At 45.7% G+C, this 70685-nt stretch overlaps 2 protein-coding genes and 1 long non-coding RNA gene across 5 annotated transcripts in view; 2 read left to right on the top strand and 1 right to left on the bottom strand.

Moving 5' to 3' along the window:
* LOC100617309 (zinc finger protein 883-like) overlaps nucleotides 1-13040 on the bottom strand; it is a 13067-nt gene extending 27 nt beyond the window's left edge. Inside the window, exons 1-5 of one of the 2 annotated variants that reach the window (XM_056825482.1) lie at nucleotides 12921-13034; nucleotides 12318-12492; nucleotides 8756-8882; nucleotides 8072-8167; nucleotides 1-4014 (exon numbers count right to left, since the gene is read on the bottom strand). The exon at nucleotides 1-4014 is cut by the window's left edge and continues 27 nt beyond it. In XM_056825482.1, coding sequence (XP_056681460.1) covers nucleotides 2576-4014; nucleotides 8072-8167; nucleotides 8756-8882; nucleotides 12318-12350 — 1695 coding nt within the window. In that variant the 5' untranslated portion in view covers nucleotides 12351-12492; nucleotides 12921-13034 and the 3' untranslated portion in view covers nucleotides 1-2575. Of the gene's footprint in view, nucleotides 4015-8071; nucleotides 8168-8755; nucleotides 8883-12317; nucleotides 12493-12920 lie in introns of both variants that reach the window. The other variant, XM_056825483.1, reaches the window with a different exon arrangement.
* A 30061-nt stretch (nucleotides 13041-43101) lies between these two features.
* LOC130458793 (uncharacterized) lies at nucleotides 43102-48385 on the top strand. The gene is made up of 2 exons (XR_008918172.1): nucleotides 43102-45831; nucleotides 46609-48385. It is a non-coding gene; the product is annotated as an uncharacterized LOC130458793 (long non-coding RNA).
* Nucleotides 48386-56001: 7616 nt separating this feature from the next.
* Nucleotides 56002-68164, top strand: LOC100024299 (zinc finger protein 260-like). Of its 2 annotated transcripts, none has more exons than XM_056825454.1 (5): nucleotides 56002-56158; nucleotides 57050-57102; nucleotides 57229-57355; nucleotides 57446-57544; nucleotides 62139-68164. In XM_056825454.1, the coding sequence occupies exons 2-5, from the start codon at nucleotides 57061-57063 to the stop codon at nucleotides 63695-63697; spliced, it is 1827 nt and encodes a 608-aa protein (XP_056681432.1). In that variant the 5' UTR covers nucleotides 56002-56158; nucleotides 57050-57060; the 3' UTR covers nucleotides 63698-68164. The 2 variants fall into 2 exon arrangements, with proteins under 2 accessions (XP_056681432.1, XP_056681431.1); XM_056825453.1 differs by lacking the exon at nucleotides 56002-56158 and adding an exon at nucleotides 56242-56367.
* The last annotated feature ends 2521 nt before the right edge of the window (nucleotides 68165-70685 follow it).

Genomic DNA, 70685 nt, shown 5'->3' with positions numbered 1-70685 from the left:
TTTTTTATTTTAAAATTCAGAACCTAGAAAATGAAAATTTCATTTGTATATATACATACATATATATGATCTCACATGAAATAATTTCTATTATTTATTGCTTGTTTTTTTTGAGATATTACAAAATTCATTATGGCACTTTCAAATCTGTCCTGATTCTTTCTGAAATTCTTATGTCTAGTTTTTATCCAAATGTCAACAAAATATTGAGGAGAAAAACAACAACAAAATCAGAACAAAAGAATAGTAGCAAGCTCAATCAATTCCTACCTTGTCTGCCTCAAAATGTACTTTGTAATTCAACAGCTTGGAACCATCCCCCTTTGGCCAGGATGTAGAAAGCCCAGATATCTCTGTGACCTCTGGAACAGGAAGTATTGGTCATCAAAAGTGTCAGAGCTGTGACATCGTACTTCATCTTTAGTAATGCTATCATGAGTAATTATTCCCTTAATGTTATTCGCCACACTGCATCAGTTCATAAAGCTCTTCTGAGTTTTCAGTGAAATTACCCATATTTGATGGCATATATGCTCAGTTCCATCCATATACCATTATTTGTTCAGCCATTGTCCTACATACCTTCCTTTTCAATTACTTGCCAAAACAAAAGGAGGGAGCAATGTCAATTGCAACAAGGTCATCCCTCAACATACATTTATAGATTTCCTCCCATATTTGTGATTGTGATTTTATCACTTTTTTCCATCTGAAAAACCTTCAGATTATTAGTGATTTGGATTACAAATGTGGAGCATTTTAAAATGGATTTGTTGCTTGGAAAACTGTCTACTCAGTTTTTGGCCACCTGTCTATTGGGGAGTGCCTCATTTGTATGATCTCCCTCCATACTCATATACATTGGACAGGAGACCTTTATGAGAGAAAGTTCCTGCAAATCTTTCCCTCCATTCGTTTCCCTTTTACCTTTGGGATACGTGAACATCTTCAGGGGATATTTCCCTACTGGATGTTCTGCCTTTTCTCTGCTCAGGTACTCTTGCTCTCCAGAATTATGAATTTGCTTTATTGTGATTTCTCTGCTTTGTTTGAGATGGCCTTTCATATCTGAGGAACGTATCTACTTGGAGCTAATCCTGGTCTACTTTGTGAGATGTTGCTCTGGACCTAGTTTCTACCAGACTGTGAGCTTTCCCAGCTTTTTGCAGTGATTAGTCAACCCAGGCCCAGCAGGCGAGGTCTTTGGATTTGTTGAACACAGAATGCTGAACTCGCTTTCTTTGGTATCTTACACGTGGAATCTGTCCAAGCTCTAACGTTTTAAGGAATGCACGAGAGTTTGGATGAGAACCACTTTCTACTATAGTCTCAGGCTTGGTCCTGCTAGGCTTCCTGGAATCCCTGAAAGGGGTTTTAGAAAGGAACATAGGACACTTCTTTTGATGAGAACACAGATTTAGTGTGAGAAGGAACCACGGAGGCAACCGAGTCCTCCCTCCTCACTTTGGAGAAGAATCAATGGAGCCAGAGCCGTTGTTCCTTACACAGCAAGAGGACACCGGAGGCAGATTTTTAATGAAATCTTTCCAACTCTACACCGAGGTCCATATCCATTACCATAAGGACCATAAGGTTCTTATCCTTATCCAAACTGCTTTTACCTATAAAATTCTGAATGCCAAAGGGAATAAAAGGAAAGGGATTAAGCCACCCTTACCTTTTGAGCCTCTTGACTTTGTTTTAAGCCTTGTGATCCTATAATATTTATAAAGTGATGTAATGCTTATAAAGCACTAGAAAATATTCTTATTTAATAATCTTTTTGATCCTGGGAGGTAGATTCTATTACTATCTCCCTTGTACTGATGGGGGAAACTCTGACAACACTAACTTGAGCGCTATGCACACGGTCACCTCACTAGTAACAAAGACTGAATTTGAACCCAAGTCTTCTGGATTCAGGGACATTCCTCCATCCATTAAACCATGCTAAAGAAATCATTACAAAAATAAATGTCCAACAGGTGCAAAATATTCACTCCAGGACTTTTTGTACCAGATATCATCTTGAAACAAAGTGAATATTAAGATACTGGGGAATGGCTGAAGAAGTTATGGCGCAGGAATGCTGTGGCATATTGCAGAGAACAAATGAGAAACCTGAGGATTTCAGAGAAAATTTCAATCCATTTTTAGGGGCTTTGCAAACAGTATGAAATGTGGTATCTGAGTTTTAGGTCGAGCAAGATTTTTCCAATATACAAGGGTGAGCTTCAGGGAAAGACCCTACCACAATTATTTCTTTTACAAGGCTTCTTTCCAGTGGGAATTTTGTGATGTCTAGGGACCTCCAACAGCTAGGGAAAGGTGGTCTTCACTGGGCATATTCATAAATCTTCTCTCTCTCCCTTATGAATCCTCTGATGTTGAGTAAGAGATGATCTTTGGCTGACTCCATATACAGCTTGTACTTGGAATGGATTCTCTGAAGTCAAGCAAGCTCTGTGCTCCATTTAAGTGCCTTTATACATTCAGTACAGGGCTGTGATTTCTATCCCATGTGAATTCTCTGATGGGAAAAAAGGGATGACATTGGTCCAACTTTCTGCATTGATTATGTTAAGGAGGTCTTTCCTCTAGTATGACTTCTCTGATGTCTAGCAAGGGAAGCATGTACCTTAAAAGCTTTACTGCATTCCAGACACTTAAAAGGTTTCTCTCCACTGTGGATTCTCTGATGTTTAGTAAGGGAAGACTGAACATTAAAAGCTTTACCACATTCCAGACACTCATAAGGTTTCTCTCCACTGTGGATTGTCTGATGTTTCACAAGACTGGAGCTGCACACGAAAGCCTTTCCACATTGATGACATTCATAAGGTTTTTCTCCAGTGTGGATTCTCTGATGATAAGTGAGACTAGTCTTCTGCGTAAAAGCTTTTCCACACTGATTACATTCATAAAGTTTCTCTCCAGTGTGGATTTTCTGATGTTCAGCAAATTTGTTGTACTGTCGGAAATTCTTTCCACATTGACTGCATTCATAAGGTTTCTCTCCAGTGTGGATTCTCTGATGCTCAGCAAGAGTGGACTTCCATGTGAAATTCTTTCCACATTGATGACATTCAAAACGTTTCTCTCCCCTGTGGATTCTCTCATGAAAAGCAAGATTGGAACTCTGTGAAAAAGTTTTTCCACATTGATGACATTCATAAGGTTTTTCTCCAGTGTGGATTCTCTGATGTTTAGCAAGACCCGAGCTTCTTCTAAAAGTCTTTCCACATTGATGACATTCATAAGGTCTTTCTCCGGTGTGAATTCTCTGGTGATCAGCAAATTTGTTGAGCTGTCGGAAATTCTTCCCACATTGGATACACTCATAAGGTTTCTCTCCAGTGTGGCTTCTCTGATGTACAACAAGACTGGAGCTGCACCTGAAAGTCTTTTGACACTGATTACATTCATAAGGTTTCTCCCCAGTATGGATTCTTTGATGTACAGCAAGAGTGTAGCTGCTTCTGAAAGTCTTTCCACATTCATTACATTCATAGTGTTTCTCTCCTGTGTGAACTCTCTGATGTAGAGCAAGTTTGGAGTTGCTTCTGAAAGTCTTTCCACATTGATTACATTCGTAAGGTTTCTCTCCAGTGTGAATTCTCTCATGTAGAGCAAGACGGCATTTCTGTCTGAAAGTCTTTCCACACTGACTACATTCATATGGCTTCTCCTCAGTGTGGATTCTCTGATGTTCAGCAAGACTGGAGCTCTGTCTGAAAGTTTTCCCACATTCACTACATTCATTAAGTTTCTGTGATGTGTGAATTCTCTGATGTACAAGAAGAGATGAGTGTTCACTAAAAGATTTCCCACATTCATAACATTCATGTGGTTTGTCTCCAGGCTGAATCTCTTCACAGTAAATCATGGATGACGGTTGACTGAAAGCTTTATCACAATGATGACCGTTATTAGGTTTCTCTCTTTGCTTGTGAGTTTCTTCCACAGAAATGCTTAGTTTTGCCTTCTCTTTCACTTCAAATCTAATCTCTCCTTCTGAAAGAAACAAACAAGAAAACATATATGCAGACATATACACACATATATGATTATATACCCCTCCCTCAGGTGGTAAAAAAATAAACTGATTTATAATCTCTCTCCCCAAGCTAAGGGAAGATCTTCAAACTTAAATGAGCAGAATCAGTCATTGGAGAATGTCATAAGCTCACCCCCATGGGATGATTTAATTTCCAAAGAGCTTTGGACACAATCACATTGGATCCTGAAAACAAACCTCTAATATTCCCGTTACATTCACAATTTAGACAAAAAGTTCAGAATTGCTCAGTGGTTTGGCCCAAATCTCAGCATCTGAGACTAGAACTCAAACTTGGTGACTGAGCATGCTATGGCGACAGGACCAGACAGATTGTCTTTATGTACTTTCAATCATTCCTTCAAAGATATCTTGCCATGTGGTGCACAGTCAGATTTTTTTCATGATCTATTCTGTTTGTAAGCACAAAGGAATTTTCCTGGTGATGGCTTTCAATCTTGTTTTGCCTGTTGCTGTATACAATGAGTATAGACACTGACTTTTGCATTTACCTGAGGCATAAAAGACTGTTCTGGTCTCATTTACTAATTTCTTTTTTAAAAGCCTCAGCTCACTGACATAAAATACAGTCATGATAATAAATGGGATGTTTAAAAATGCATGCATTTGACACTTTTTTTTTTTAAACCCTTACCTTCAGTCTTGGAGTCAATACTGTGTAATGGCTCCAAGGCAGATGAGTGGTAAGGGCTAGGCAATGGGGGTCAAGTGACTTGCCCAGGGTCACACAGCTGGGAAGTGTCTGAGGTCAGATTTGAACCTAGGACCTCCCGTCTCTGGGCCTGGCTCTCCATCCACTGAACCACCCAGCTGCCCCCTATTTCCCATATTTCTATCATATGTACCTCATAAAGGAACTTGAGTCCATCACCCTTTTGTAAGGAAATGGACAGCAACCTTGCTATTAGTCCTCTGACTGACTGTCCCCAGCAGTGGTTCACAAATCCTTGGGAGGCTCCAGAAAACGTTCCAATGGATTTTGGTTACAAAGTTGTAAATGGCACCTTAAACAGTCAATGATTACCTAATTTTGTGACAAAGATATTTTCCTCTGGATAACAAGCTTGGGCCTGTTTCAAGCAAAATGGATTTCTTTTTTCAGTGAATCCAAACCACCACGCGCAGCCCAATAATCCTTTGGGGCTTCAGGCAAGGATTCCATCAAACACTGAGCACTTCTAGCTAAGGACAACACAGTATTTCCGTTTCTCAACTGGACATCCAATTGTTTCCAAACCTCCAGGAAGAGTGGGCATTCATGGACAAAGGGCCCCAGGCCTCAGACCCTCCTCTTCTCTCCCTCATGAAAGCAGTAATCCTGTCTCATCCCTGTTGTAAACCCCAGAAGACGATGTCTCATGGGTCGGCATCCTGGTCGCAGAGGGCAGGCTTTGTGGGAACCAGGATCACATGGAAGGAGGCCGAGTACTGGCCATCATGAAACCATCAGGGATCCCACAATCACCCCACAGAAACAGCCCTTCACTGGCCCTTTTTATTTTTTTTATTTTGTGTCCCTTTTTATTCCTTTATTTCCAATGATCATTAATAAATCTCCTAAGATATATTTTTATTATTTGAGATCCCATTTTAGTTCTTACAGTATCTAAATTAGGCCAATCAAGAATCCTAAAATGGCCTCTAAGCGGAGAAGAGAAAGGAAGAGGGGAAGATTCTGGCAGACGTGACGGTCATCTTACTTTTAAGAGCTTGCCACAGGCACCCCACCCAGAGCAGTTCTCAGCCACCAATGCCAAGGCAAGACCCTCCACCAAGTCAGCAAAGGTTCAGAGGGTGGTTAGCAAGAGGTACAGTTTGATTCCGGCACGGCTCTGGGTTCTAAGACATAATACTATGGGCCACTCGACAGACTACAGAATGAAGTCAATGGCATCTTTCTAGGCACTGGGAAACCACATGGGCTCGAGTCACTTTACTGAGCTATTTGTGGAATTGGGGGGTCTGGAACTGAGCCTCAGCACCCCTAAAGCACGCCTCCTTTTTGCCAGTTGAATTTTGGCTGTTTTACTACCCCCTCCCCAGTTCTGCTCCCCTTAAACTTCTTGTCCTCCCTCCCTCCCTGGATCCCCCCTTTCTCTGACGATCTAAATGTGCTTCTAAACCAAAACTCTCATTTCCTGGATCAGCTCCGAGGGAGCTTCGTGGCTTGTGGTTCCTTCTCAAACCATCTCCGTGATTCTCCCAGACTGGGACTCCTCGGCGGCAGAGACCGTCTCTGGCTTTCTCTGGCTCTCCGGAGCTGGCACAGGGCCTGGCACACAGGGGCTGGGAGACTCGTTTGCTGAGCGCAGGCCCAGCCTCTGCCCCAATCCCTGCATTCGGGTCACTCTCCTGCGTGCCAAAGGCATGTTTCGTTTGTCTCTTCCTAATTACCGGCAGTCGAGGCCTGGGGATGGCAGAGGCGCTTTCTAGGCTCCTGAAGGGCCTCACGCTACGGGAGTGTCTACCGTCCGGAGGCGGCGCCCATACAAGAGTCTGCCAGCGACGCCAGGGCCGTGGGTCGCCTTGGATGAACTGCCACTAAGGCAGCGGCCTCCCTGCCTCTTCCTACGGCGGTGAAGGGAGAGAGAAGCCCGCCGGGTCTCTACAAGCGGCTCCGGTCTTGGCGCGGCTCTCTGGGCAGCATCTCCCCAATGGCCAGTCCTGCCCCAGCTTGTTCCCATCCAGAGCGACCCATAAATTAGGCGCTTCTTCCCTTTCTGGGTCCTGGCGTCAGAGGGGAAACTCATTTGTCTCCCCGCCAGAGCCGCCTTTTCCAGGCACAGAAGCCCCTCCTATCCCCTCCTCTAACTGGGGGGCCTCTTCCAGCACCGCCCTCAGCCCCCCCCCCCCCGACTCCACCCACACACTCCAGTGGTCACAGTCAGAGAAGGCCGTTTACACTCGGTTGCTCCAACCCTTCTCTGGCTTTCTCTGACTCGCCCAGTCCGTTCACTCTTCTGTCCAAGCTCTCCATCTCGCCGTTGCTAGAGGGGCGGCCGGCCGTGCCTCGGTCTCCCTCCCCCGACGGCTCCCACTGTCCTCCCCCTCCCCCGCCCTGCCTCTACAGCCTCTCCAAAGCCAGACTCACGACCCTGCCCCGACCTCGCCAGCTGCCCCTTTCCCGGCTCGCTCCCTGGTCCAGGCTCCCAACTCAAGGTCCAGAAGTCCTCCTCGGCTCTCGCATTCGCCCCACCTTTCACCCTACCGGCTCCGCCTTTCTCTCATCTCCCAGGACAGCCCCAGTCAGCCTCCTCGCCTCGCCCCTGAGGGATGCCCCCAGCCTCTACCCAGGGGCCAAGTTCGTCTTCCCACAGCCTCCCCGCCAATGGATCCCCTACAAATCCTCTCCAGGACTGTGAAGGCACTTCGGCCTCTGCCCTTCTCCTCCAGCCTCCTCTCACCTTCTGTCCCCCCAGAGAGGCTCTCACGCAGTGGCACGAGCCTCCCTTGCCTTCTCTGCACTGGACTCTGCAGGCTCCAGGGCTCTTCCTGCTCCCCGACGTCCCTGAGGCGCCAGCCGAAGCCAGCCCGGCAGTCAGCTTCTGCCGGTCCTCCTTCACGGTCCTGCCTTCCCTCTCGTCTCCCCCTTGGACACACACCACCTGCCCCACCAGATGGTGACCTCCAGGACAGCCAGGGGGGCCCTTGTCCTCCCTCTAAGGCTTCGCACAGGGCCTGGCACGGAAGAGCCATTCAGAAATGCTTGTCCCCTTTCATGTCCCCAAATTCCAAACGATGCCTCCTCACACTCCTCGCTTGACCACTGGAAGCAGCTCAAAGGTCACAAAGTACGACCGCCTTGTTTTACAGCTGGGGAAACTGAGGCTCAAAGGTTCAGTGCTTTGCCCAGGAAAGCACTGCTACAAAATACCGGAAAAAGCATTCCAGGTCAGGTTCTTTTGCCCCCGATCTGGCACTTGCTTCACTCTAACCCCCAGGAGCCCCTCGAGCTCCCACGAGCTCCCACATCCCTGCTTTCCCCTCACTCACCTGCACAGCAGCTCCTCAGGCCTTCCTGCCCCAGCATCCAGGGGGCTTCCCTTTGCTCCAAATAAGAGATCAAGTCTTCTCTGGGAACGGGCAGCCCTGGGCATGGGGAAGCAGTGAGGAAGGAGGATGGAGACACACTGGTCACCTAGTTGTCTTTAGGGGAAGGGCTGGAGACCCAGAGCTTCCCCCTTGCCAGGACCCCTTCCTTGGGGCCCCACATGGGTGTCTGTGAAGGAATAACCCCCAGCAGGCTGCGCCCCATCATCCTGGGGGGAGACCAGGGCTCAGAAACAGTCCATCCCTCCCCCTCCCGTTCTGGGATGCTCCATTCTGGCAGACTGGCCAAAGGGGGTGGTACCAGGTCAGCCTGGAGCCTGGGCAGCAGGGATCTGGGCCAATGAGCTTCTGTCCTGAGCCCCTCCCTTCCCACCCCCCAACTTCTAGAACCCCAGTGTCCTGTTCTCTCAGGCAGTGTTTGCTCCTTCAGGGAAGAGGCTCCTGTTGGCCAACTCAAGAGACTCTCCTCAGTCCCAACTCTGTGTCTGGGCCAATGGCCGGGCATGGGAGCAGGGACCACCAGAGGGTGCCCTGGGCTCCTCAAGGGCCGTTTCCATAGTATTCTGGGGGCAGCTTTGGGGAGGGCTCAGGGAGATCATGGGACCAGTTTGGGCTCCATGGCCTTACCCAGGGAGAGCAGGTTCCGGGCATTGTCCAGCATCACCTCCCTGTACAGCTCCTTCTGGGGAGGCTCCAAGAGGCGCCACTCCTCCTGCGTGAAGTCCACAGCCACATCCTGGAACGTCACCATCTCCTAGAGCATCCAAAGGCAGAAGATACACATGGAGAGAAAGACACCTGGGAAGGGACCGAGTCCAAGGCTCCGCCAGGGACAGGAGGAAGGCAGAACTTGAGATTCTTTGCTGCGTGAACACTCCAGACCCCAGAAACACAAGAGGAGTGTACAGGTATGGACAGACAGCAGTGGTAACAGAACAATAGAAACATCAGTACGAAATTTCTTGGTAAAAGTGAACCAGGATACAAGGATGACTGTGGAAACCAGGGAGAGGGAGCAGCAAGGAGGAGGATGACAGGGAATATTAAGTGACATCCTGCCTACAGACGAATGCTTCTTTTGTGGGACTACATTATAACATGGGAAAATACATGAAAGAGGGAAGGAAAACGGGAGGATAAAGACAAAGACAGAATATGCCAACATCATATCAAAGACTAGAAATTTTGGATTCAATTCCATATACTGTTATCAAGCATGCACTCTGTGCTAGGCACATTGGTAAGCACTGAGGATGCCAAAAGAGACAAGAGACAGTCTTTGCTTTCAAGGAGTTTACAATCTAATGGGAGAGACCAGATGCAAACAAGTATAAACAAAATAAATAATGTAAATGAAGAATCGGAAATAATTGAAAGAAAAAAGGCAAGAGAATTAACAAGGGTTAAAGAAGGCTTCCTGTAGAAGGTGGGATTTTAGCTGGGATTTAAAGGAAACTAGGAAAATAAATAGTCTGAGCTGTGGAAGGAGCCTATTCCAGGAATGGAGGATGGTCATTGAAAATGTCTGGAGCAATTATAGGAGAAAAAAATAGTAAAACATTACTAGTGTGAGAGCTCAACCTTCCTCTCTCAGGAGTGGATAAATCCAACCAAAAAAAAAAATAAACAAGAAAGAAGTTAAGGAGGTAAATAGTGTAGAAAAGTTTGCTATGCCAGACTTCTAGAAAAAGCTGAATGTGAATAGAAAGGAATACATCTTTTCTCAGGGGCATATGGCACCTTCACAAAAATGGACCATACAATAGTGTGAATTTTAGATTTACTCCACCCTACTTAGTCTAACAAAACAGGAATGCCTACACTCCTCCTTAAGGATTAAGTGTTGAGAAGGATGGCCTATGACAGACGTGTGCTAGCAAATGACAAATCAGAAACAACTGACAGACACCCTGGGCTGTCCTAAGTCAAGCTTAAGCTACCATTGGCACATGTGATACACAGGAAGTGATGTAAAAACAGTCTATATATTTCACACCACTTCTTCCCTCTGGGGTCTTTTTGTGGAGAGGTGGCTCTGGCTCTGGTGGCAGAGAGGTGGCTGGTGGGAGCGTGTGGAAGAGTCTTGGCATCTTGGTGTGGCTGCAGCTATTGTCTGGCTTTGGCGGTGAGCATCCTTGATACAATACTGGGAGAAGCTTAGTAGCCTAGTTCAGGTGAGGCGTCTTCATTGAGCTCTCTTGGAATTTAGACTAATTCTTTTTTCCTTTACCTTCCAAACACTGTCCTCTTAGGAAGCTTCTAATCTTCTGAGGAGGCCTTGTGGTGATCTTTGAACTCCCCCTGGCACAGGCCAGGCAGGAGAAATCCTATATCCTCCTTCTCTCTCTTCTTCATAATTCCTCCCTTCTATATTAATTAAACCACCCTAAAATTCCAAACTGACTTGAGTATTTTTATTTGGGATTTTGAATTAAATCCCTGGTGACCAATTAAATTTATATTCAGTCTCAACCCTAAATTTACCCTTACAATAGGGCATAAAAAAAAATCTCACAATCAAATGTAGAAAAGCAGAAATATTCAATGCAACCATTTCAGACTACACTGCAATAAAATTACATTCAACAAAGGGCAGCAGAAAAAGACTAAAAATCAATTGGAAACCAAAAGTAAAGAGCAAATAGGTCAAAGAACAAATCATAGGAACAATTCATTAAAGAAAATGACAATGAATAAGCATATGAAAAAGTGTTCTGTATCTCTCAATATGAGAGAAATTAAAATCAAAACAACTCTGAGGTATCACCGCACACCCAACAGACTGGCTAACATGACAGCAAAGGAAAGTAATGAATGCTGGAGGGGATGTGGCAAAGTAGGGACATTAATTCATCACTGGTGGAGTTGTGAGTTGATCCAACCATTCTGGAGGGCAATTTGGAACTATGCCCAAAGGGCGATAAAAGAATGTCTACCCTTTGATCCAGCCATAGCACTGCTGGGTTTGTAACCCAAAGAGATAATAAGGAAAAAGACATGTACAAGAATATTCATAGCTGCGCTCTTTGTGGTGACCAAAAATTGGAAAATGAGGGGATGCCCTTCAATTGGGGAATGGCTGAACAAACTGTGGCATATGTTGGTGATGGAATACTATTGTGCTCAAAGGAATAATAAAGTGGAGGAATTCCATGAAGACTGGAACAACCTCCAGGAAGTGATGCAGAGTGAGAGGAGCAGTACCAGGAGAACACTGGACAGAGACGGATATATTGTGGTACAATCGAATGTAATGGACTTCTCCATTAGTGGCAATGCAGTGACCCTGAACAACCTGGAGGAATCTATGAGAAAAACCACTATCCACATCCAGAGGAAACACTGTGGGAATAAAAACACAGAAGAAAAACAACTGCTGGATTACATGGGTCGAGGGGATATGATTGGGGATGTAGACCCTAAAACAACCACCCTAGTGCAAACAATATGGAAATAGGTATGACATGTAAAACCCAGTGGAACTGCTCATTGACTATGGGAGAGGGATGGGGAGAGGGGAGGGAAAGAACATGAATCTTATAACCATGGGAAAATACTGTAGTAATTAACTACAATAAAATAAAAAATTAAAATAAAAACTTCCAAATTAAAAAAAAACACAAAAACTACTGCCAGAGCCTCTCTGAGAGTCCCTTCCAGCCATACTGCAGAGGTAGTGTAGACACGGCTGCTGACACTTGTCCCCCTATTAGACTGGAAACTCCTGGGGGGCAGGGCCTGGTTCCTCCTTGGGGGCTGCCCCACAGAGCCCCTTCCCTTGCTCAAAGCTTCTTGACCTGAGCTGAAACATGGCAAAGGGGAGGCAGTGAGAGAGCCCTGGGGAGGGCAAAGTCTGCTCTGAGGAGGACCCTGAGTAGGACAAGAGCTGGGAGGGAAGCCTTCAAAGAGAGGGGTATGTGTGTGTGTGTGTGTGTGTGTGTCCAACACTCAAAAGGAGGGAGTCCTGAAGGGAAGGATGAAAGAAAGCCAAGAACTCATACGGAGAGCAGAGAGGGTGGGTGAAGGGGTTGTCCTTGTCAGTCAAGCCTAATGAGGGAGAGCTAAAAAAAGAAGCACAGAGGGCAGTCAGAGCAGCGACAGAGAGCAGGGCACGGGGCGCCCACCCCAGTCCACTTCCTGCTGGTACTGCACGCTGGCAGCTGCTCAGCCCTGGGCACACTGCACTCACCTGGGCTGGGGGGCTGGGGCTCCCAGGGGCCATCCCTCTGGCTCCTCTGCAGGCTGAGCTGGGCAGGGAGGGACAGGGATCCCCCAGGGGAGAGCTCTCAGGCTCCTCTTCCTGGGCAGGAGGCCGCTGACAAAGCCCCCTGGCTAGGCCTTCAAGGGCAGAGACTGCAGCCTACCTTGGGAGGGAGAGCACAGGCTGGGTCAGGCTGGGAATGGGTGGCCAGGGGAAGGCCGGCTGTCGGAGGTGCCCAGGGCCCATCTGGGAGGAAGGTTTCTGCCACACAGGCAGGTGCCGGTGAGGAGGGGTCGGGGAGGACTCCAGGACCCTTTGGAGCCTGGGGCCCGCCAGGGAAGGGGCCCGGAGAGGGTCGGCGGAGTCCCGGGCCAGGGAGGCGGAACAGGTGGGTCCCGTCCTGGAGCCGCAGCTCGGGGCAGGAGCTCTGGGACCTTCGGGAAGAGCCCGGGAGTCTGCAAGGGTGCGCGGCGGGGAGCCGGGCCCTGCCAGGCGGGCGGACACTCAGTCACGTGGAGGGCGGTCGCCGGGAGCGGGGCGGGGTGGGGGAAGGGCAGCGGCCGGGAAGGGTCGCTGCTGGCCCAGACCTACCTGGGACCTTCCAGAGGGCCGAGAGACCTGGGCTCCGAGAAAGGAGCGGGGACAGAGCTGTCAGAGCGGGGAAGAGCGAGAGTTCCGGTTTCCTGGCAGCCCGAGTGCCCCACCTCGTCCGGCCCCCAGCACAGGCCTTTTCCTCCAATCACAGCCAGGGCCACGCCCTCCGGGCCCGCCCGCCTGTCCCCGCCCACATGCTGGGTATGGCTTTCCGTTGGGGTGACCACGCCCCCATCCCGCCCCCTTTGGGCTCCTCCCACGTCCCCAAGCTCCACCCCGGGCTCCTCTCCCTCTCAGAGGGTCGTCTCAGAGAGCAAATCAGCCGCCTAATCCTCTGTCCGCGTTTCTTATTGGAAGGCAGACGGGGGACTTTCCTGGGTGGGAGGGGCCACGCCCAGGCGGATTTAAGGCCACTTTGGGCAGGGAATCCGCTGGCTGTCAGCCTCTCTTTCGCACCAGGTGGCGGGCTGTTTGGCCTTGTCCCCACCTCGGGCCGCGAAGGGTCTTGGGCCCGGGTAGACGGGCACTGGGAGAAGCCGCCGAGCTCAGCGCAATTGCTGTCGTTTGGCTGGCCGCGCCTCTCGGTGCTCCCGCGGGGATTTTCCGGAAACTTGTAGAAGTGGGGGCGGGGCGGGGCTTGGGGAGCCAGGCCCGGAGACGAGGTGGCCGCAGATGCTGGCGGGCTGGGCGCCCCTGCCTTAGCTCTCCTCTAGAGGCCTTGGAAGCGGGAAGGAAAGGGATATGAAGAGGGGGAGGGGGAGGGGCCGCCCTTGGGCCCTCGGAGGGAGGCTGGCCGGGTGTCCAACCAGGGAGTGGAATGGGGGGCTGCGTGGGCGCTTCTGCACAGGGAAGAGAGAGAAAAGTGGCCGCCCTTTATGGGGGGGGGTGCCTAGGTCAAATGGCTGCTGCAGCTTCCTTTGCTACAAGGTAGAGTTAAGGTCTGGGAATTCACCCACCACCAAGGCAGACCTCCGGCAATGTAATCAGACACGGAAAAGGCCCTTTATTGTGGAACTGATACCCGCATCAGGGGGAACCTCTGCCGCCAGAGTTCCAAGTTGCTTCTGACAGGCTGGGCTTGAAATACTTTTCATGAATAACCTTTGCTGGAAAGTTGTTTTTGCACCTGGGGTCTCGGGGCTGAAGCTCATCAGGGACCTTGGACAGGCCCCAGCGCAGGGGCCGAAGCTTATCTGTCCGCAGCGGGGCCTCGGCCAGGTCCGACGTTTGTCTGTAAGGCCAGGTCCGACGTTTGTCTGTCTATAATAGCAGGGCTCCGACCTTTGTCTGTCCATAGCGGGGCCTTGGCCAGGTCCGACGTTTGTCTGTAAGGCCAGGTCCAACGTTTGTCTGTCTATAATAGCAGGGCTCCGACGTTTGTCTGTCTGTAGCAGGGCCTCGGCCAGGTCCGACGTTTGTCTGTCTATAGCGGGGCTCCGACCTTTGTCTGTCCATAGCGGGGCCTCGGCCAGGTCCGACCTTTGTCTGTCCATAGCGGGGCCTTGGCCAGGTCCGACGTCTGTCTGTAAGGCCAGGTCCAACGTTTGTCTGTCTGTAGTGGGGCCTCAGCCAGGTCCGACGTTTGTCTGTCTGTAGTGGGGCCTCAGCCAGGTCCGACGTTTGTCTGTCTATAGCGGGGCTCCGACGTTTGTCTGTCTGTAGCAGGGCCTTGGCCAGGTCCGACGTTTGTCTGTCTGTAGCAGGGCCTTGGCCAGGTCCGACGTTTGTCTGTCTATAGCAGGGCCTTGGCCAGGTCCGACGTTTGTCTGTCTGTAGTGGGGCCTCAGCCAGGTCCGACGTTTGTCTGTCTATAGCGGGGCTCCGACCTTTGTCTGTCTGTAGCAGGGCCTTGGCCAGGTCCGACGTTTGTCTGTAAGGCCAGGTCCGACGTTTGTCTGTCTATAATAGCAGGGCTCCGACCTTTGTCTGTCCATAGCGGGGCCTTGGCCAGGTCCGACGTTTGTCTGTAAGGCCAGGTCCGACGTTTGTCTGTCTATAATAGCAGGGCTCCGACGTTTGTCTGTCTGTAGCAGGGCCTTGGCCAGGTCCGACGTTTGTCTGTCTATAGCGGGGCTCCGACCTTTGTCTGTCCATAGCGGGGCCTCGGCCAGGTCCGACCTTTGTCTGTCCATAGCGGGGCCTCAGCCAGGTCCGATGTTTGTCTGTCTGTAGTGGGGCCTCAGCCAGGTCCGATGTTTGTCTGTCTATAGTGGGGCTCCGACGTTTGTCTGTCTGTAGCAGGGCCTTGGCCAGGTCCGACGTTTGTCTGTCTGTAGCAGGGCCTTGGCCAGGTCCGACGTTTGTCTGTCTGTAGTGGGGCCTCAGCCAGGTCCGACGTTTGTCTGTCTATAGCGGGGCTCCGACCTTTGTCTGTCTGTAGCAGGGCCTTGGCCAGGTCCGACGTTTGTCTGTAAGGCCAGGTCCGACGTTTGTCTGTCTATAATAGCAGGGCTCCGACCTTTGTCTGTCCATAGCGGGGCCTCGGCCAGGTCCGACCTTTGTCTGTCTGTAGCAGGGCCTTGGCCAGGTCCGACGTTTGTCTGTAAGGCCAGGTCCGACGTTTGTCTGTCTATAATAGCAGGGCTCCGACGTTTGTCTGTCTGTAGCAGGGCCTTGGCCAGGTCCGACGTTTGTCTGTCTATAGCGGGGCTCCGACCTTTGTCTGTCCATAGCGGGGCCTTGGCCAGGTCCGACGTTTGTCTGTAAGGCCAGGTCCGACGTTTGTCTGTCTGTAGCAGGGCTCCGACCTTTGTCTGTCTGTAGCAGGGCCTCGGCCAGGTCCGACGTTTGTCTGTCTATAGCGGGGCTCCGACCTTTGTCTGTCCATAGCGGGGCCTTGGCCAGGTCCGACGTTTGTCTGTAAGGCCAGGTCCAACGTTTGTCTGTCTATAATAGCAGGGCTCCGACGTTTGTCTGTCTGTAGCAGGGCCTCGGCCAGGTCCGACGTTTGTCTGTCTATAGCGGGGCTCCGACCTTTGTCTGTCCATAGCGGGGCCTCGGCCAGGTCCGACCTTTGTCTGTCCATAGCGGGGCCTTGGCCAGGTCCGATGTTTGTCTGTAAGGCCAGGTCCAACGTTTGTCTGTCTGTAGTGGGGCCTCAGCCAGGTCCGACGTTTGTCTGTCTGTAGTGGGGCCTCAGCCAAGTCCGACGTTTGCCTGTCCGCAGCGAGGTCTCGGCCAGGTCCGACGTTTGCCTGTCCGCAGCGGGGCCTCGGCCAGGTCCGACGTTTGCCTGTCCGCAGCGGGGCCTCGGCCAGGTCCGACGTTTTTCTGTCTATAGCGGGGCTCTGACGTTTGTCTGTCCGCAGCGGGGCCTCGGCCAGGTCCGACGTTTGTCTGTCCGCAGCGGGGCCTCGGCCAGGTCCGACGTTTGTCTGTCCGCAGCGGGGCCTCGGCCAGGTCCGACGTTTGTCTGTCTATAGCGGGGCTCCGACGTTTGTCTGTCCGCAGCGGGGCCTCGGCCAGGTCCGACGTTTGTCTGTCTATAGCGGGGCTCCGACGTTTGTCTGTCCGCAGCGGGGCCTCGGCCAGGTCCGACGTTTGTCTGTCTATAGCGGGGCTCCGACGTTTGTCTGTCCCCAGCGGGGCCTCGGCCAGGTCCGACGTTTGTCTGTCTATAGCGGGGCTCCGACGTTTGTCTGTCCGCAGCGGGGCCTCGGCCAGGTCCGACGTTTGTCTGTCTATAGAGGGGCTCCGACGTTTGTCTGTCCGCAGCGGGGCCTCGGCCAGGTCCGACGTTTGTCTGTCTATAGCGGGGCTCCGACGTTTGTCTGTCCGCAGCGGGGCCTCGGCATTTTTCCTGGCTGAATTTCTCAAGGCAATTTTCAATTTAGTTCTCCCTCATTTCCAACTTCTTTTTCTCTTAGGGGGAAGAGGGAAAACCTGCCCACTGAGGCAGCTCGTGGCTTTCAGCCCGGGGCTCGCTAGAGGTTGGTACTGCTGTCGGAGGGCCAACACTTGGATGGCACCCAGCCAGCCTTTCATGAACTGAACAAGGCGGTTAAAAATGCAGGGGCCAAATGTTAAGAGCAGAGTTAAGATTATGAGAGGTCCCATAAGGGACATGACTAGGGTGGTTAGCCAGGGAGAAGAGTTGAAAAGGTGGGCATACCAGGGGTTGGCAGACTCTCTCTCCTTCTGCCGGGCTTCTAGACCTTCTCATAGCTTGCTCAGAGAGTCCCTAATAATCCCTGAGTGGTTAACATAGAAGCAGCATTCCTCACCCATGGCTGCACAGAGGCCCCCTCCTTAAGGAAGAGGAGGTCCTGGTTGGCATAGTAGGTCACTCGGGGTACTATTGTGAGGGGGTGCAGCGGGCAGTGAGGGAGCTATGGGAGACACAGGGCTGTAGGCCAGAACAGGGGCACAGCCAGTGCACTCCTGTGGGTGGGATAAGGTTTTTCCCCATTGAGGGATACTCTGTGACAAGGGAGGGGGAAACCAAGGGGTGGGGGAGAAAGTGAAGTAATGGAAGCGAATGGATCAGTAGAGAAAGTGAAAGCGAAAATGTGGAAAAGCACAGGGCCTTACCAAGTCTACCAGCCCTCAGTGCTCGTCCAGTGAAGTCCAGCTGAGCCCTGGCAAGGGCCTCCTCAAAGGCCAGAGTCTCCAGCAGGCCGACACAGAACCCCAGGCAAGAGTAGAGGAAGGAACCTCAAGCAGCAGGGGCAGCAAAGAGCCAGGCACCAGTCTCTCCAAAAACCAGGAAAGGGAATCCAGTCCAAACCATGCTGTCACTTCCTGTCTCTCCCCTTCTTCACAGAAACCAATAGCAGGCTTTCCTTTCCGTTTGCCTCTACTGTCCAGGGGGGCGGTGTCTGTGGGATCCACCTCAGCTCCTCCAAGGGTGTAAACTCCTATCTAAGGAGTCACAAGTTTCTGACTGACTGAGTTAAAAGGGTGGAGCTCTGAGCCAAGATTGAGAAATCTCCTTTCACAACTCTTCCCCTATGATTCTAGTGGGAGGTAAGCGTGTCGAAATCTCCCAGAGGGACATGCCAGTGAATCATTTCACATATCCAGCTTATACCTCTAAAGATCTAACTAGGGGGAAATTACAATAGTTGGAGGTAAGAGGGAAATAGAAGCAAAGAGCAGAGCCAGTGTTTGCTGGGCGCATGGACAGAGCCAGTTGGGGGCAGTCCCCTTGGGCATAAAGAGTTTACATTCAAAACAAATGTGTCCAACCCCCTTCAGTTCCATTCACTACATCAGAGCTTCTTTTCTGGAAATTTCTCTCAAAAAAACTTGAATCTTGGATTTGTGAAAATTGGCGAATAATAACACCGTGTTCTTTGAGAAAGCTGAAAGGACCTTGGAAAGGCTTTGTGCGGGCTTGCCCTCTGTTGAAGGGGGCAAAAGTCAGTCGAAGATGAAAAGAAATTGATTCGTGGGAGACTTCAGCTGTTGGTACTTAAGGGTGTGTGAAGTGGAAGTTCAAGGGGACCTTGAAAGATCAGGGCACACCCTGGCTAGCCAGGACCTAAAAGAGCGAGAATTCCACCTTTAAACCGGAATGTATTTCTCAGAGAGAAATGTGGAGCGACCGTCTCACATCAGGGACACGGTGTACGGAGATGTGTGGCCATGCCTCGAGTCACCGACCTTCGGGAATGGACTTATTTTACCCACTCAAGCTTCCGTCAAATTCACACTCTGAGCTGGGGACCAAGGCCACCCGATCTGTTCAGCCCTGGGGAAGGAGCAGGTGCTGCCAGGAGGCGGGCCAATTTAAAAGGGGTGAAATGGTTCACAGAGGATCTGAGTGGGGAAAGAGACCCAGCAGCAAGGCAGACTGGGAGCGACCTGGAACCTGCACCTCAGAGCCCCAGAGGGAGGAAAGATCTCAGCTGCAGAGGAAGGCCGAGAGAACGAACTCCAGAGGAAGATGGCTTCCCAAATGAGGTTTCAAGTCTATTTCTAACATGAAATGGATTTTTATCTCGTGGACTGTGCGACTGCTGAGGATTAAATGAAAGAACTGCACCTAGAAGAACACAGACAATGAAGTGATAGCGAAGGGCAAGCTCATAGATCCCAGCCTTCATCCAGAGGGTGGATGTGGCCAGATGTTGGCATGCAGAAGATTAGAAAATGGTTCAAATTCCCTTGAACTGGAGACTGGCTCATGTTAGTTAGAGCATTTGTTCATCAATTAATAAACATTGATTAAGCACCTACTATGTGCCAAGCAGTAGGCTGGGTGCTAGAGATACAAAGAAAGATTAAATAGTCCCTCACAGCTATTTGCTTTGCATTTCCAGAGCTTAGAACATAGTGTTCACTGATTGACTGTCTGGGCTCACAGCCAACACCAAGCCCCAATTTCTCTATACATCCATGGAATCTAGTCTCTCAGTCAAAGAGCAAGTGCTGGTCTCAGCCATGGGTTCTGTTCCCTTCTCCCACCTTATTAACAAGGAGGTAACTTCTCCTGGGTCTAATGGGCCTGGGAGCTCGCCACACCCAATACCAGAGATCCCAGTGGCTGCTGAATGGTCACCTACAGGAATCGAACCAATGACTCTCCAGGAAAGGAGACAAAGACTGAGCCATAGAGATCAGGCCAGGCACTGGGGCCGAGGACTCGGGCAAGCCTCAGTTTGGGATCGTCCCCAGGTAAGTCACCGACCTTCACTGCCTGGATCCAGTAGGGATTGCGGTAACCTCAGCCTAGCTGCATCCTCGCCGTGGAGAGGCAACTCTTTGACACCTCCTCGACGTCCCATCCCACAGCAGCTTTTCCAGATCTCTCCATTTCTCCCCAAGCTTCCCATCTGGTTTGCTCCCCCATCTTCTCACTGAAGCAATTCGACACGTCCCCAGAGCTCTCTGACCTCCTCCTCTCACACAATGCACGGGGCTTCTTTTTCTCCTTCACTCTGGTCTCCCATGAGGACCCTCGTGCCCGACGAGGAAATGTCGAGCCCAAATGACCCCGAGCCATCTCGTCTTCTCCCCTACAATATTCCCTTCTCTAGTGCCCCCATTTTCTCATTCATTTCCCACCTTTCCCTTCCTACTGCTCCCAGTCCTCCAACAAGCCTCACTGGATCCATCCATCCATCCCCAGGAGAGTCTGTCTCATCTCTCTCCTTCTTTCATGACTAAACCCCCAGAGATGGCTGTCGTCTACACGGGATGTCTCCAACTCCTTTACTCTCGCTTCCTACAGAACTCGGCACTCTGGCTCCCAGCTCAATCTCTCTCCACAGTCATCAGTGATGATCTAGTGGTGAAATCAGGCCATTTGCCTCAGTCCTCTTCTTTCTTGATTCCTGTGCAGTGTTGCATGTTGCCAGCCTCCCCACCTTCTCCTGGATTGCTTCTTCCCTCTGGGCTTTGGTGACCCTCCCATCTTTTGGCTCCAACCATGTCCAATCCATGATCTTTCCCCGAAACCTGCAAGTTTCCTCCTTTGCTAATCCTATCTAGGTAACTCTTCCGACTGTCCATGCTCCTCAAAGCGGTACGTCATGCCCTGCTCTCCGACTCTCGCACGCTCAGACAACATCCTCAGTATGCAATCTTCTGGAAAACAACAAATCCGGGTCTTTACCTCGGAAGGAAAAACCCGGAAAGCCAAGATTCACTCGAAGTCCAGCTAGGGTTTAGATCAGGTCACTAATCGCACGGTAGACAAATCGGAGACGAATGGAATTCTGTTCCGAGCCCTTTTTCAAGGTGAGAAAGAGCTTACAAGAGGTAGGGAGAATTCCCAGGAGGGGGAGGAGGTGTCATTGCCTGGAATTACAGTTGTTGGAGACATTGTCAGGAAGTTTAAGGTCTTCGTACCTGAAGGGGATGTGATATATGCAACCCAAAACAACGGAGAAATTCAAGACGTACGAGTGTGCGCCTTGCACTTTGCAATGGGTGCCACATGCAGCCGTTACAGCATATTGCAAAGTGTAAGCCACACGCTTGTAAGTCTTGAATGTCTCTCCAACCTGTGTATTTCTTATGAACAGAATACAGGTGACTTCTAGAAACCGGACAGACTGCATTAGTCAGCTTCTAATTAGGCAAGCCGTAAGCCGTGCATACGGTGATGATCAGGACTTTATCCATCATCCCGCGGTTATTCATGCCCATCAGAAGTGGTACCGACATCACATTCGTTCTCTGATAGCTTCCTGACTGCTATCGTGGTTAAGTTGGGGCCGCATTTGAATGAACACTGGACCAAAAAGATGGCGGTCACAATGTGTAAGGCGTGTAATCAGAATCGGAATCCTAAAGCCGTGATTGCCCGCACTGCACGTAGCTTCTCACATTACAGGCTGACGTAGGGAGGAGATAAACCTTGAGTAACCCACCTCGTGCTCTCTTCCTGTGATCGGGGCTGGGAGAGGTGGCATGAGGGGAGAGCCAGGAGGGCATTGCTTACGCGGTCTTAATTTTGTTAGGTAATTAGGTGGGTGTTTTTACTTCTATTTCCTTGTTATTCCTTCTACTTCAAGTGATCATGAATAAACGTTATAAAATATAATTCTTGGAGTGTTGGATATTAATTTAAATCCTACAGTCAAAAACCCATCTTAGTATAGTAGAAAAGACACAAACACTCCTAGTCAACCAAGAAGGGAACCAAGAGATCCATGATGATGGCGTTGTTCTACAGCTTAAAAGCTTCTTACGCGGGCAGGTAGTGTCTCAGTGGATAGAAAGCCAGCCCTGGTAGCATCCAGTATCAAAATAATTTGGGTAGTTTGGTCTCCCCTACTGGAATGCATTAGTAAACCCATTATTGAATCTGTTGTTAAACCCCTAATTTTCATATCCATTTTGCCTGAATCTATTAAAATGATTAAACCTATCGCCTCAGTTTCCCCTGCAGTGTTGTCTAAAGAATTGTCCCTTAAATTTGCACTCTCGAGAGATGATCATTCCTCCCAGCTTTTCCCCATCTGTCCAGGGAGACAGTGCGCCAAACATCCATGGAGCTAAGAGGAGCCGCTTTCTCCGTGAGCCAATTGCAGCGCCTTCCACGGCCTGGAAGTGCTCGTGTGGTCCGGCACGCTGCCGGGCCTCGGATTTTTCTCTTGTCAGGAAGGCTTGTTCAGACAAGCGACTCCCCCATTTCCTCGGCTCGCCTTTGCCACAGTGCGATCGTCTGAACCTGCCCCTTGTTGCCTGGGCCAGACTCTGTGTGAAAGGAGTAGATGAGAACGGGATCGGCCACCCGGAAACTTTCCCCTCAAGGCTTCCAAGAGGAAGGGAAGAAGGATTAGAAGGAGGGCGGAGAAGCGGAGCTAACGGAAACATTTCCCACGTCTCCGGCAAGGCTGCAGTGCCAAGACGTAGGTGGTACCAGATGTCCTACATCGAGCCCCTCCCTCTGGTGCCCAAATGGGCATCATGCTCCTCCCCCATTGGTGGCGATGTCCAGACGGTTCCAGGGTCTGTTGGGCTCCAGCACAGGCCCAGCGATTTGCCTTGTTCAGCTGAATGACGCTCCAAACGAGCTTCTCCAGACACCTGCAACATGTTACTGTTTTTCTGCGATAAAAATAATCGGCTGAAACCTTCCACTTCAGATTGGAAACCCACAAAGAGGAACAGATGGAGCACCGAGGCAAGAGGACTTCCCGAAGGCCCAGACTTGCTCTGACTGGGGGAGGGCTGCCATAACCGGCATCCCTCCCAGTCCAGTTCCAGCTCACAGATCGAGGGCAGCCTGAGGAGGCGGCCTGCTCCCAGGGTGGCACAGAGAGTTCTTGGGCCATCGCTGTGCCCTGCCACAATTCCAGAAGCAAACAGTAGCCACGTGGCTCTGATCCCAGGAGCAGAGCAGGGACCCAACCCCAGCTTCTAGCCTGCTCTAAAACCTGCAGTGCAATAGCCAGTACAGGGCCCCAGACTGACGGGGAGCCTACAGTTCTGTCCCTCGGAACCAGCAGAGAAGCAGACACAAGCCTGCTGAAAGTTCCTGGGAGACTTGCAGGGCTTAGACGGAGACCCGTGACCCAGGTCCTATCACCGGGGAGCCTGGAAACTCGTTCAGCCTGAATTGTCCCCGAGCTCAAGAAAGCAAGAGGATCCAAGAGGACAGACACTCCGCCCAAAGAACACGAAACCCCAAGTCAGGAAGGAGACCGGGAGAAGGAGCAAACAGGAATGCCTCCCTTCATGGGCTACGAGGCCACAGAGATGCTCAAGTCCCAGGCTCAGAAGACACCCTCCAGTACCAAGTCAAAGACTGGCTCTGGTGGGATATTGCTCTGGGGAGAGAAGGTGCATTTTCATTGGTTAAAGGAATTAATTAAACAATGAAGGCTCTGAGCTGAGTGAAGAGAACACCTACCACATTCCCTCTGACCCCATAGGCCAGTGATTTTCAAAGGAGAAGGCAGTTCAAGCTTCCCTGCTGCCACGGAACCATTAGTAGCTGCTCTCTGAGTCTGGCCACTCAGTCAGGGCCAAAGTCATCTGGCTAAATTGTCTAGCCAGTCTTTCTCCTCGAATAGCGTTTGAGCTATTTGATCAAATGTTTCAAGTCTAAGTAAGCTAAGTATGTCCACAGCATCCTGCTGATCTACTAGCTTAATGACGGTTTTGCTTTTCGTTTTACCCCTTCCATCTTGGAATCACTACCTTGCATGGCTTCTAAGGCAGGAGGGCCATAAGGACTGGCCTCGGGAGTGAGGGGACACGCTCAGAGAGCCGGAATGTGGGCGAGAGAATTTGGCTTCAGGCCCGCCCGGCTGGCTCAGTGTCCGGGATTCTCTGGAGCAATAGAGGCCTTTTCACTTGACCAGAGACTTGCTTATGGAATGGGGGCGCAGGATCCCCTGGACACCCCGAATCTCTAGAGGAATCCCAGGTCAAAAAGAATATGGGAGGAATTCCTTAACCCTGCAATGCTGGGGGCGAGGAAGCTGGCCCTGGTGCAGCCAAGGGAACAAGTGCACAAATGCAGGATTCTCTGAGAGATGCACTTCCTCTCATTTTCTGAGGAAGGCCTCACACCTATGATTAGGGCTTAAGCTGTCACAAGCAACGCTTCCCTGTGCTTGCAGCCCAGACACCAAGGCGCCACACACGGGAATGCCACCTGGTCGTCCTGGGTCATCCCCCGCACTACCTTCCTCGCGGGCCCATAATTTGTGTTTCCTGAAGGTACAAAATCCTAGCCCCCCTCCCCATGGAAGCAGACTTCCAGCCCTTCCGTCAGTAAATCCTTCCATTTTAAAAGATTCGTCAGAGCCCGGTAAGCAGACAACATCAGGCTCTGGTTGTAATGGAGGTTTGGGGCTCTTTCTTTTCTTTTCTTTTCTTCCTTCCTTCCTTCCTTCCTTCCTTCCTTCCTTCCTTCCTTCCTTCCTTCCTTCCTTCCTTCCTTCCTTCCGATAAGCATCTCATTTATATTCCAGATATCTGATTATCCTCTAAACTGGACCTTTCACCCCCTTTTGACTTGGAGGCATGGGGCACCATCACCTGACTCATCTTGGGTTCGAGAGACCCAGGAACACGCCATCATCATCCCAGCTCTTGTCATGTAGGCCCTGTTGTCAGGAGGGTATAAAACCCCAAATCCCATCTCCTCAGGGAGACAGTGTCCCACTGGCATGCTGTCTGCTCGCCTCTCAACATAGCTTCCAAGTGAATACACTTCTCTTTTTGTTTTCAAGCTAAGTTTTGGAGTCTTGCCTTCTTGCCAAGGGCAAGCTGTCCTGAAGCTGGAGTTTCACCTCAAAGCTCTCTCCCAACCCTGGGATCAGAACTACCATTTTCTTATCCTTTGCTATTATGTTATACTCATAAAGAGATGAAGGACTTACAATACTTTTATTTTTTAGTGTATTTATTTGTTTATTCAATGAAGATAGCCAGTTGATGCCCCCTTTCCCCTCCCCATTGGAGAAGGCATCGTTGGGTCCTACTTCTTTCTCTGGAAGTGGACACACGCTCTCATGGCATCCTTCAAACACAAGTTCTGCTGCTCTCTATGAACTCTCTTGGTTTCATTCCTCATAATTTCATGGAGTCTTTCCCTAGTTTCCCCACACTAACCCATATAAGGATAATTTTAGCTTTGTGACTTAAATCTAAATTGGTCACCAGGGAAAATTCCCAAATAATAAAATACCCAAGTCAGCTGGGAATTATGGTGATTTTAATTAATAAAGAGAGAAGGAATTAAGGAGGGGAGAAGAGGGAGGGAGGAGAGAGAGAGAGAGAGAGAGAGAGAGAGAGAGAGAGAGAGAGAGAGAGAGAGAGAGAGAGAGAGAGAGAGAGAGAGAGAGAGAGAGAATTAATTTAAACTGATCTGGCTTAGGCTGAGACAGGCAGTAGTTAAAGGCCTTGGCCAAAGTGGCCTCCCTGAGCCTAAGGGAAAGGGAGTCAGTCTTATCACTCACCACGAGACTGTCTCCAAGGAAGCTTCAGTCCTCTGATGAACTCAATCTCCTAAACTGATTTCAGAATCTCCACTCTGACTTTTTATCCCTCCTTTTTTTTTTTAGTTTTTAAAACGTTATTTTATTTGGTCATTTTCATACATTGTTCATTGGAAACAGATCATTTTCTTTTCCTCCCCCCTAACCCCCCCCTTCCCTAGCTGACTCACGATTCGTCTGGGTATCACATGTGTCCTTGCTCTGAACCCATTTCTTTGTTGTTGGTATTTGCATTAGGGTGCTCATTTAGCGTCTCTCCTCAATCATGCCCCCTTCACCCCTGTAGTCAAGCAGTTGCTTTTCCTCGGTGTTTTTACTCCCTCAGTTTGTCCTCTGCTTGAGGATAGTTTTTTGTTTGTTTGTTTGTTTTTCTCATAGATCACTGCAGGTTGTTCAGGGACATTGTAAAGCCATTACTGGAGAAGTCCATTACGTTCTCTTGTACCACAATGTGTCAGTCTCTGTGTACAATATTCTCCTGGTTCTGCTCCTCTCACCTTGCATCACTTCCTGGAGGTCGTTCCAGTCTCCATGGAATTCCTCCACTTTATTATTCCTTTGAGCACAATAGTATTCCATCACCAACATGTACCACAGATTCTTCAGCCATTCCCCAATCAAAGGGCATCCCCTCATTTTCCAATTTTTTGCCACCACAAAGAGCGCAGCTATGAATGTTCTTGTACAAGTCTTTTTCCTTATTATCTCTTTGGGGTACAAACCCAGCAGTGCTATGGCTGGATCAAAGGGCAGACAGTCTTTTAGCGCCCTTTGGGCATAGTTCCAAATTGCCCTCCAGAATGGTTGGATCAATTCACAACTCCACCAGCAATGCATTAATGTCCCGACTTTGCCACATCACCTCCAGCATTCACTGCTTTCCTCTGCTGTCATGTTAGCCAATCATCTAGGTGTGAGGTGATACCTCATAGTTGTTTTGATTTGCATCTCTCTGATTATAAGAGATTTAGAGCACTTTTTCATGTGCTTATTAATAGTTTTGATTTCTTTAACTGAAAACTGCCTATTCATGTCCCTTGCCCATTTTTCAATTGGAGAATGGCTTGATTTTTTGTACAGCTGGTTTAGCTCTTTATAGATTTGAGTAATTAGACCTTTGTCAGAGGCTTTTGTTATGAAGATTGTTTCCCAATTTGTTGCTTCCCTTCTAATTTTAGTTACATTGGTTTTGTTTGTACAAAAACTTTTTAATTTGATGTAGTCAAAATTATTTATTTTAGGGGGCAACTGGGTAGCTCAGTGGATTGAGAGCTAGGCCTAGAGATGGGAGGTCCTAGGTTTAAATCTAGCCTCAGACACTTCCCAGTTGTGTGACCCTGGGCAAGTCACTTGACCCCCATTGCCTAGCCCTTACCACTCATCTGCCCTGGAGCCAATACTGTGTATTGGCTCCAAGACAGAAGGTAAGGGTTATTAAAAAAAATTATTTATTTTATATTTTGTGACTCTTTCTAAGTCTTATTTGGTTTTAAAATCTTTCCCTTCCCAAAGGTCTGACATGTATACTATTCTGTGTTCACCTAATTTACTTAAAGTTTCCTTCTTTATGTTCAAGTCATTCACCCATTCTGAGTTTATCTTGGTGTAGGGTGTGAGATGTTGATCCAAACCCAATCTTTCCCACACTGTCCTCCAATTTTCCCAGCAGTTTTTATCAAATAGTGGATTTTTGTCCCAAAAGCTGGGATCTTTGGGTTTGTCAAAGACTGGCTTACTGAGGTCATTTACCCCAAGTCTATTCCACTGATCCTCCTTTCTGTCTCTTAGCTAGTACCAAATTGTTTTGATGACCACTGCTTTGTAATATAGTTTGAGATCTGGGACTGCAAGGCCACCTTCCTTTGTATTTTTTTTTCATTATTTCCCTGGATATCCTTGATCCTTAATTCTTCCAAATGAACTTTGTTATGGTTTTCTCCAATTTAGTAAAATAGTTTTTTGGTAGTTCAATGGGTATGGCGCTAAATAGATATATAAGTTTGGGTAGGATGGTCATTTTTATTATGTTAGCTCGTCCCACCCATGAGCAATCAATGTTTTCCCAATTGTTTAGATCTAGTTTTAGCTGTGTGGAGAGTGTTTTGTAGTTGTGTTCATATAGTTCCTGTGTTTGTCTTGGCAGATAGATTCCTAAGTATTTTATATTGTCTCGGGTGACTTTAAATGGACTTTCTCTTTCTAATTCTTGCTGCTGAGCTGGGTTGGAGATATATAGAAATGCTGATGACTTATGTGAGTTTATTTTGTATCCTGCAACTTTGCTAAAGTTGTTGATTATTTCGATTAGCTTTTTGGTTGATTCTCTAGGATTCTTTAAGTAAACCATCATATCGTCTGCAAAGAGTGATAACTTGGTCTCCTCATTGCCAATTTTAATATCTTCAATTTCTTTTTCTTCTCTAATTGCTACTGCTAGTGTTTCTAGTACAATATTAAATAATAAAGGTGATAATTGGGCATCCTTGTTTCACTACTGATCTTATTGGGAAGGCTTTGAGTTTTCCCCCATTGCAGATGATGTTTGCTGATGGTTTTAGATATATACTGTTTATTATTTTTAGGAACGACCCTTCTATTCCTATGCTTTCTAGTGTTTTTAATAGGAATGGGTGTTGTATTTTATCAAAGGCTTTTTCTGCATCTCAATTGAGATAATCATGTGGTTTTTGTCTGTTTGCTTGTTTATATGGTCAATTATGTGGATGGTTTTCCTATTTACCCCTCCTTTTAAAGAAATTTTTCTTTTATGTCACCTCCCCTAAATTTTCACATCTACTAATCACAGTAGACACTTTTCTAGGACTGTCTTAGTTATCTTATTCTTAGTTATCACCACTCTTTAGTTCTCACCTTCTTTGGTTAGATTATATCTTCTGAGTACTTCATGCTTCTTTGTTAAGTTTGCCTTTTGTGAGTTACTTGACCTTTTTGTGATTAATTTAACCTTTACAGGTACTTAACACCTTTTTGTATTAGATCTAAAAATAGACTTAGCTTAAAGTTCTAGCTTCACTATAAGGTATGAGTTAAGTGCCGTCATTGTTCAATCAGGATTTTACAACTTTATCTTCCCCTAAAGTATGTCTAAGTATGGGTGGAGTAATGTAAAGTTCCCAAGACATTCCTGATTCTTTTTAGACCAAGTGTCTCCATGGTTACAATAAGGGAATAGCTAAACCAAATCTTCTAAAGTACAGTCTGAGTAGTTCTTAAGATTCATACCCTCCCGGTATTTGGAAATCTCCTCCCTGCGGATGGCCCCTGGGCTGGAGCCAGTTCTAGATTTTACATACAGTTATATTTTCCTGTGTGCAAAGAATGGCAGCTATTTGGTAGGAGCTAGTTAAGAGCCAGTGGAATAGCAAGGAAGACGGGGGAGAAGCTGTTCTGTCGCCGGGGCTTCTGTGCACTGCCTGGACACGGCAATCATCCACGTTTTGGTAAAGTTCAGGGTTTGCCATCCTGGTGCCCTTTGGAGAAGGTGGATATTGTAAACTGGTTGTCCTTCCCAGAGAAGCCAGAGCAATGAATTCTGTGATAGATTTATGTGGGGAGCTGAGCTGGGCCGGGTGGCCCCGGCTACGGGAGGCTTGTCCCACGGGTGGGAAGACCGACCCTGGGCCAGCTGGAAAGAAGCTCAGCTGAGTAGGGAGTGGTGCTGGCAGGATCCACCATGGGTGTCCGGGTCCTGGGCAAAGCGCTGCGGCTTGCTGTGCTAAGTTGTATTTAGAAAACCCGGGCCACGAGACCTTCTCCAACAGGCTCCTCAGAGCCATGAATGTTGGTCTAAAAAGCGGGTGACAAATAATGAAAACATGAACTTGGCAGGGTACAATGAACGGAAAGAGGATCACGCAGGAAACTCGTCAACCTAAAACACCCAAAGAAAGGGGCTAGAATAAAGGGTCTTCCATCCCTAGGAAAGACTGGGATGGGTCCCTGCAGCACCACACTGGGGATTCTAATGAGACGCCAAAGAATAGGCAGTAGTGTTGGGAGGCGGCGAGCATCTATGGGAATTCCCAGGAGCTCAGAGGCTGGGGGGTTGGGAGTGCACTTCCTGTTCTTTAGGTGTGTTTGGCCTTCAGGCCAGTCCTCAGAACTTCTATCACACACTCTTTCTTTCTTTCTTTTTTTTTAACACATATTAAACCAAGCAAGAACACTAAAAAATGTTTACGTAGAACCTGCAGAAATACCCCAAACCCAACAGGTGAAAAATGTGTGTGAGGCCTGCAGACCTTAAGGGAGGCCCTTCTACACCTGCCCCCATTCTTCCTTCCAGCTGTTAGAATTCTCCCTCAATAGTGCATTGGGGGGCTGGGACGTGTAAGACATCCCCATCGCCATATTCGTGTTATATTGGAATTTGGTGGCAGAGGCCCTGGGTCACTTAGTGGAGAGGAGGAAAGGGAGGTCAACCTTGGACAGAATTCAGAGCCCAGCCTGCTCAGGTAAGTCTGGTGGAACACACTCAATGTAAGAACCCGAGCACTCCGGATCTAGTCCACAAGAAGCCTCTGGTATGGACTCCACCACCTCCAAAAAGCCAGCCTTGAAGCTCTGCAGAACCTTTACTCCTTTTCTGGGCACTTATTTTATTTGTACATTTTTATTATTTAAAAAATGTTCACAACAACTTTTCACATAATTTTCCGAAGTTACGTAATTCAAATTGTCTCCCTCCCTCTAGGCCTGTGCTTTGGAGTGGTGCATTTTTCCAAGGCATTTTCTGCATCTATGGAGATAATCCCAGCTTTAGGTCTTTTTCGAATGGTTAAATATATAGTTAAGTGAAACTCGCACCCTTATTTCCCAGGCTTTAAAGATCCTGAACATCCTCAAGCTCCACCTGGGAATCTGGAAAGCTCACCTTCAGATGGAGGTGGGGATAAGGGGGACAAAAGGCCCTAACAAAGCAAGGAGTGTCTGTCTCCCAAGAAGTCTTCATCAAGGAAGAGAACCGCTTCCTCAGAAGGGAAGGCACTTAGGAGAAGACTTTGTTCTAGAGTTATCCTGGCCAACGGGAAGGCAATTCTTCTAAAAGAGATGGCCGAGATTTGGAGTGAATCCAGAGCCTTCTCATACTCTCCAGGGCACACCAGGTACAACAAGACTATCTTTCAGCCCCTTGTCTCCTTGGCTTTCCTTTGAAAGGGGTGATGGGAGCCTATGACCTGTAGGGCATGTCTGTAGGAGGACCCTGGGGATGAGGCAAGGATATCATGTCTGATGAGGGGGGGAGAGGTAAAATCTCCCTCACTTCCTCCCCCAAGAGGTGAACAGCTTGGCTCCCCACACACACTCTAGTTACAATTAGGAAAGTTTCTAGGGTTTAAGAGAGTATCAATGGCCTGACTTTCTTAACTGTCATCAGAGAAAGGGGTTGACTTGTGGTAAAGGGCAGGCTAAATAAGAACAGTAATTTAACATAATAACATCTCTAATTGTGAGGTCAGATAATGGGGGGAAACAAATGTCCCTTTCAACTCTGTCCTCTTTCTTTAACTGGGACTCTTTGGGTAAAACCATACTCCAGTGGTCAAGAAGGAAGGAGGTCTCCCTGCAGGCAGAGTGCTTTAGCCTACCTCCTAGTCCCACCCACCCTGGAATTAGACAGAGAAACTGAAAACTGTAAACCTTAAAATTTCCCAGACCCAACTTTATAAGATTGGATTAAGACCATTCCCCATTTGGGCAGTGAACTCTACTTAAAGCAGGAATGTGAGAATTCTACTTTACCTACTTGGGTCTGCCCTAGGGAAAGATAAAGTTGTAAACTCTTTTCTGAACAATGAAAAGTACTTAAACCCATACTTTTCTTAAACTAAGTACCTATAAAGGTCAAGCAACTTGTGAATTTACAAGGAACAAAGAACTGGAAAACTTACTCAGAGCTTTCCTGGTGTGAATTACTCAAAAATCCACACCTTCTTAGGTGTGGACTAAGAATGGGTGGTCCTTTAGAAACATCTACAGTGATTGGTAGATGTAAGGACTTAGGGGAGGTGACAGAGGAGATTTTACCCTTAAAAATAAGAGCTCAGAGAAGAGCGCCAGCTGATCCTGAGGGAGCTCATTTTGAGAAGACTCATTCTGAGGATCTCGATTTCTGATTCTCATTCTGAAGGAGAGCTCCTTGAGGAGCTCCTCTGAGGGGCTCTGTCCCTCTGGGGTAGGAGCTCTGGAGGCTCTTGAGAGAGGCCCTTTGAAACAATCTCTGGCTGGAAGACTCTTTGAGGAAGGACGCTGGCCTGGTGTCATTAGAAATCCTTACTTAGACAGATCTTATGGTGAGTTATAAAAAACTGACTTATTTCTCTTTTTAAGACTCAGGTCTAGGCCATATTGGCTTGAGGCCCTTCATACTTATTCCTTTCTTACTCTCTCTCTCTTTCTTTGATTACTCATTGTATTGTTAATTAAAATCTCTATAAAACCCAATTGACTTGGGTATTTGAATAATTGGGAATATTTCCCTGGCGACCACCTTATATTTGATTTTAAACCCAAGACACTGTAGTGAAACATATTTCTGCAGTCAAACTTACTCACCCTCTCTTATATCTATCACAATTTATATCTTCCACTGTTTTAACCACTACAGTTTAAGACCTCAACCATTTTAAATCTCACAAAACTCCTGAAAATGTTCCTCCTTCCTGGGCTTTGTTCCTAAGCATTTGTAAACTAGAACTGTTCACACCTCCTTTTGTAAATTAGAGCTGTTCACATCTTTTGTAAACTAGAACTGTTCACACCTCCTTTTGTAAATTAGAGCTGTTCACATTTCCTTTTGTAAATTAAAGCTGTTCACATCTTTTGTAAACTAGAGCTGTTCACATCTCCTTTTGTAAACTAGAGCTGTTCACACCTCCTTTTGTAAATTAGAGCTGTTCACATCTCCTTTTGTAGACTAGAGCTGCTCACAATTTCCTTTTGTAAACTAGAGCTGTTCACACCTCCTTTTGTAAACTAGAGCTGTTCACACCTCCTTTTGTAAACTAGAGCTGCTCACACCTCCTTTTGTAAACTAGAGCTGCTCACATCTCCTTTTGTAAACTAGAGCTGTTCACATCTTTTGTAAACTAGAGCTGCTCACATCTCCTTTTGTAAACTAGAGCTGTTCACATCTTTTGTAAACTAGAGCTGTTCACATCTCCTTTTGTAAACTAGAGCTGTTCACACCTCCTTTTGTAAATTAGAGCTGTTCACATCTCCTTTTGTAGACTAGAGCTGTTCACATTTCCTTTTGTAAATTAAAGCTGTTCACATCTTTTGTAAACTAGAGCTGCTCACACCTCCTTTTGTAAACTAGAGCTGCTCACATCTCCTTTTGTAAACTAGAGCTGTTCACATCTTTTGTAAACTAGAGCTGCTCACATCTCCTTTTGTAAACTAGAGCTGTTCACACCTCCTTTTGTAAATTAGAGCTGTTCACATCTCCTTTTGTAGACTAGAGCTGTTCACATTTCCTTTTGTAAATTAAAGCTGTTCACATCTTTTGTAAACTAGAGCTGCTCACACCTCCTTTTGTAAACTAGAGCTGCTCACACCTCCTTTTGTAAACTAGAGCTGTTCACACCTCCTTTTGTAAACTAGAGCTGCTCACACCTCCTTTTGTAAACTAGAGCTGCTCACACCTCCTTTTGTAAACTAGAGCTGTTCACATCTTTTGTAAACTAGAGCTGCTCACATCTCCTTTTGTAAACTAGAGCTGTTCACATCTTTTGTAAACTAGAGCTGTTCACATCTCCTTTTGTAAACTAGAGCTGTTACACCTCCTTTTGTAAATTAGAGCTGTTCACATCTCCTTTTGTAGACTAGAGCTGTTCACATTTCCTTTTGTAAATTAAAGCTGTTCACATCTTTTGTAAACTAGAGCTGCTCACACCTCCTTTTGTAAACTAGAGCTGCTCACATCTCCTTTTGTAAACTAGAGCTGTTCACATCTCCTTTTGTAGACTAGAGCTGTTCACACCTCCTTTTGTAAATTAAAGCTGTTCACATCTTTTGTAAACTAGAGCTGCTCACACCTCCTTTTGTAAACTAGAGCTGTTCACACCTCCTTTTGTAAACTAGAGCTGTTCACACCTCCTTTTGTAAACTAGAGCTGCTCACACCTCCTTTTGTAAACTAGAGCTGCTCACATCTCCTTTTGTAAACTAGAGCTGTTCACATCTTTTGTAAACTAGAGCTGCTCACATCTCCTTTTGTAAACTAGAGCTGTTCACATCTTTTGTAAACTAGAGCTGTTCACATCTCCTTTTGTAAACTAGAGCTGTTACACCTCCTTTTGTAAATTAGAGCTGTTCACATCTCCTTTTGTAGACTAGAGCTGTTCACATTTCCTTTTGTAAATTAAAGCTGTTCACATCTTTTGTAAACTAGAGCTGCTCACACCTCCTTTTGTAAACTAGAGCTGCTCACATCTCCTTTTGTAAACTAGAGCTGTTCACATCTTTTGTAAACTAGAGCTGCTCACATCTCCTTTTGTAAACTAGAGCTGTTACACCTCCTTTTGTAAATTAGAGCTGTTCACATCTCCTTTTGTAGACTAGAGCTGTTCACATTTCCTTTTGTAAATTAAAGCTGTTCACATCTTTTGTAAACTAGAGCTGCTCACACCTCCTTTTGTAAACTAGAGCTGCTCACACCTCCTTTTGTAAACTAGAGCTGTTCACACCTCCTTTTGTAAATGAGAGTTGTTCACATCTCCTTTTGTAGACTAGAGCTGTTCACACCTTCTTGAGGTTTCCACCTACCTGCCTGGGGGAGGAGCCTGGGCTGTGAACAACTTGGGTATAAATTCAGTGGCCCTGTGGAAGAGCAGAGCATTAGGCAGCAGCCCAGCAGAGGAGCCAAGCCTGGGCAACTGGCCAGCAGAAGAGTTGAAGTTTGATGGGCAGAGAAAGAAAGCCAATGGAGAACTCCAGCAGCACAGGCAATGGTAGTGAGTCTCTTCTTTGAGGGAGAATTTCCTTATTAATTTTGAATTTCCCTGCAGTGAATCTTTCCCTCTAAGATAACCTTCCTTCTCCATGTGCTCAGTGCTTTGAATTCAAATGTCATCTCCCACTTAGACTGGGAATTCCCTAAAGGCTGGAACTGTTTTGATTAATCACTCCATAAGCTGTTATTAAGTGCACACTGTGTTCCAGACACTAAGGATATAAGTAAAGAATGAAACAACCCCTACAGGCTTCAAATGGGGAAGCCAAGCACACAGAAAGCTGTATACAGCATCGATAGAAAGTGAATAACTGCAAAGTTGCCAGGGTCAAAGGGCATAGGCTACAGTGGGTGGGGATCAGAAGAAGTGCTTAAGATAAGTGTCTGACCTGTTTCCCAAAGATAGGGACAGTATCAGAGACAGTATATTACAGGCAGAGGGCAGGTTCAGTGCAAAGGTATGGAGATGGGAGATGGACTTTCTTGTGTGAAGAACAGAGAAGTTCAGTCTGACTGTGTCAAAGGGAGTGAGAGGGGAAGCAATGTCCAGTGAAGGGAGAAAGATGGTTTGGGGGCCAGGCTGTGAGGGGATTTCAAAGCTAAAGGGAAGAGATCCTGTTTTATCTTCACCATTGGAGAGCCACAGGTCAGAGCCATGTTTCAGGAAAATTGCTTGAGCATCGGTGTGGAGAATGGATTGGAATGGGGAGAGTTTTGAGGCTGGGAGGCAAGTTAGAAGGAGGTGGTAATAGTGTAGGTAAGTTTATAAGGTCACAAGAGCCTGAGGCAGTTTGGTTTTTCTTCATGTTTATCAGCACCTAGCATCTAGTAAGTTTAATATATGCTTGTTGATGGATTGGCTGGGAAACTCCCTAATAGAGTACACTTAACCTACCTGATCTCTGCCATTCTGGGGTCTCAAACAACAGACTCTTAGACCTTGTTTTATACATGGACTTGAAGGATTTGAAGCAAATTTTCTAAGCAGTGGCTCCTACCCAAGCTATTATTGCCACACCACACACAGAGACAGAATTCTGTCTGTCCTCACCTAGTACTGTGTGACAAGGAAATCACTTTAAAAGACTGATATATATTGTAAACCTTAAAATTTCTTAGACTTATATTTAAGTCTAAGAAATTTTAAGGTTTACAACTGGTCTCTGAGATTTCACCTGGGTCTCTGTCTCCCAAGGGACCTGCCCCTCATTGGCCTCTTTTGGGGCCTCTGACTCAGGCTGAGTGCTGCCATAAGAGAGATTCCTAGTTGAGGGCACTGGGGACATTCTACTTGGGAAGGGAAGTGCCTACTCTATGCCAGGCACTGGACTATATAAGAGTCAGGAACACATTGCTCAGGGAAGTGGGAACATTTATACTTTATTTTCATCTCTTTCAGATTTGGAGACTAGAACTGAGATCATGGAAGTAACACCAATAGACAACATTCCAGAAGATGAATCATCCAAGAGGCTGATAACTGAAAGACTCAGAAGGCAAAATCTTTGCTACTCCATTGATGGAGAATCTGGAGATCAGAGAAACCAGGAAAAGAGGCAGAAGGAAGATCAGGAGAGAAATTTGAGACAAGTAGCTAACCACCAAAAGAGTCATATAAGGGCTCAGGCTCATAAATGTCATGAATGTGGGAAAGGCTTCAGTTATTCTTCAGTAATGAAGAAGCACCAGATGACTCACACTGGAGAGAAGCCTCATGCATGTAATGTATGTGGGAAAGCTTTCAGGCTGAAGACAAACCTTACTGTCCATCAGAGGGTTCATACTAGAGAGAAGCCTTATGAGTGTCAGGAATGTGGGAAAGCCTTCAGTACCTCTTCAAACCTTAATGTTCATAAGAGGATTCATACTGGAGAGAAGCCTTATGAGTGTCAGGAATGTGGGAAAGCCTTCGGAGAAAGCTCAACACTCATTAAACACCATCGGATTCACACTGGAGAGAAGCCTTACCGTTGTAATGAATGTGGAAAAACGTTCCACCAAAACTCAAATCTTATTGTCCATCAGAGACTTCACACTGGAGAGAAGCCTTTTAAATGTAATGAATGTGGGAAAGATTTCCGTATCTCCTCACAACTTCTGGTCCATCAGAGAATTCACACTGGAGAGAAGCCTTATAAGTGTAACAAATGTGGGAAAACCTTTTCTAACAGTTCAAACTTCATTAAACATCAGAAGATTCATACCAGAAAAACAAATTCATAAATGCCAATGACTGGAGGAAATTATTCAGTGAAGATTCAAACTTTATTTATCATTGTGATTCATACCAGAAAAAAGCCTTGTCACAGGTCACGAATGCAAGAAACTACCTCAGATTTTCTGCTTTATTACATCCTGGAAGATTCCTGCAGTAAAGTTTAAAACAGGATGATTATGGGAGAATGCTTCCTACCTCCTCAGACCTTGTTATCCATCAGCAGATTCCTACTGAAGGGAAGTCTTACAGATGTAAGGAATGTGATGTAGTGTTCAGACAACACTGAACCTTTGTCCATGTGATATAAGTATTTTCTTTTGTTTCTTGGTCCATTCTATAACTCATTCTTTGAAATGTGGATTCAGACCATTCATGTCTATTGTTATAAACAATAAACTTGAATTTTCTTCTAATATTTTCTCACTGTTAATGTGACTTGATTCAAAGAAATGTGATTCTGGGATTTTCTGCTCCTAAGAAAATACTGCTCTGTGGCTGAGGTCGTGAGGAAGGGTGGGGGATGTAATATTTATTGGGAAAGGAACAGGAGGATTGAAAAACAGGGGGATAAATGTGAGGTTTGTATGGGGTAATGAGGAGTTAAGAGAGAGAGGGTATATTGCTTGGTGAGGCAAGGGAGGGAGATGCCTCCTGCTGAGAGGAAGCAGCAGGGGTCTGATAAGGCCTGTTTGTTCTGGAATGACTGAACTCAAGTTCAGCTCCCTCTATGACCAGAAAAGATAGTCCACTTATCTGACTGTGAATTCAAATAACATAAAGTTTAATAACCAGTTGGAATTGGAGTTTTTTCTCAGCTTCACACCTGAGGCCAGGCCCTATCAGTCCAGTTTTGTATAATTCAGAATCTTAGCAGTAAACAGAAAGCAAACAAGAACAGTTCTAACCTTCAAAAGAGATTTGGCTTGAATCTTCAGGCTGAACCAAGAAAGAACATGCCACTCTAGACTGGGCTGAACAAGCTCCTCTCTCCTCCAACACCAGGAAACAAGACCCCACACGGCAGGAAGGAAGTGCTAGTCACAAGACCCAACTGCCACTCCCAGTTGGCCCCTTCCCTCACAAACTGTCAGTCTTATTTCCTTTCCACAGGGAGAAAGAAAGGGAATATATTTATGTAGTATCTTTCTTTTTTTTTTCAAAGGAAATCAATTATATTTAGATGCAATTACTAAAACATTCCTTAAAAAGCAGGAAGGCAGGAATAGCTAGGTAGCTAAGTAGACAGAGGCAGACCAAGAGACAGGAAGGCCTGGAATGCCTTTCATTTTAGGCTGTGCCCTCTATCTACTCCAACAACTATCTGTCTCTTGGTCGGCTGCTTTCTGGCCTTTTCAGATGCAGATGGATTCTTCCAACCTGCTGGTTTTATGTGTGAGCTATCAAAAGTCTTAATATAATTTGCCAAATGTAAATGATTCACCCCAATCTGAAAGGGGCTCACCCTTTACGAAGTATAAAATCTCAGTCAGTGAATAAACATTGAGGCAATGTACCAGGCACTGTGCTAAGTACTTGGGATATGAAGAAAGGAAAAAGATAGTCCCTGCCCTCAAGGGTGCTGTGGATAAAGTGTTCAACCTGGAGTCAGGAAGACCTGAATTGAAATCTGGTATCAAGTACTTAGCTGTGTGACCTTGGACAAGTCACTGAACCCCATTTACCTTAGTTTCTTCATCTGTCCAATGAGCTAGAGAAAGAAATGGCAAATCCCTCCAATGCCTTTTTTTAAACTCATACTTTCTGTCTTAGTATCAATTGTAAAAAAGAAGAGTGTCAGAGGATGAGCAATTAGAATTATGACTTGCCCAGGGTCACATAGATTGATCAAGTTAAAAGTTAATGATTGATTACATTGAAAAAACAAAAGGAGGGTAATTCAATTTTCACAAAAGTCACATCTTATAAGTCCAATATGGTATTCTAAACACACTCAAAGCATAGATTATGTCATTGACTATTTCTTTTTCCCATTACATTACCATATTTCAAGAAATATAATGGAAAACTTCCCCCTATTATTTTATTAGACCCAGAGGGCAAACTAGGAATTGAAAGAACACACCCATTCCTTCTTGACAGAAATCCCAAAATGAAAACCCCCAAGAATATTATAGCCAAGTTCTAGAGCTCCCAGATCAAGGAGAAAATATTGTAAGCAGCCAAAAAGAATAAATTCAAATATTATGGGGCCACAATCAAGATGACACAAGATTTAGAAGCTTCCAAATTAAATGAGTGGAGGGCTTGGAATATGATATTCCTGAAAACAAAGGAGGTAGGATTACAACAAAGAATAACCTACTCAGGAAAAATGAGTATAATTCTTCAGGGACAAAAGGAATATATGATAAAAAAAAAAGACTTTCAAGCATTTCTGATGAAAAGACCAGAACTGAGTAGAAAATCTGACATTCAAAGATTCAAGAGAAGCACACAAAGATAAATATGAAAGAGTTTCATCAGGGATTGAGTGAAGTGTAAAGTAGCCAGATTCTGGAGAACAATTTGGAACTATGCTCAAAGGGCTATAAAACTGAATATACTCTTTGAATCAGCAATACCATCAGTAGATCTATATCCCAAAGAGGTCACAGGAAAAGGAAAGGAACCTATTTGCCTAAAAATATTTAAAGCAGCTCTTCTTGTGTTGTCAAAATTGGATCTGGAAAAAGAATAGAAATTGAGGGCATGATCATCATTTGGGGGATGGTTGAACAAATTGTGGCATATGATTGTGATAGAGTTCTATCACAAGGCAAAGGGGGTGACTTAAAAAAAAAACTTGGTAACACTATAATAATTAAAATTAAGAGGCTGCTAGCAGCTTTAGTAGCATTATTACATCAAATTAGTGATAGTAAAGAGAGGAAAACAGGAAAGAGGCAAGGAGCTGATTAGCTTACTACCCTACGTGCTGTTTGATAGATTGAAGCTCACCACTGACAGGGACTCTTTCAGGTTTCAATCTCCAGCCAGAAGAGAGTGAGTGTGTCACCAGAACCTTGGTCTCACCTTTTATATCTATATCTATATAATTATAAATAAGTCATTTTCTCCACCCACTAGCTCTCCCATGTCACAGGAACCAATCCTGTGTTCCTTAGTTCCATAGTTCCTTAATTTGCCTGGCACCACCCAGGAGGGGAGTACCTATGGGTTCAGTTTCCTGTCTCATTGTTTTCAACTTCTTTTCTATCTACCCCTCTACATCTCAATGGTAAATGCTGTTTGATTACATCAAAACAAAGCAACATAATGGGGGGGGGAGGGGGTCCCTTCCCAAAATATCCATATGAACTGATGCAAAGTGAATTGAGAATAACCAGGAGGTCACACTGTACATATGCAGTAATATCCATGTTGTAATGATGATCAACTGTGAAAGATGTGGCCACTCTGATTCATCAATGATCTCAGACAATTCCAAATGGCTCATGATGACCATATATTCTCTACATCCAGAAAGAACTAATGAACTTTGAATGCAAATTGAAGTATAATTTTCTCACTTAAAAAAATTGCCTTCCATCTTTGAATTTATACTATGGGTTGGTTCCAAGGCAGAAGAGTGGTCAGGGCTAGGCAGTGGGGGGGGGGGGGGGGGGGGGAGGGGTGTTAAGTGACTTACCCAGGGTGACCAAGCTAAGAAGTGTCATGAGGCCAGATTGGAACCTGGGACCTCCCATCTCTAGGCTTGGCTCTCAATCCACTGAGCCACCCAGCTGCCCCTCAATTTTTGCAATAGGGCTAATATGGAAATATGTTTTGCATGATTTGACCTGTGTAATTGTTATCATATTGCTTGCCTCCTGAGCTGGGTGTGTATAATTGAAAATCTGTTACCCTAAAAAAAGAACTACATTTCCCTGGAGCCCACTGACTTCTTGTCATTATAACTTTCTATAGATAGGGGATATTAGGTCAGGACATGGAAGGTCCCACCTCTTTACTTCCTTTCCCAAGCTTGGGAGTAGTAAGGTGGGTGTTTGAACTGGCTGATCAGTCATGGACATGTGGTTTTTATTTTGTATCTTCTTTATTCCTTGATTTCTAATAATCATTAATAAATCTGTTAAAGTATAATATTTTTATTATTGAGATTTAATTTAATTTTTATTTTATTTTTTTTAAAACCCTTACCTTCTGTCTTGGAGTCAATACTGTGTATTGGCTCCAAGGCAGAAAGAGTGGTAAGGGCTAGGCAAGATTTAATTTTAACTTTTACAAGTGGAAGAGGGGGTGAGAGGGAGAGAATTTGGAACTTAAAATTTAAAAAGAAAAGAATGTTAAAATTAATAAATGATATATCTTTAAAAGAGCCAGTTGGTAACTTTAGATAGAACAGTTTTAATTGAATAAACACACATATACAAACACATTTTTCTGGAGAAATATATTTATCTCAGTGGAGAAAGAGGAGTAATGGGGGCATTATGGGGATTTTGAATTTCTTTTTCTTTTGATTATTGGGGAGAGAGTGCAGGACCATTTCTCCTAGTTAGCAGATTATTGAGCTGGCTGAAACCTGACTCCTAGGATGTGAAAATTGCCTTAAGTCCAGGAGCAGTCCACAAATCAATGTCTTTTACATTGGGAGATCACAAAATCATCAGTGGTGATGTCTTTTGACTTGAGTTTACATTCAATTTAACAGAGGCAGAGATGCACAAAATCATCAGCCTTCTTCTCTCCCTTCCAGAGTCATCAACGCCCAGTGGCAAGATAAAAGGCAGGATGTCTGGCAATGGCTCTGGAAGCTGTGAATGACTGTTCCATGTCTAACCAAGCCCTGCATGCTCCACAGGGCCTGCTTCAAGTGCCTTTGAGGCCATTGATACAAACTGTTCTCATCTAGTGGAGAAGATTAAGAAGTAAGAAGGTTTTTTTCTCTCCCTCTTCCCCAACCTGATTAGTATCAGGCGGGAGATCAGGAGATAAGGGAGTAAGGGTTTGGAGTATGAAGGAGGAAGGAATCAGCTTGACCTGCAAAGGGGCTCAGCTAAGATGCCTGAACCTGAAATCAGCTCCAGGGCAAAACTCAGCACCCAACACTCCAAGATGTTGGAACGCTTAACACGCTGTCAGCCAGAGTCGTCTTTCCAGGGAAAGAGGAGGGGCCAGGAAGTGCTGTGCCTTATATGGACGTTTTTACATCATTTTTCTGCATCTCATCTGTACCAATGAGGACTTAGCTTGACTTAGGACAGCCCAGAGGTCTGTCCTTTCTTTGCACATGTCTGTTGAAGGCCATCTCCTCAGATAAATAAATCTTTGTTTGATGCAGACCTTCAAAATCTTGTTAAACTGAGTAGGGTGGAGAATGTAGAGTTTCCAAGACCTGATTCTGTTATTCCAAGTTATCTCCATTGTTACTGATCTCCATTGTTACTGAAATAGCTAAATCACATCTTCTAAAGAATGGTCTGATTAGGGTGGAATAGTTTTGAAATTCAGTGTGCTACAGCTTCCTGGAGCTACTGGTGAGAGCTAGATGGCAGGTGGATCCCAAAGGAAGAAAGCAGCCCAAAAAAGGTTATCTTTGCTCAGAGAATCCCAAATGAGGCCCTGGACATGACTGAAATGATTTTGAGGGAGCAGGGAGAGAAAGAAGCTGTGCTGAAGCATAATAAAAAGGGTTTTATCTCCAATTTCTGCATTGTGCTAGAACTACACTGGTAGCAATGACGTACCACACAAACTCTAAAGGGAGATACTTCTCCCACATCAAGGGCAAATGGGGGCAGGGACGGGTAAAGGGGGAAAGTGGGAAAGTAGACAAGGATGGATTGGTCCTAAGGAAGACAAAACTCAAGAGAATGAGGATGGAAGAGGAGCTGGGAGGCAAGAGAAACTGGCAAAGGAGAGAAGATGGGGGAGATTGGAAAACAGCCACATATATGTGTATACAGACACCTACACACAGTTCAAGATCATAACTGTAGCAGTCCACTCCTAACTAGGGGCAAGGGGAAAACAGTATGTGCAGATTGCTCAGTCTTGGGCATGCTCAGTAGTGCTCACGGCTGGGAAGGCCTCTGACCCTTGACCCCAGCTTCTCCCAGGTTAGGCGGGAAAACAGGTTTCTTTGTTCTCACCTGGTCAAGAGAAACCACACCTATGCCTTGTCATTAACCAATGAGAATCATCCCTATGTACTGTGTATATTTGCATATCAAAAACTATATCTAGCCCAGCAGGCTCCGCCTTCGTTCTCTCTGCTCTCTGCCCTCTGCTCCCTGCTCTCTGCTCGCTCCTTCTCTTTCAGGCTACCTGATGGCTGTCCTTGCAGGAGCTTGGCCTCTGGCCAAGCTCCATCTTTAATCTTTCTCTATTCACCTCTCTGACCTACGTGGTATGGATCTCAGGACTGGAATAGCCTACTGAATTGGTCCTTTGATCAGAGCTTAGCTGTGGCTCATTGATAATTAATAAAGACTCATCCTGAACACCTCATATCTCTATTAGGACTCCGTCACTTCCCTCGTGGTATCAAAACTTCTATCCTGTCTCTATCTTCCTACCTTGTGGCTTCTCTCACTTCTGAGAGAGCTACAAATGGCGCCCACGTGCTTAGGGCCCACTCCTAGCACTCTCGTGGCTTTCAACTCTTTTATTTCACACAGCGAATGGGAGAACGCGTTCGAGGACACGAGGCTAATAGTAGGCGGGTGCCGGAAGTCCAGGAAGGTTGCCGATCCTCTGGCCAAGGACGGTAAGTCCTCCTCTGCTTGAGGTGGGTCTCCCCTCTGAACCCTGCTCGATTCCTAATGTCGTAGCTTGATGGGGGAGAAATGGAAGTCTCAAGAGCTTAATTGCCTGAGACGGAATCAGGATGAGGGAAGCACACGATCGGTCAGAGAGGGATTCTTAAACTATCTCTGTCAGGGAGGTGCAGTTTCCCTCCCCCACCTGGGTCTGCTAGTCGGAGGCCTCCTCTCTCGGACCTGGATCTCCGGAGGTTAAGAAACACCTGAGGAGTGGTCTGAGGGGGAGGGGAAGAAAAAGGACATTTGACCCAGGGAAAAACCCTCTCTAGGGGCGATTGAGAACTTGAAAAATCTCAGTCTGAAACAAACAGTTGCTAGAGCCTAGTGAATTTCAAAAGGAGCAACTGGGAAAAGAAAAAGCAGGAGTTAAAATTTCATCCGGAAAGCAAAGTCAAATTTACCTGCTATTCATTAGCAAAAGCTGGAAAGCCTAGTGAAGACACAAGGCAGAAACTGCTGCAGAATGCTAAGGAGTTCTTTCTTAAGCACTTCTTATTTCAAAAGTTCTGCAAGCTAATCTTTACAAGAAACTCCTGGTGCCTTTTCAGGAGAGGTGGGACTCAGATGCATTTGAAAGGCCTATCAGGAAGTGGTTGCTTTAATCTCAAAGCAGGGCATTTAAAAGATCAGAATTACTTGGAAAAAACGGATAAAAAACAAAAAATTTTTTTTTTCTAATAAAACCGTAGGTCTCAGCACAATTAAGGAATCAAGGTAATAATCCTGAATTAGGTTAAATTCGGAACAGCCTAAGTTGTAAAAAGATATTGCCATTCTGTAACCAAAGGCAGAAGATTTTTTTAAAAAAAAGCAAGTCCTAGGGACTCTTGTTTGAGGTCCAGCCAGGTAAAGGCAGGCTTTACCTGGGCGATTGCAAATACAGTAAAGTAAGATTTGGGAATTTGAATTTTAATTTAGTTTTAATTTACGTTGGATATAGGCAAAATTATAAAGGAATGTCTGCTTATATTTTTTTATAAAGGAAGTTAAAAAAGGAGAATTAAATATCTTTCTCTGACTTTTGTTATATGCCACAGAATATCAGGACTAGAAATGTTTTATCTGTAGAGACATTTTGGTATATATCTCAAGGTAATTAAAGTGCAAACAGAAAACTTTTAAGGTTTGGGCTTAGATCTGAAGCAGCTTGAAATGTTTTTTCTCTACTGGCCACGTGGCTTGAGCCACGTGGAAGATAGCATCAGAGCAACTGAGGTTGCAAGTTTTATCACTAAGGCTGTAATTGGCTAGAAGAAAAAAATTAATATTAAGATATAATAAGCATGAGTTGGAATATGATTTAAAGGAATTTCTAAGGCTTTCTAATTTTAACTATGGAGGAATTATTAACACTTTTCTAAGCAGGACATAAAGCAACAGGATGCAAACAGCCTGTATGCAGTTCAGAAACTTTTTTACTGGGCATATTACTATACCTGTATCCAGAAAGCAAATGATTTATAACTAGAATAGCTTTTACTATGGAAAATTAAGACACATGCTCAGCAGAGTAAAAGCATGGTTAGAAGGATTCAATCTGTTTACCAGTGGTTAATTATTAAGGTTATCAAGGAATTGGTTACTCAGTACAGTGATTTATTAAGGATTTGAAAGAGGCAATACTATCATGTATTAAAATTGCAGATATTGAAGCTGATCATGATATTGAAAAGAGACCTATGATAATAAGGCAAATTCAAAGGTGACTGGCATAATTTGATTTACTTCTGCAGTGAAGATTTGCAGAATTAGCAGATGGAAGTAATGATTTTATTCACAGTATTAAGATCTTTTCAGTTATGAAGCTAAGGGCAGTAGTTCAGAAATAACAACTTCTATGCAATTGTTTGATAATTCTATGCATATTTGTACAGCATAAGACAATGCTATAATTTTAATAACTGCACAAGGTGGAAATTTTTTCAAAAAGCAAAAATTGTGTGCAGGCAGACAAAGACTTAAGATCCCAGCACACATGGGTCAATTCATAAGTGATTTATAGAATGATATTTTTATGATTATGGATTTGAAAAAGCAAATATTTAAGCATCTATACATGCTGCTTTGCAAAGTCTATTGTACATCTATATCCTGAACAAGCAGGTGATATCGCTTATCAATGCAAACTGTTGTGGATTAATTTCACCCCTGATAGACATCCACTGTATATTTTGGAGCAAAAGGTACATTTCAGCATGCTCCTGGCACAAAGGTTGAACTGTGAAAAGTGATGGGAGATACTTACTCTCCTGGTTTATGGGTTCAAGCTCAAATGAAGAAGTGAGCAAAGTGATTGCAGATTTTATAAATATCTGTGCACAACTGTCTATTCCAAACAGCTTGGAATAGCAGGGCTTTTAACAGCAATGCAAAGGCTAAATGGCATAGCTCATGGCTTACATGCAAGCTATGGTACAAAGAGCTCAAAGGAATTCATGAGCCCCAAGGTTCCAAAACTGAAGGTATAGATGTTCTGTCACTTTCTAACTTTCTAAGACCCAATGAGGCTTTCATTTGGGGTCGAGGTTTTCTGTCTATTTTCTCAGATACATGGAGTCCATGGAAGATGATTAAGAGCATCTGAATGCAAGACAATCTGCCCAGAAGAAGGACAGAAGGCAGAGGTGTCTGGCACAGGACACCAGAAAAGCAGCACATGGACTGTAAAGACTGCCCTATAGGCAGGTTTAACACACTATGCACACACACATGTAATTGTATGAGAAACAATGTACATGCAGAAGAGTATCATTGAGTCACTAACAGATATTCTGTTCTGGGAATATATGGGTATTTGGTAAAAGATCTAACTATTACATGCCTGACAATTTTGAATGGTACTGGTACAATGTGTAACTTGAAATCATATTATTGGAATTGTTCCATGTTAGCCGAATGTGATCAAATATCAAAAGGGTATAATTGGGAATGTTATGACAGTATAAGGAATGCTGTCCACTTGCAGCACAAATGGGTATTACTATCCAAAATGTAATGATGATTATTGTCTTAAAGGGTACATTATATTTGCAAACAATATGTTTTTGCTAGAATCAGACTTATTTAGAAGTCAATTTTGTTAAGCTGTGACTGTTCCACTTTCAATAGGAAAGAGGTGGATATGGTATCACTAATCATCTATCTCTTCTACAGCCCAGAAAGAATATAAGTTAAAGCTTTGTAACAATCAATATTGAATTTAATGATAAAGATCACATTGTGTGAGATACCTGAAGTGGGTTAAAAATCATCGAGATATTAAGACTGTGAGGGACCCAAGGGGATGATAATGTTGGGTCGAGGTCTTGTTTATATGTTCACAGATAATGAAAACATCTGGTCACCCACGTCATGCTTCATGCCAGCTGATACAGACCAGGAAGAGAAGCAGACGGAAGGTGATGGCATCAGCTATCTGCATGCCAGCCACAATCCAGACTCGCTGGAGGGACACTTCTTTGGTGACTAATATCACTCTAGAACAATGACATTACACTATTAGAGACATTGGCTATTAGGCCACTGACGGACACTTGTCATGCTGACATCCATTGAGATGGGGTACCCAGAGCAACATCAAGTATGCTAACTCAGAAGGACTAAATCACACTCGTGTCTGTACAAGACACCAGATATGTCCCACACTCCAAAGGCTTTGCTATGGGATTGAGATGAAATAGCTACAAATTGTCTAGCTGCTAATGTATACCTTGTATTTTGTATATGATACTGTCAAAGGGAATTTTGTATGCATTATGAATTGTATGCATTGTAAATCCACCACTTGTATTGTAAGAAATGCTGTTAACAAGGGTATAGACCTTGGTAGGACTCTCCAAAGAGTAGGAGATAGAAAACTCTCATCCATAGGATAGATCTGATACCTCTGACATCAAAAATGAGGTGCTAAGCAGAAAATGCTGCTCACTCATGGTTAATGGACAGATGACACTGATGTTACTCTCAAGAAAGGATGAGAGATCAGGGAAAAGACACTAGGAAATCTTTAATCAGGAACCTGAGTTATTGTAAGAGATCATTGACATCCAGGCAAAGATTATGTTCCTGACATTACATTAAGGGCTGACTCTTTGTGGGTAATATCTTAATAGGAAAAATGTCTTGCTCTCCTCCAACAATCCCAGAATTCAGACGGCCGCTGGATTCGGGATCTATTGGCTTCCCTTTCATATACTGGAAGACGTTCTGGTATATGGAAGTAAGACCTCATGAAAAACTGAGGGCTCTAGGTTTGACAATTTCTGTGGACGCGCAGTCATTGTCTCTCCTAGGTGGAAAAAATTATTATTGCACAAAAACATGGAGCAAGGGCAAGGTATAATCTAAGTTTTACTGTTTTGGAGTATGGATTAAAAACATGACACAATAGGCACAGATAAGCTTGCAGAAAAAGCACATTGAATATTATACCCTGACAACTAGGAATGAAAAAGCTATGTCAAATGCTGTAGGTACGAGAAACTGTAGAAATTGTTTCTACATGGGAAACAACTTAAGCTTCTATTTACCCAAACATTGGTTTGGTGGAATGAATTTTGCAAATATTGGTAATGGTATAGGCTTGGTTATTATATTGATGGGTTTATTTATACAAGCAGAGAATTAAAATAAGGAAGACATTAGGAATATGCAGTCAGAACTTGAAATATTACTTCATTATCACCATCATGGTTATTTAAGTTACAATTGAGAATGTAAAGTGTATGGGAATATTGGTATTTGTTAAAAATTGCACTGTGATTGATGTATTGATGTTTTTGCAAAGCCTGTAATGGTGCAAAATTATGTTCATATACAAGGCGAATTTTGATCTATTTAGATCTGGAATTAGAAATCATTGGGAACATAAGTTCTGATATTTCACATTGGCTCAGTTTCAAAGATACCACATAGACTGTGAGCCAAGAGCCAAGAGAATCTTGTATTAATTTTGGGATCAGGTTCCCAGGATCAATTTTCTGAGATCATTTGACATGTGATAACATGATCCTCCAGAAATGTTTAGAGAGGATGTTTTTCTTTGAAGGGATCTCTCCCAACACACAAACAAAAAGAAAAGGGAGAGGAATCTTATAGATATCAGTATTTATATTTTTAGAGGACACTTTTTAAAGTCACTCTTGATTGATCAACCTTGATTTTTTTCTTTTACACTATTAAGGCCAGAATTTTTAAGTACAAGGAAAGTACTGTTAATGCTCTGATCCAGAATTATGAAGGTGCCAAGATTTCTAGAATTACAGTCACCTAACAGTCGGTGAACATGAGAACATGACAGCAATTGTTAATTTTCAGATGACCATACTGGAGAGTGATGTCTGATTGCATGTAAGGGGAATCATAATGAATCTTTCATTATGGACCAGACAGCCTCAGCCATGGTTACATTTTCCATGTGAAATGGATGTTTGAGGTTGGGAAATGCAGAGACATGGCGTACTGACACCCTCAGTCGCTGGATGTCCTGGCATCGAGCTACCAACCAGTTTCCTATGTGGCAGGCATCTGGCAGTGAGCACGGAAAGATCCCCAAGATGCAGTATCAGGACGAGAGAAAGGAAGAACTTATCCTTCATCTCCAGGGATAGTATTTTGCTAACTGTTGAAAAGGCGGACAACTTCTGATAGTCCAGACTGTGAATGGTGGCATGTTTGGTTGTTGCACCTGTCATGTGAACCATGGAGCTCTACCTCATTAGACCAGGATCAGTAGCGTGGAAATTATTTTCTTAACATTTTTATATCTACTAAGACTGTTGCATTGATTGTGAAATGCAGACAGGCAGAGAGAAAGATCAGTTTGGGAATTTTTAAGATTGATCACTGAATCAGTTTATGCTGATGTTCACTCTGGATTGTTATATCTAAGTTATACAATCTGGTTTGGTTTTTCATCTCTGTATCAGAATATGATTATGCACCAGAGTGTTTGTATTTGTTAATGCTGTAATGTTGCTACATTTTGATATTACACTATTCATTTGTGTGTAAAACAAAAAGGGGGAGATGTAGCAGTCCACCCCTAGCTACGGGCAAGGGGAAAACAGTATGTGCAGATTGCTCAGTCTTGGGCATGCTCAGTAGTGCTCACGGCTGGGAAGGCCTCTGACCCTTGACCCCAGCTTCTCCCAGGTTAGGCGGGAAAACAGGTTTCTTTGTTCTCACCTGGTCAAGAGAAACCACACCTACGCCTTGTCATTAACCAATGAGAATCATCCCTATGTACTGTGTATATTTGCATATCAAAAACTATATCTAGCCCAGCAAGCTCTGCTCTCTGCTCTCTGCTCTCTGCTCTCTGCTCTCTGCTCTTCCTTCTCTTTCAGGCTACCTGATGGCTGTCCTGGCAGGAGCTTGGCCTCTGGCCAAGCTCCATCTTTAATCTTTCTCTATTCACCTCTCTGACCTGCGTGGAATGGATCTCAGGACTGGAAAAGCCTACTGAATTGGTCCTTTGATCAGAGCTTAGCTGTGGCTCATTGATAATTAATAAAGACTCATCCTGAACACCTCATATCTCTATTAGGACTCCGTCACTTCCCTCGTGGTATCAATACTTCTATCCTGTCTCTATCTTCCTACCTTGTGGCTTCTCTCACCTCTGAGAGAGCTACAATAACTGTGGATGGCAATAGGATTAACACTCAGATTGGATGGGAGAGCAGTGCAGAGCGTAAAGCAAAATCCAACTGGATATGGTTTCCAGAAAGTCACTTAGAAGAAAAACTCAGCCAAGGTGAAATAAGGGCTGGGAGTAAAATCTAGGACGCCTCAGCTGGACTCGAAAACGGAGCAGCAATCATGAGTTCAGACAAGGGAACACAGAAATACTTTCTTAAAAGATTAAGAGGTGTTGGTTAGAGCAAGTTTGCAGAGGCATGAGACTAACAGGGAGAGAATTCTAGAATGGGAAAGGAAGGGACAGACAGTTAACTGAGGCTTCGGGGTCTTTCTCTGGTTTTGACCTGGAGACAGGCTGCTTTTCCTTAGTGCCTGATACTACCCTGAATTCCCTGTCCTGTCTTGCTGTCTGGCTGCCCTGCTTGCTTTGCTGATCTGCTTGTCTACTGCAGTCCATGGTGATCCTGAACCCTCTGGCATCTGAGTGTGAGACAGGCCTGGGGCCCTTCGGATCGAGGCCCTTCCTGGGCCCTATCAGGCTTACACAGACCCTTTCCTTAAACCCAGCTAAAGAGGGTTTAGTTTCACCTAGCCAAGAACGAGGACTGGCGATTGTAGGTAGTGAGGAGAGGATTAGAGTAGGGGAAATCACTGAAGAAATCTCCGAGAAGAGATAGTAGATCCTGGGGCATTAGACAAATTAGCCGAGGCTATCCCATACCCTTCTACCATATTTCTTTTATTAAACCTACTTCTCATTTCACTGAGACTGTGCGTGGCAGCTTCGAGCCAGGCTCTGCCCGCGCTGGGCTCTTTGGCCTTCCCCAACCTGTTACCTTCTGATACTGGCCCAAACCTATCCATATGGTCCCATTCCCTAAATCACCCTCCTCACAGAGGGACACTACTTTTGGCTGAGAGGCCCAGTAAGCAATGAATTAATCCAATATCTCATATACATGGATTCTGTAAGAATTAAAAATGTATGAGACTGATTGCAGATGAATAATTTTATTCAATCTAAAGCAGTAGGAGGAAGAAGACAGAACAATATAAGAGAGGTACTTGGCTTCTAACCTGCGGCCGCCATTTTGGGCCCTCTACCATGTTCACACTGAGGAGAGCAATCACCAGGAAAAGCAGAAGTCCAGAGCCCCTGAGCTCTCCACCTGCCTCAATTTATCCAGCCTAATCTCTACCCACTCACATCTGATGTCCCAAGAGCCAATCATGACTTTCTATTTGGCCTGAGCCACCCAGGGGGCAGTGCAGGGGACTGTCCTTGAGGTGCTACAGGGAAGGCCATCCTGCCTTCCTGGTCTCCCATATTCTTGACTCCACTGCTCCCTTTTCTGGTGGCTGGTCTATCCTCAATTTACTCAGTGGTATCTGGTCTCCAGCGGACATCATGAAATGACACAAGAGAGAGAAACTTACTTCTGACAATCCTGCTGTGATTCTATTGGGAGACAAACATGTTAAAATCTCCTCACTTGGGGTTTCTGGGAGAATAACATGCCAAATCTCACATATCCAGCTTCAATATCTAAAGATTCTCTCACTAGAGGGGTATAAAACATTGTACTTTACATAGAGGGAACTGCAACAATTTGGGGATAAGAGGGGAAGAAAAGAAAAAGGAGAATGAAAAAAAAGATTGATAGACACATTACCAAAACGCCAATTAGGGGGAATTCTCCTTTGTGTGAGAGCTTACATTCAAAATAAATGACAAGGGCAGCTGGGCAGCTCAGTGGATGGAGAGCCAGGCCTAGAGACAGGAGGCCCTGGGTTCAAATCTGACCTCAGACACTTTCCAGCTGTGTGACCCTGGGACAGTCACTTGACCCCCATTGCCTAGCCCTTACCAGTCTTCTGCCTTGGAACCAATACACAGTATTGATTCCAAGATGGAGGTAAGGTTTAAAAAAAATTAAAAACAAATAAACAAAATAAATGACAAGTTCAACCTCCCTTCAGTATTACATCCCAAAGTTCACTCTGGATCTTTCAATGTAGTGTGTGGTTTTTGTAGGCATCCGAATGGCATCTTCTCCAGAAGATACACTTTCTTGGTTTGGGTTGTTGGTGAATTTCTTTTCCTAAAATTGCTTTAAGAGATCTTAAACCTTGGATTTTAGGATAATTATACAATGTCTCCTGAGGAGGGTATTGGCCAACACTAGAATCACCCCAGAATACATGGCTGAGTTTTGGGGTACATGAATCAATTCTCAAAAGAAGACCAAAAGCCCAAAAACCAAATAGAAGAGAAAAAATTACATATGGATAAAAATATATATCAAAACCCTATGTGTATAAAATTATGAGTAAAAATAAAACCTCAACAGGTCCTTGAAATCACCAGCAAGGCCCAATAAAAGTACCTTTTGTCCTACAAGCCTGCAAGACAACTGCAGCAATATTGCACTTACCCATCAGCAGCCAGGAGAGGGGAGCCTAAATAGAAGCCAAACTAAGGTACTTGTAGGAAATCTGGTACAGGGAATCCAAACTCTGAGGTTATCAAACAGCTGCTTCCTAGAACCACAAAACAAGTCCTCTGTCTTGGCATAGATCCTTATCAATCCCACACGGATTGTTGGACTCCTTGACCTTGTGCTTCTTGGCACTGTGCAGTGGCTATTTTGGGATCCCTTCTTCTGAAATCAGACACAATTATTAGTAAAAGTCTCATAATATTTAACAACCAATGGCAGGTTTCCACAGCCTAAAGCTTTTGGGTATGCATTGGTTTTTGTGCTAATAGATATTGCAAACTTATCCTTCAAAAAAAAACAATACTGATTCCATGTACTCAAGTACAAAAAATGAATTAAAAAAATCAAATGTCCTATTTAAAATATAAAGAAAAACAGTAAAAACCAATGGGTCAGTCAAAAAGAGGTAAAACACAAGGATTTCTCACTCAAAAGCAAGCTCTATTTCCTTCCTAACTTGGCCATGATCCATGGTGTGAGTGTACATAATTTTTTCACCAGGTAAAAGCTTTTTTAAACAGTAGTACAACAGTTGATGCAGATTCTAAGAAGTACCAAAATACCTGAAATCATAAGAGCCCATTTGATGACAACTGTCAGCAAACTCATTCCCTGCAGCCATGAGAGGTTTGACTAGTTATCTTTATGATTCACTAGAGTCTCTATAGCCACTTGTGGTGTGTCATTTAAAATCCTTTGAAGCTCCTGTATTGTCATCACAAGTTCTCCAGATCTATTTACATAAGAACAACAAGATTGATTAATAAAGGTGCACTCACCTCCCGATGTGGTTGTGAGCATGTCAGGGGTCAGCTGATTTTGTAGAACTCTTTTTGCTAAGGAGTCAATCTCTTCCTGTAGGTAAGAGATGGCTTTAGTAGTTTGGGAGATGACTTGAGCTGTGTCTTGAGCCAATCTTTCCACCTCAATTGAGATATTTCTAACAATTCAATCATAATATTTTAATTATTGTAAAGGGTGAATATAAATAGCTAAATCAGATCTTCTAAAGAATGGTCTGATTAGGGTGGAATAGTTTTGAAATTCACATTAAAGGAAAAGCTACCCGAGTTATTGGGAGAAATAGACAACAAATCCATAATAGGGAGAGTTCTCAACATATTCCTTTCAGAACAAATTTAAATCAAGAACAAATTTAAGATCCAGAAGAGAATTTTTAAGAAAAGTTAGACATGAAAGTCTCTGGAGATTACTGAATGGGAACAAAAAGGGATAGATATATTCTCAGCTCACAATGATAAGTCCTGACCATATGTTAGGGCATCAAACCTAATGAATAAATAACAAAAAACAGTTATATTAAACACATTATTGACCAGAACACAATAAAAATTATATTCAACAAAAGGCCTCTGAAGAAAGAACTGAAAATTAAGTAGAGTGTAAATAAAAATTCAAAAGAATGAATGGGTACTATTGAGTCTATATCCCAAAGAGATAATGAAAAAGGGAGAAGAATCTATTTGTACAAAGTTATCTATAGTGTGTGAGGAAAAATAGCTCCAGCCCCCTTCATAGCATCCACAACAGCCTGGCACCCACTGATGACAGCCCTAGCATCCATGATGTCCCATCCCAAGTATCAGCTGGAATGTGTAATGTCTTTATGGGAGGAAGAGCTGGTTGAAATTTAAAATGGAGATGTGGAAAGAAAAGGCTCTCTGCTTTTGGGAGGAGATAGATGAGATGCCCTAGGCCAGCAATGGTGAATCTTTTAGAGATGGAGTGCCTGGTCCCACTCCCCCCCCACCCCCCACCAAGACGAAGTGCCAGGAAGCATTCCCATTGGCTGCTGGGCTGAGGGGCAAGAAAAGTGAGGAATGTCCTCAGGCACATGGAGAGGGAGAAGGAGAGGGAGAGGGAACCAGCTCCACCTCAGTCCTTTTGGCTTTCTAGTAACAAACTTTGGTGTGCCCACAGAGAGCCCCCTGTGTGCCCTTTTTGGAATGTGTGCCATAGATTCACCATCATAGCACTGGGCTGTGGCTGCAGTAAGAAGATTTAGGTCTTAGCAAGCTAAATGGAGTCGCTAGATTAAGGTAAACTCTCACTAAGCTTCAATCTACCATCGGCCTCTCTCATTTCTCATCTCTGACTTTGGCTGATTAATAAAAATATTAAACTCTATGGCCAGACTCCTCAATAGCTGCCCTCTTTGTGATGGCAAAGAACTGGAAAATGGGGGGATGCCCTTCGATCATCGATTAGGCAATGGCTGAACACATTGTGGTGTCTGTTGGTGATGGAATACTATTGTGTGGTAAGGAATGAGGAACTGGAGGGACTCCACGTGAACTGGGACGACCTCCAAGAAGTGATGCGGAGTGAGAGAAGAGCCAGGAGAAGGTGTACATAATATCGGCATAGTGGATGAGGATCAACCGTGAAGACTTGGCTACTTTCAGCAAAGCAATGATCTGGGCCAGTCCTGAAAGGCTCGGGAGGGGCGCCATCCCCGTCCAGGGAAGAACTGGGCTAGGTTAGACTTCCTCTTACTGCAGTGCCCAACAGGGAAGTGAGCTTTGCAGACTTCAGGAAAGGTAATGCGAGTCCTGGGGCAGCTCCACGGAGGACCAGACAATGGGCATCCCTACAACTAAAGCCAGGAAGTTAAGAAAGCAAAGCAAAGGGCACAGAGGAGACTGGTGAAAAGAGGCAAACCCGCCCCAGGGAAGAGCTAAGGAAGCACGGAGAGAGCAGGGCCGAGCCAGAAAGTTCCCAACAAATGAGGAGGAGACCAAGGCTGTCGCTGTGCCCGTGGGCCCAAGACGTAAAGGACGGGGATAGGCATGGGGCACGGGCCGCCCGGCTCTGTGGGGGAAGGAAGCGCGGAGCTGTGAAGTGGGAATGGGCTGTGCTGGGCAGCGCTGCAAAGAGCCGCCAAGGGTGGCCAAGACCTCTGCCCTCTGGCTCCCTACCCCCGGGCGCAGGAGCCAAGGAAGGAGCCCTGGCTGGAAGGGCTCTGGGGAGCATCCGGTCACGCTGGGCACGAAGCCGAGCGGATCACGTGGTTGGGTTCAGGGGACCTTTCGGGAGGCCCCGGGGCCCGCTGGGAGTTTCTTCGTTCCTGCAAATGCGGGTTTGTTACCCAAACCCGGGAGCCGGGATAGACCAAGAAAACCATAAGGTGCGAGGACGCCGCGAGGGGGCAGGGTTTTCCCCGGGTGACAGACACCGCGGCCCCGGAAGAGCTCTGGACAAAACAAGGCCCCAGCGCCGACCCACACGGGGGCGGCAGCAGCATCCGGGGCTGTTTCATGCATACCTGGGGCTCTGTCCTAAGCACCCTGACTTACAAAAAAGAGCGGGCACGCAGGGCACAGGGAGCGCGCAGGAGAAAGATCCTGTCCAGCTCCGAGTCCCACTTCACACAAACAGGACTGACTTGATCCCGAGTGGCCAGCACCTGGCCCGAAGGCCGCTGAGCCTTCTGGGAAATGGAGTTCCAGCCAAAGACGCAGGGCGCGGAGGCGGAGCCGAACTCCTAAAGCGGGGCTTTGTCACGATTCGTGCCTTGACAAGTGCGCATGCGCCTCTTTCCCCTCCGACTCCACTTCCCAAAAGGCCTCGCTTCAAGATTCCTTAGTGCCCGAGGAGGCTTCTGGGAAGTGTAGTTCGGGGATTGATCGGGTGTGTGCTGATTTCGCTTCCGTGGCTGGGCCCTTTGTTCGTTAGGGACTGAGGCCGGGTGAGTGAGGGCGGTCTGGGGAGGAGGGGGGGGCGGGGCAGAACCCGGGCCATGCTGGGAGCCGTAGTCCAGATAGGGGGGGCGACAAGGTGTGTTGGGGGGCGGAAAGAAAAGGATGGGGGCGGGGCGGGGCTCGGGGTGTCAGGTTCAAAGCCTTGGAGGCGGAAGCAGCTTTTGGGCTCCCCAGGTCCTCCCAGCCCATTTTACAGGTGAGGTCACCGAGGCTCTGAGAGGGCCTCGCCAGGCCGGTTCTAGAGATGACAGATGCTGGGGCTGGAGATCGGGGTGGGGGAGGCTTAGGGGTGGGAGCCGTCCCCGAGCCCCTACTCTTCGCCGCTCCGATGGGGGAAGGCCCGGGCGAGGCCAGAGGAGGGAGCCCGGGCCAGGCCAGAGGAGGGAGCCCGGGCCTTCGGCGCCGAGGCGAAAGCACGTAGCCAGGCCCGAGCGGACAGCGCGTATCGGGCACGGCCTGCGCTCAGCCGGAGGAGCTTCCTACGTGGAGGCTTTCGGCCCCCAGAAAGCGCCAACGTGGCCGCCTCCCTGGGCGGCCGTCCTTCCCTTCCCGGGCCTCCTCGCGATCCGGCCTCAGTTTCCCCAACTACAACCTTGGGGCGGCCTCAGTTCTGGGCTCCCATCCCCACCTGAGACTCCGCGGAGCTCCTGCGAGTTCTCCCTCCCCAGAGTGGCCCCTGCTGGGGGGGCCGCGGCGAACTTGGAAAGCGCTCCTGGGGGCGTGCCCGGGGAGGGGTCACGTGGCTGGCTGACCGGTGTCTCCTAGGTGAGGAGTCCACGCCCAGCCCGCCCAGCCCCGCCCCCTGCCCAGGGCCCGGAGCAAAGAGCCTACTGTGTGGTTCTCCCCAACCATCTCTCGGCCCACTGTTTCCTCTGCAGGAGAGCGAAGCATGGAGGAGGGACAGCCAAGGGCCCCCCCGGCCCGGCCCCAGGTGAGTGCCCCCCCTTTGGGCAGACGGGAAGTGAGCGGCCCAGGGTCTCACGGCGAGGGGGCGGGGGCGGGGGCGGGGGGCCTAGGGCCGCGGCGCTCACCCCGGCGGGCTCCCCCTGCTGGCCAGGAGTCGGTGACGTTCCGAGACGTGGCGGTGAGCTTCAGCCAGGAGGAGTGGCGCGAGCTGGACGCGGCGCAGCGGGACCTCTACTGGGACGTGATGCTGGAGAACTACGAGAACCTCGTGTTCCTGGGTGAGGCCCCTCCCGCGGAGGGGGCGGGGGGCGGGGCGGGGCGGGGCGGAGCAGCCCCAGCAGCGCCCGTGTCTGCTTTCTGTCCATCAGCGGGGCTGCCCGTGCCCAAGCCCGGCGCGCTGGCCCACTTGGAGAGGGGAGGAGCGCCGTGGATGCCTGACGCCCAGTTCCCAGGAGGCCTCTTCCCAGGTGCGTGGGCGGGGCCGGGCAGGAGGGGGCGGGGCCAGCTCGGAGGCGCTTAGCTGGGGCCGGGCCTGGCAGGCCTGCGGTGCTCAGCCTCCAGGGAAGCGGGCCAGAGACCGGAAGGGCCTCCCAAGGCAAGCGGGGAGCCTCTGGGGAGGCAGACCCTGGCTTAGCGGGGCCCCGAAAGGGCAGGACTTTCTCTTCGGCCGCCCTCTGGAGTGTCCCTTCTGGAGCTGCCGGTGGTAGTGCTTCCGGTGTAGACGGCAGGGCCTCCTCCGAGGGGCCTGGCCCAGAAGATGGGGAGAAAAACTACCCCCCCCCTTGTTTGAGGAGTTTAGGAATTGGTTAGGGGGTGGGGCTTGGGGACTAGAAGGGTCCGAGGTGGGATTGGAACCCAAGACCTCAGCCCCCAGGCCTGGCTCTGGCCCAGGCCGGTGGGCATTGGAACGCGGGGCTTCGGGACTTCGCGCTGCTCTGGGGCCCCCTCGTGGCTGCCAGCGTGCTCGGCTTGGGGGGTTCTGGAGCAGGGAAGGTGCTCCCGGCTGGTTGGCCAAGGCGAGACTTGGGCGGGTGGGCAGCTTGTACTTGGAGGCAGGAGAGAGAAGAGGCGCGCCTTGGCGCTGGGGGAGGGGGAGCCGCCCAGGCCCAGTCTGGAGAAGGGAGGGGGCCAGTGGGAGAGGCGCTACGGCTGCCCGGAGCCGCATTTGTCCGCAAGATGAGGGCCCCGCTGTGTGCATGCGAAGCTCCGACTCGCACTCAGGCCCGGAGCTCCCGCAGGGCCCCGGGTTCTCGCTGTAGGAGAGCCCAGAGCCGAAGGCAGGGCCGCCGCCGGACAGTCACGTGGCCAGTAACCGCCCAGTGCTTGGAGCGGAAATCCTGGAGACTTCAGGAGAAACGGGGGAAGGGTGCCTGCCGGGCTGCCTGACATGGACGCCTGGCCTGCCTCTGCCCCTCCCCTGCCACGTGACCATGGAAGCCCGCCAATGGGCTATCACGTGACCATGGAAGGCCGCCAATGGAGGGTGTCTAACATGCTCCTCCAGCCCAGCCCTTGGAGAAGCAATCCTGCCCCTGCCCAGCCCGCACATGTGCAACAAACCTCCTCCCTCCCTCCCAGCAACAACCGGGGCTTCCCAAGCATTCCGCCCCTCCCCCATCACTTGATGCAACTAGAAGGCCGAGCCGGGAGGCTGCGCTGGGAGGATGAGTCCTCCAGTGGGCCCGAGGAGGTCCTGGGCGTTTCTAGACCGGCGGGAAGAGAGAAGAGAAGTTCCATTCGGAGCCCTCCAGGACCTTGAGCAAGTCCGCCATGAAATGGAGGCGCCCATCTCCAGGCCCATCCGCCAGGCCTGCGCAGACATCCAGCAGCGGCTGCCCCTTCAGTCTTGTGCACGTTGTTGGGAACTAGAAGTTTCCTTCTAGAGGCCCGAGTTAGCAGCTGATGGACCGAGGAAGAACTTAGCCGAGGCAGTGACCAGACACTTTACGTCTCTTCCTCCTGGCACTATTTTTCTCTCTCCAGTTCTGGACTCAAGGAAAGCAACCCGTTACAAAGGCTCTCTTGGCACGTGTGCATACGTGGCTTGTAACGGGTCTGTGTATGTATAATGTGTGCAACAGCCGTCTAGGTACCTCGCTGGGTTTGAGAGGTTTAAAAGCCATCTTCCCGGTGCTCTGGAGAGAATGGGTTTGCCTTATAGGAGGCAGCTTCCCTCCCTGAAGTGAGGCAGGAGGCACAAGCTCCCGGACTGGTTTTCTAGGTCATCCGGCAAACTTGATGGAAGGAGACAACAAGCTAAGACATTGTTTTAAACCCTCACCTTCCATCTTGGAGTCAATGCTATGTATTGGCTCCAAGGCAGAAGAGCGGGAAAGGCAAGGCAATGGGGGTTAAGTGACTGGCCCAGGGTCACACAGCTGGGAAGTGTCTGAGGCCCCACTTGAACCCAGGACCCCCATCTCTAGGCCTGGCTCTCCATCCACTGAGTCACCCTCACCTTCCATCTTGGAGTCAATACTGGGTATTGGTTCCAAGGCAGAAGAGTGGTCAGGGCTAGGCTAGTGGTCAGGGGGTCAAGAGGCTTGTCCAGGGTCACACAGCTGGGAAGTGTCTGAGGCCCCACTTGAACCCAGGACCCCCATCTCTAGGCCTGGCTCTCCATCCACTGAGTCACCCTCACCTTCCATCTTGGAGTCAATACTGGGTATTGGTTCCAAGGCAGAAGAGTGGTCAGAGCTAGGCTAGTGGTCAGGGGGTCAAGAGGCTTGTCCAGGGTCACCCAGCTGGGAAGTGTCTGAGGCCAAATTGGAACCCAGGACCTCCCATCTCTAGGCCTGGCTCCCAATCCACTGAGTCACCCTCGCCTTCCATCTTGGAGTCAATACTGGGTATTGGTTCCAAGGCAGAAGAGTGGTCAGGGCTAGGCAATGGGGGTCAAGAGACTTGTCCAGGGTCACACAGCTGGGAAGTGTCTGAGGCCAAATTGGAACCCAGGACCTCCCATCTCTAGGCCTGGCTCCCAATCCACTGAGCCACCCAGCTGCCTCAGTAACTCCTTTTTAAAGACACTTTCTTTTGTGTCATTTTCTGTGCCTTCCTCCACTTTTTACATGGACAAATAATAGTCTAAAGTCTTGCTTAGGGACTGCCCTGGGGTTGATTCTGATTTGTCATCCACAATTGCACACGTGTGGCAGATCTCTTCCCACTTAATGATTAAGTGGGATGTTTACACTTTTGGTGATTAAATCTAGAAATGGGCAGTTAATGTTCACAATCAGGGGAAGTGAATTAATTTCATTTTCACAGTTAGGGGAGAGTCAAGTTTAATCTTCACATACCAAGTGATCAATCCTGTGATTTCCTTCAGCGTTTCCGCTCCCTCAGTTCTTCCTCTGGGTGTGGAGAGTGTCTTTCTTCTAAGTCCCTTTGGATTGTCCTGGCTCACTGCATGGCTGCTAGCATCAAAGTCCATTACATTGGATTGTCTCCCAATGTTGCAGTGACTGTATAATGTTCTGGTTCTGTTGTGGCTCGAGGTAAAACCCTGGGTCTGGACAGGTCACCCTTGCAAGGAATGACAGACTTCAATAGCTAGCTTAAAAGACATTTATTCATTAGATGTAAGTCAGATGGAATGGCTGAGAGGGGCAGAGTGGGTGGAATGCTGCCTCCTAGAGGAGACGTGTTCTGGGCTCCATATACCCTTTCAACAACAGGGCCTGCCTACGTGACTAGAGGCGAGACGATGATAGCGTGTTACTGGGACTCCGGAACCCAAGATGGGCTGTGTGGTTATGTCTTATGCCTCAAAGTCAAAAGGGGGTGGACCATTTGGTTTAGAGGATAATCGGATGTCTGGGGTGTAGACCAGATGCTTATCAGGGGAGAGGGCAGAGCGGCTCTTCCTTTCAGGTCACAGTCACCTTCCCTCTTATGTACTCTTGACCTGGGTCACATTCTGGGGTTTGGGGGTGTCTAGGGGAAGCCTGCATCACCATATCAGTAGTTCATGGAGGTCCTTCCAGCTCTCCCTGAAATTCGCCAGTTCATCATTCCTTATAGCACAATAGTATTCCATCACTATCACATGCCACAGTTTTTTCAGTCATTCCCCAATTGAGGGACATCCCTTTCATTTCCAATTCTTTGCCACCACAAAAAGCTTTGTACAAACAGAACCTTTCCCATTTTTTAAAATATCTTTGGGATACAGGCCTACTAGTGGTATTACTAGGTCAAAGGGCATATATTCTTTTAAAGCCTTTTAGACATAATTCCAAATTGCCCTCCAGAATGGTAGAATCTATTTACAACTCCACCAGCAGTGCATTAATGCCCCAATTTTGCCATATCTCTTCTAACATTTATTATTTTCCTTTATTGTAATGTTGGCCACTCTGCTAGGTATGAGGTGGTACGTCAGTTATTTTGATCTGCATTTTTCTAATGGACAGGGGTTTAGATTTTTTAAATGATTATTGATAGCTTTGATTTTTTTCATCTGAAAACTGCTTATTCATATCCTTTGATCATTTATCAATTGAGAAATGGCTTGGATTCTTATAAATTTGACTTAGTTATTTTTATGTTTGAGAAATGAGACCTTTGTCAGAGAAATTTATTATAAAATCTTTGCTGCAGGTTGTTGCTTTCCTTTTAATTTTGGTTGTATTGGCTTTGTTTGTACAAAACTTGTTAATGTAATCAAAATTAATTCATTTTGCCCCTTGTAACATTCACTTATCTCTTCATTTTGTCATAAATTCTTGCCTTCTCCATACATCTGCCAGGTAAACTATTTGATATTCCCCTAATTTACTTATAATATCATTATGTTTAAGTCATACATCCATTTTGACCATATCTTGGTATAGGCTATGAGATAGTGATCTAAACCCAATTTTTGTCATACTGTTTTCCAATTTTCCCAGCAGTTTTTGTGACATAACATGTCATTATCCCAAAACTGGGATCTTTGGGGTTATCAAACAGTAGGTTGCTGAGGTCATTTACCCATAGTTAAGCCATATTTTGAAGCAACTTCCTTTTTTCCCAGTTCAGAGGATCATGATATTAACACTTTTTTGTTTCTTTCAGATTCCCTTAGTTTGGAGATTAGATGTGAAACCAAGGACTCAGCAGCAAATCAGGGTGATTGTACAGGGGTATCCTCTAAGAAGAAATTCACAAAGGATGGTCCTTGGGATTTCAAGATAGAAGAAGCTTGGGAATTTGATGTCAGGTTAGAAAAACAGAAGGACATGGGGGAGAAACAATCCAGACAAGTAACAGTTTCTGACAGAGAATCTTCTAAGGTGAATCCTCATGAATGTAAAATATTTGGGGAAGGTTTCCGTCTGGGCTCATTCTTTGTACCACAAGAAGTACTTCCTTCAGAAATTAATCAAGGTAAGCTCTTCACACAGTTTTCAGATCTAAGGAATCATAATGTAACATCCTTAGGGAAGAACTTTTCTAAGCACAATAAATGTAGGAAACCTTTCAGTTACCAGTCAGATCTTATTGAATTCTATACTGTACATCCTGGAGACCAATCATATGTGTGTAAAGAATGTGGGAAAACCTTCAGCCAGCGGGGAAACCTTAATAAACATCAGAGAGTTCATACTGGAGAGAAGCCTTTTGAATGTATTGAATGTGGGGATACCTTTAGCCAGAGAAGAAATCTGAATGCACATCAGAGAATTCATACTGGAGAGAAACCACATGAATGTAATGAATGTGGGAAAGCCTTTACCCAAAGATCACATCTTACTCAACATCAGAGAAAGCATAATGGAAAGAAACCATATAAATGCAATGAATGTGGGAAAGCCTTCAACCACAAAGGGAACCTTAACAGACATCAGAGCATTCATACTGGAGAGAAACCCTTTGAATGTAATGAATGTGGGAAAGCCTTCACCCAGAGGAGAGACCTGAATGCACATCAAAGAATCCATACTGGAGAGAAACCCTTTGAATGCACTGAATGTGGGAAAGCCTTCAACCTCCGGGGGAGCCTTAATCAGCACCAGAGAATACATACTGGTGAGAAACCCTTTGAATGTAGTGAATGTGGGAAAGCCTTTAGACAGAGGGGTTATCTTATTTATCATAAGAGAATTCATACAGGAGAGAAACCATTTAAATGCAATGAATGTGGGAAAGCCTTTAGACAGAGGGGAAACCTTAGTGAACATAAAAGAATTCATACAGGAGAGAAGCCCTTTGAATGTAATCTTTGTGGGAAAGCCTTCAGAAATGCCTTATGCCTTACTCAGCATCACAGAAGTCATACTGGAGAGAAACCCTTTGCATGCAATGAATGTGGGAAAGCTTTCAATCATAGGAGGAACCTTAATAGACATCAGAGCATTCATACTGGAGAAAAAACTTTTGAATGCAATGAATGTGGGAAAGCTTTCAGCCAGAGAGGAGACCTCAATGCACATCAGAGAATTCATACTGGAGTGAAACCCTTTGCATGTAACGATTGTGGAAAAACCTTCAACCACAGGGGAAACCTTAATGTCCACCAGAGAATTCATACTGGAGAAAAACCCTTTGAATGTAAGGAATGTGGGAAAGCCTTCAGCCAAAGGGGAAGCCGGAATCAACACCAGATAATCCACACTAGAGAGAAACTCTTATGAGTAGAGTGAATGTGGAAAAGCTTTCATATGTGCAGAACACATTAATGGACATCTGAGAATTCATCATGGAGAAAACTTCAAAGTCACAATTGGGGAAAAGGAAGCATCAATTCACATGGATAAAAAGCTTTATGAATGTAATGATGGGGGTAAAACGAGATGATACTCATCCCTCCTCAAACATCAGAGACTCTACAGTGTGAAACAAGGGTGGGGATGTAATGATGCGTGTTCTGCTACATAATAAGCTATTGCTCTTGCTGCTTCATAGCTTATTATTTAGGTGCCAGGTATTTGGTAACATGCCTCTACTTTCATTTTTGTAAATAGTTTTTGTAATATTAAGTCTAGATGTTCTTTAGATGTTGGATAGAATTCACTTATATATGTACCTGGTCTTTATTTCCACCTCTCTCCACTCCTACTTTGGGAGTTCATTTACAGTTTATTCAGCTTCATCTTATGACACCAAATTACTTTAGGTTCTCCATGTCTTCTGTTAATCTGGGTAGTTTATAGTTTTGTAAATATTAATTTCATTTGTAAAAATAATTAATTTTCAGGGTTTTGTCACATAATTGGATATATTTGATTTGTTGTGATATGATCATTTGAAAATTTTTATGATGTGGTTTTTCTTTTTTCTTATCAGTTTAGTTAATGAGTTCTCTATTTTATCCATTTTTTAAAAATTTGCTGTATTATTTATTATTTCAATAGTTATTTTGTTTATAGTTTTGTTTATAACTTTATTTAAAGAATTTCTATTTTTGCATTCACATAAGGGCTTTTAATTTGTAATTTTTCTGATGTACAAGTGTAACCATGCTAGTACTCTAATCAGTGAACCCCAGTGGCTTTCTTTTTTTTAACCCTTAGTTTATGTCTTTAGTAACAATTCTGACTAAGGGCTAGGGAAATGGGATTAAGTGATTTGCCTATGGTCACATAACTAGGAACTAGCTGAGGCCAGATTTGAACCCAGATTCTCCTAAATCCAGGCCTGGCACTCTATCCACTGGGCCACCTAGCTGCCCCCTAGTGGATTTCTATTGCCTCTGGGATCAAATATAAGCTCCCTTGGCCTGCCTTCCCACCCTTGCACATGACTTCCCTTCCTTTCTGACTGGGCAATTCCTTGCCCACAGCTCTTCCCTTCCCTTATTTGTGCCTTTGCACCAGTCTCTTCCCTTCCAACACAGTATTCCTACTTTACCCTTGCCTCTTCCTTGTTTCCTACAAAAACTCTTATCCAGAGATGTCGTCTACTTGGAGTCTTTCCTGATCCCCTTACTTTCTGATACACTCTCCTCCCATATTTCCTATATTTTGTATATACTTATTTATATAAATGGTATCTCTCCCAATAGTGTAAGGTCCTTGAGGGCAGGAATGATTTCAATCTTGTCTTTATGTTCATAGTGCCTGGCAATTAGTAGGTAATCAATAAGGCCTGGTGATTGATGAATGTTTTTCTAGTTTAGTTGCATGCTCAATTCATGTGACTCTCATTTTCCTCTCTCTTTTGCTGATGTAGGCATATCTATCTCTACCTATATTTATATCTGTTCCTCCTAAGGACCTTGTTGTCTTCATCCCATAAGTTTTAGTATATTGCATCATTTTCTTTGATATAATTATTGTTTCTGTCATTTGTTTTTTACCCTTTTATTAATATTATATTATTGAAGTTGGAATATTTTCTTTAGATTGCACTTATTAATTACAATTTTATTGGATTGTAGTCTGTAAAGGATTTTTTTTAAGCCCACCCATAAATTTTGCTTAATGATTCTTTGTGCCATCGCATGTGGTTAATTTTTATAAGACTGAAAAAAATGTATACTCTTTTTGACTCCCATTCAGTAATCACCAAAGGTCTATCCTATCTTACTTTTCTAATAGTCTCTCCCGATCCCTAACTTTTTTGGTTAGATTTTATTTTAGATTCCTCTTTGATTTTAAGTCCTCAGTAATTTTTTTTTTGCCTAATCCTCTATATTTTGGCTTTTTCCTCTAAGAATATGAATGCTGTGCTATTAAGTACATATCTAATTAATATTGACAATTTTTCATGATCTGTGGTACTGCTGTACATAATGCTTCCCACTTATCTCTTTACTGTATCTATTTTTATTATTGCTTTATCTTAAGTTGTGATTGCTACTTTTAACAAATTCCTCTCAGACGTACGTCTATTCATTTTAACTCAGTATGAGTCTTTATATTTTAAGTGTTTCTTGTAAACAACAAACTGCTGGATTTTCCTTTCTCATTCAGTTTGCCACCCTCATCAACATTGTGGGTGATTTGTTTCACTCATGAATATTAATTCAGTAATGTCAAATAAAATACAACCAAAGAGGCTACTGAGACATTCTATTAATGCAAAAGAATCCAATGACAAGATTAATAGATCCCTAAAAAAGCCTTTGACAGAACATCAGCCCTCGTTCTTTACAAAACATTAAAATAAAAAGCATAGGAATAAACTGGCTTTCACTTAATATTATAAATAGCATCTGTCTAAAGCCAAGAGCTAACATTATTTACAATGGAGAAACAATAGAAGCTCTCCAAGGATGATTAGGTGCAAGACAAGGACATTCACTGTCACTACTGTTATTTTATATCATTCTAAAATGCTAGAAAGGCAGCTCGGTGGAGCAGTGGATAGAGTGCTGGGCCTGGAGTTGAGAAGACTCATCTTCCTGAGTTCAAAAGTTGCCTAAGACACGTATAAACTGTGTGACCCTGGGCAAGTCACTGACTCTTTTTGCCTCCGTTTCTCATCTGCAAAATGAGTAAAAAAAATGAGAAGGAAATGGCAAACCAGTTCAGTAACTTGCCAAGAAAACCCCAACGGGGGTCATGAAGAGCTGGATGGGACCGAACAACAACAGTAAGTGCTAGATGTAGAATCAGAATAAGCAGAGTGAGTAAATTGATCTCCATTCAGAGAGGCTGTGATGGTTCTTCTAAGAGAATCCCAGAGCCTCACCCAAAAATCAGTTGAAACAATAATCAGTAAATGAGCATGAAGTAATTCAGTAAATGAAATAAGCCTAGATGATCTGTATGCTTCTAACAAGTCACAGGAGAAGACTGAAAAGGAGGCTTATCCAGGATCAGTCGAAGATGGTGAAAATCTCTGGCATTTTCTACACTAAGACATACTCGGGTCTTAGAAAGAACCAGAAATGCTGTTTACAGAAATAAAGGCGCAATGCCAGAGGGCCACTGTGATGGCTGACCGTGCTGTGAACTGGTCGTTCCATTCTGGAGTACAACATGGAATTATAGGAGGAAGGTCTCTTCTGTATCTCCTCGTGGACACTGATGTATGCTCTGAGAAAATCAGAAAGAGAAGGGGGAAGGTCCTCCAGACACGCGTACAGAAATGCTGACATCAGCACTTTGTGTGGTAACAGGACTGGAGGCAAGTTGTAGCCTGGGAAGGGAATGGAATCCCATCAGCAATGACAACCGAAGACTGAGAGGAACTTGGTGAGGTGTGGGAGGAGCTCGAACCAGAGAACCCTCTACACATTGACCACAGTAAGCCATCGTTGCAGCCATCAGCCTCAACTTCCGGAGACACCCTGAAGCATGTCGCCCTTGTCTTGGCTAAGATGGCGGGATGGAGCTTTGAGGGAGACATGCCTGTGAGACATGGACCATTTGTGTGGGGGTTTCTGCATAGATGGACTTTTCAGTGAAGGGGTTTGGGGGTGGGAGGGAGGGAGGGAGGGCGGGCTCATGATGGAAGGACTGTGAGGTAATAAAAAAATAGAAAACGAGAAAAATTTTAATTTATCCCTTGTTAAAGACTAGACAGTTGGATGTCACCAGCCACTTTGTTGTTTGGTATTTTGAGAGATTAAAGACTGTATCTTGCTTTTTGGACCTTCTTACAATGCATAATAGATGTTGACAGATGCCAGTAGAGTTGCATAAGACAGTGCAGGTTTGTAATCTCAGGCAGCTATGGCAGACAGTGACAAAACAGTTGGCCTGAGTTCAAGTCCAGCCTCAGACACTAGTTGTGTGACCCTGGGTAAGTCACTTCACCTCCTTTTCAGATTCCTCACCTATAAGAAGGGGATATAAGAACAGCCCCTCCCTTACAGGTTTGTTGTGAGGAACATGAGATATTTGTAAAGTGCATATCACAGTGTCTGGCACACAGTAGGTGCTTACTAAATGCTGGTTCCTTTCTCTTCTCAAACAGTGCCTGAACTACAAGATTTTAAAAAGTTTACTTCATGTAATTTTAGATGGTTAGTTTCCTTTGAAAAATTCTAAAATCAGTAAAAAAAATTGTAAAATCAAAAAAGTTGTTGCCCAGACAAAATTTTAAAGTAGCTTAAATGTGGCATAAACTAATATTTACATTTTGCTCAATAAAAGACATGTACATTAACTTTAACCAGACTATTAAAAAAAGGTCATGTTTGCTTCTGTTTATCCTGGTGGATTTTTCCTTTGTGTACTTTTCTGGATTTAATTTTTGTTGTGTGTTGTATTTCAAGGAAAGCTCTCCCTCTCTCTGTCTCTCTCTGTCTCTCTCTTTCCACATACACATTCCGTAGGATTGGTATATTATGTATTCAGATAAGTAAATATTTGCTAATTTGGGGAAAAGGAATTTAGGAAAGGTTTCACAGAAGAGTTCACCTAAGCCAGCATTGGCAAAGTATCAGCACATATGCCCAGCAGGTATGGGAGCTGTTTGTTCCGGTGCCTGAGGACATTTTTTGCATGCCCCCCCCCCTTCTAGCCAACCAAAGCAAACACTTCTGCTCTCTCAGGTAATTGGGGAGCTCACAAACAGGTTGAGTTTGCCCTCTGGGCACTCAAACTCCAACCCTGACCTAGGCTGAAGCTTGAAGGAAACTAAGGTTCAGAGAATTAGAGACAAGGAAGGGGAGAGTGTTCCAGACATGGGGTGGCAGCCTGGGCAAAGGCTGCTATGGGAGATGGGGCAATAAGCCTAGGACATTGTGTCTATTTGAGCAAGTGCATGAAGGAGGAATAATTGAAAACTGGAGATGCAGGCTGGAGCCAGACTGGAAGGCTTTACATGCCAAGCTGCTAGATGCAGTGAGGAATCCATGAAGATTCTTAAGCATGGCAGTGATGAATCCTTGGTTGCCATGGGCAAAGTCCGGCCTCACTCTCAACTCCAGGGGTTCCCGACAGGTGGTGAATGGTCAGTCAAGAAAATAACGAAGGGAAGACAGCTGTATATTTTTTGGCTATGGGTGTGCTTTGCACCTGATAGCTGCTCTGCCATCCTCAGGTCTGGTGTTTATTTTTATACCCATTTTCTTGGCACACAGATACATTATCTAACCGACATGTCTAAATGGAGATCATTGGAAAAGTGATACATTAACTTTTAACAAATCACATTATTAACATTCTATATTCTTGTATTGTGATTGCAGATTCTTGACAGAATGAAGGTTTCACACAATATGAATGATTTTTTCACAGGTGGCTTAATTTTCTCACTACTCTGTGAGGATTTTGAGCTTACAGACAATCAAGGAAATTTAGTTATTACTTTGAACAAAAAGAAATAATCAACCATAAACTCTTAAAGACAATTCCACAATCATTGAGGTTGAGATGAACTGAGAACACAATTCAGATTTAATCTTAGACTGATCATTTTTCAGGGAGTTTCTCAAGGGGAAAAATCAAGTCACTGAGGCATGATGAAGCTTGGTGTACCTGCAAGTTTTGTATGGGTCTTTATTATTGATTTGTATGCTGGCTTCAGGAGATTAATTTCTGTGAGTGGAAAAGTTCTGTGCTTGGCTTGTAGCTACAGTTTTACTGGGAATTACATACCTAAGTAAAAGTTAACCCATGGCAGTCTTTTGGGATTGGGTTTGAGGGTCTGATCTTTTGGTGATGTTTTGGGGAAATAGCGTGCAGGTGTTTTGCTCTTGTATTATTCTTTCTGAGGTCAAGGGGATAGCAATCATGCCAATTCCATAGGTAAGGGATTTTAATGGGAGAGGTCATGCAAGGGGGACTGAATAGGCATCAAACTTGATTTCTATCTTGCCAAGGGCCACTCTGTAGCCTCCTTAGCTACCATGAGTAGCCTTGTCAAGACATCGTGGCCTGATGGCTCCCAGCACTTGGTTTTAGATTTATTTGCCAGCTATGTGAAAGATAGATTGGGAAGGTTGACTGGGAGGACAATGGAAATGGGGGCAACAATTAGATGACTTATGCAATAGGCCAGGTGAGGGGACATCAGGGCTTGGCCTTGTAAAAGGGAATTCTTTGTTCTCTTTTCTGAGTTTACATTTGTAAAAGGGAATTCTTTATTCCCTTTGTCTATTTTGAGTCAATACTTGGTTAAACAATAACTTAAGTACCCCTACTTAGTACCCTTACTAGACTTGTGAAGACAGGATTAGTTCTTTGTCCACTTTTGGATTGAAACAACAAAAGTTTGAACTAGATGGAGGAGTTCTCAAGTCACTAAAGTGGGTGACAACTCCAGAAATTTGTGAATCCTGTGATCAGAGTTGACACCTTCAGAGTTCACCCCTCCAAAAGGTGAGAACTGGTTCCCACAAACACTGCCTCCTGGGCATTATAAAAGCCATGAATCCTCCAGCTTGAGTCAGTCTTGTGCAGATAGTCTCCTGACTGCAGAGAGTCTTCAAGGGAGCTTCCTTGGAGACTGAGGCTTCATTGGAGATGGACTTGGATGGTGGGATTGGAGCTTGGTTTCAACTTGGACTCTGATTCCTGGAGTGAGTGAAAGGCTAACTCCTTTCCTAGTTTCTGGAGAGACTAGCTTCCATCTTGGAGGAGGCTGTATGATTGCTCACTACCGGCCTTTCTGGTTGAGAGCTAATTAACCTCTGCCTGGTTTAAGATCGGATAGATAACCTCTCTAACCCACTCACATTTCTTTTCTTTATTGTTTCTTCTCTATTTGTATATATTTGTAAATATA

The sequence above is a fragment of the Monodelphis domestica genome, chromosome 4 (genome assembly GCF_027887165.1).
Source record: "Monodelphis domestica isolate mMonDom1 chromosome 4, mMonDom1.pri, whole genome shotgun sequence".
NCBI classification, from domain to species: Eukaryota; Metazoa; Chordata; class Mammalia; order Didelphimorphia; family Didelphidae; genus Monodelphis; species Monodelphis domestica.
Note: the sequence above shows the minus strand (reverse complement) of the source record. Positions and strands in the feature narration are given on the sequence as shown.

Coding starts and splice junctions, on each gene's coding strand:
- LOC100024299 (XM_056825453.1), top strand. CDS start 56,274: ATGGGGGCGGGGCGGGGCTCGGGGTGTCAGGTTCAAAGCCTTGGAGGC. Junction 57,103..57,228: donor CCCCCCCGGCCCGGCCCCAG/GTGAGTGCCCCC, acceptor CCTGCTGGCCAG/GAGTCGGTGACGTTCCGAGA. Junction 57,356..57,445: donor CGAGAACCTCGTGTTCCTGG/GTGAGGCCCCTC, acceptor TCTGTCCATCAG/CGGGGCTGCCCGTGCCCAAG.